This window comes from Durio zibethinus, chromosome 23 (genome assembly GCF_047325235.1).
Source record: "Durio zibethinus cultivar Kanyao isolate XHJ-2024 chromosome 23, ASM4732523v1, whole genome shotgun sequence".
Classification (NCBI taxonomy): Eukaryota; Viridiplantae; Streptophyta; class Magnoliopsida; order Malvales; family Malvaceae; genus Durio; species Durio zibethinus.
Window position 1 is genome coordinate 18,212,261 of NC_143184.1, and position 72,089 is coordinate 18,284,349.

General features: G+C 28.5%; 2 protein-coding genes across 5 annotated transcripts; both read right to left on the reverse strand.

Moving 5' to 3' along the window:
* Positions 1–8,535: 8,535 nt before the first annotated feature.
* On the reverse strand, positions 8,536–21,469 carry LOC111314708 (KH domain-containing protein At4g18375-like). Of its 4 annotated transcripts, XM_089752451.1 has the most exons (3): positions 20,979–21,468; positions 20,214–20,888; positions 8,536–8,893 (listed from the first exon to the last, which is right to left on the reverse strand). In XM_089752451.1, the coding sequence occupies exon 2, from the start codon at positions 20,802–20,804 to the stop codon at positions 20,337–20,339; it is 468 nt and encodes a 155-aa protein (XP_089608577.1). In that variant the 5' UTR covers positions 20,805–20,888; positions 20,979–21,468; the 3' UTR covers positions 8,536–8,893; positions 20,214–20,336. The 4 variants fall into 4 exon arrangements, with proteins under 4 accessions (XP_089608577.1, XP_022772074.2, XP_022772071.2 ...); XM_022916339.2 differs by having other exon boundaries at positions 20,214–21,468; XM_022916336.2 differs by lacking the exon at positions 8,536–8,893 and adding an exon at positions 18,985–19,365 and having other exon boundaries at positions 20,214–21,469.
* An 11,474-nt stretch (positions 21,470–32,943) lies between these two features.
* LBD40 (LOB domain-containing protein 40) lies at positions 32,944–34,363 on the reverse strand. Its single transcript, XM_022916335.2, has 2 exons — positions 33,897–34,363; positions 32,944–33,809 (listed from the first exon to the last, which is right to left on the reverse strand). The coding sequence occupies exons 1-2, from the start codon at positions 34,084–34,086 to the stop codon at positions 33,103–33,105; spliced, it is 897 nt and encodes a 298-aa protein (XP_022772070.1). The 5' UTR covers positions 34,087–34,363; the 3' UTR covers positions 32,944–33,102.
* Positions 34,364–72,089: the final 37,726 nt, after the last annotated feature.

Genomic DNA, 72,089 nt, shown 5'->3' on the forward strand with positions numbered 1-72,089 from the left:
ATGATATTAAAATTATTCAAAATTTTGAAATTGATTGACAAGCTTGATATCCATGAATAAGTTACGATTGATATGTATTTAATAATAAGATATGTTTTTATGTAGGAGATTGAGATAGGTGAAAAAATTGGAAGTGTAAAACTTTTTCAATTAACCCACACAAAAAAAAGACAGATCTTACCTGAATGTCACAATATAAGAAATTGTGGTAATTTGTTAGATTTGTTTTATATAGAAAGTAAATATTTACTGTTTTAAATATATTATGAATTAATTATTAAACTTGATAGTTTCATCTGATTAATTTATAGGAGAAAGCAAAAAAGAAAATGGCTACTGAGATTAAAGTAACATCTGATAGTTCTGTCAACACGCAAGAATTGAAAAATTAGATTCTCATAGAAGTTACTGAAAAAGATAGAAATGGATAAGTTTGAAGCCTTGGATTGGGTCCAACATCATCTAGCTACTATAGACGTAGCTCTTAGTAATTTACATTCTAAAAAAGTCAGTCTTCTCAAGACATCTCCATATTGAGAGAGGAGTTACAAACTATGCAACAACATTTCGAGCAAATGAAAGTAGAAAGAGAACATGAGCATGTTAAAATTCAATAAGAACATGCTAGAATGGACCAAGAGCGTACAAAATTCCAGTAGTTACTTGATCAATTCAACACTCTTATGAATTTTGTGCAATAATAATTTCTAATAACTAATCTAGGTGGTCCACCAACTCAAGTATTATATTTAATAACTATTTATATTTTTTTAATATAAAAAATAGCTTATTATTAAGTGTTAAAACTTATATTACTTTATTTAGTAGGTTCTTGAGTATGCTAGTGATCAAAGTGAAAAAAAGCTTTCATCAAATGATAGTATTTCAAATCTATACAATCATCAATTTCATATATTTTAATTTTTTTGTTAATGTACTAAAATAATTTGAATATTACTACATGTATTATTAAACTTTGTGTTACATGCATATTTGAACAATTATGCATTTATAATATTTAGTTTATGAATTTAAATTCGTTTTTATTTCTTTTAACATTTTTTATTTAATGATAATAATCAATTTTAAAAGAAAATTTAAAAAACAAAAGTAATTTTCTTAATTTAGAGACGTTTGTGTTCAAAAACGTTTTAGTAGTGTTTGTATCATAAAACGCCACTACGTTTGTGTTCAAAAATACCGCCAAATATTGAATTTAGTAGCGCTTGTGACGTTTGTGTTCAAAAACGTTTTAGTAGCGTTTTGTATCATAAAACACCACTACATTTGTGTTTAAAAATACCGCTAAATATTAAATTTAGTAGCGTTTGTATTATAAAATGCTACTAAATTTAATGGCATTTTTTACTACAAATGTCGTTAAATTTAGTATTTAGTGGCATTTGTGTTTCAAAATACCACTAATTTAGCGTCGTTTTATGATATAAATGCCACTAAATTTAGCATTTAGCAATATTTTTGAACACAAACAGTGCTAAATAGAACGGTATTTTCTGATACAAATACCATTAAATTAGCGGCATAAAAAAAATGTTAAATGAGTTTTCTCTAACGCAGGTATAGCATACGCTCATAGTGGCATTTTTGGCAAATGCTGCAAATCTTTTAGTGACGTTTATAAATGCCACTAACTGTAAAAAAAAAAAAAATCACTAAAAACCTAATCCCTTGTAGTGGATAAGCATTGAGTATATTTCCTCTACTTTGAAATTTTACTAAAATTCTCTATTGAATGTATTGAACACCATATTTGTATGGATAGATAATTTTCTTCATATTAATTTTTTAAAAAAATTAGCCTTCATAACAAAACCCATTAAGGTTTTGCATTTGCCTTTTAAGCCTCATATATGAAAGATGGATGGGATATGGATTCTATTGTGGCATCATCTTTATAAATAGAAACAATTGTGTTTTTGTCAAGCTATCTACTATTTATAGATACAGATCAGTTGTTTTTATATGCACACAAGCTCATTTAAAATTAAAGAATCTGTTTAAAACAATCGAGTATTTGACTCAATGATAAATACATGAATCTCTCAACTACAAAAGTTAGGTTTAAGTATATAGTTAAGCTTTTCAAGTCCATAAAAGACTTTTGAAATGAGTCCTAGAAGAAGTCATGACCTTGGTAAAATGTTGCATGAAAACATTGGAGAAATACCTAATTAAGCATGCAACTAAGAAACCAAAGTAAGAGATTTCAGAATTTACCCACAATTACAATCAGAATGAGGAGAAAAACTTGAGTGAAATGCTGATAAAGAATCACCAGCACAGTTAAATCCACTCGCCGCGCATCTGAGTTTTGAATTTGATGAAGTGCAATCCAACACAACTACACAAAGTTCACAAATACACAGAGATGGAATAAATTCTAGAACAAAAGCTTTGCCCTATTCTAAGTAAGCAACAAGACAAATTTAATGGCGTGGTGTGGTTGGCATGGGCACTTAATTATTGATTATTTAGTGCACTTGAATCAACATGGGATGGTGATGCTTCCTGTGGCAAATCCAAGATCCTTGCATGTCTAATTGAAATGACAAGTTATATGCTATAAAAATCATTACTCTTTAACTTTTATACGTAGATTTTTTATGCAACGTCGATTTTAAACCAAACAAATAAAATGTTTACCAGAAAACACTCTAGCGGTTAGAAATTGAGACTCTAATTACTTGGAAGTTCTTGAAATCAAAATCTTAAGATATTGGAAGAGTGGGATTTACGGGCAAGACAAGAACTACCTTCCATTGGGTAAATTGAAGCAATATTAGTCTCCACATGTACCAAAAGACAACCCAACAAATAAAAATGTGACACAAAAATGATATTATTTGTCACCGTAGCTCAAAGGGACAAAACCATCATTAGATTTCTTTTTTTGAGCATATAATAAAATATGCCTAGGGTTTACATGAGATCTAGATTTGAAATGAAAAGACAAGAAAATTTTGTCATCAAGATTCTACCACAAACTGCTCATACAAGTTGCAAAGTGGGAGAAGCACTTTCCTACTTGAGGATGAGACATGACAATCTACAAGGAAACTCTTGTATTTTCATCATGGGTTTTAGGTGTATCCTACGCTCTTAGGCTTATCCATTTTTGTGTTGCATTAAAATAGACTAGGCTTATAGATATAATCATCATTGTACTTCCCTGTATCAAATGGAAGGCAACAAAATTTAAGGTCAACCCATGTTTTCTGCTAAGTGCTCCTATATGTTTTGTCACGTTTGATAACAACAGTTTGTCATAGGATTGACCATTTGACACTACGATAATTGCAATGCCAATTATGAGTCCACAAAATTAAACAAAGAACGCGATAACAAATGTCACTATCTTATTGATAATGAATGAATTGAAAAGAGGTCTAACTACTTGACATTGAATGAATGAAAAGAGGAAAAAAAATCTCACCCAGAATAATCATACTCCAATAACCTAAAAAATGAGCCAAATACCAAAACAGTTAATCCATCTACGCCTTGGATTAACTTAACACACTTCCATTGGATAGATCAGTTAAAGTAAATGGTTTTTATAAGTTGATAATGGTCAATTACGTTGGGTAAGACATGGTATTATTATAAGGGATGCATTTGGTAGAAATTGATAAATAGACTATGTTACAATTTCTAGTACTTAATTTATTTATTGGTTAAACAATTGAAATTTTGGTTTAAGAAAGGGGACAGGATAAAAGCCCAGTACCCTCTTCTTATGTCAAGCAATGTAGGAATACAAATGTATATGAAGCAAGTAAAGTGGTAATATATATATATATATATATATATATACATATATATACATATAGAGAGAGAGAGAGAAAGAACAAAATTTACTTACACTAATGTAAGTTTTATATATATATATATATATAAGCACAGTGTGTGTGTGTGTTGGAGGGTCTCTTTTCTGGAAAACTTCTAAAATCAAAAGAAGATTTCTTTTCAGGGAAATTGGATATAGGAAGCTCATGACCTAATTATGAGAACAAAATAACACCTACCAATCTTACATATTTTTACTTTAAACTTTCCAAATTACTTGATTTGATTCCTAATGAAAGCTAGATTTTAAGCTACAAAGAGCTTTGGTAGACAAATTAAATGATAATTGTTTGACATCTGAATTGGTAAACCATCATAGAAAAAGGGATATGCTGTTGATCTATTTGTGATTGATGGTATTTTGGGCTGTAATCGATTCCCTTTTGTGATTTCCTTGTGGTCAGTCTTGTCTTCGCTAAAATCATACTTCTTGCATATGTGCCTTTGACAGCAATAATTGAGTGGTGCGGATAGATGTGGAAGCAGAAGCTGCAAGGCTCTCTCATGGTAGAGTGGTGAGCTAGAGCTAGGGCTAGGGCTAGGGCTAGATTTTAAGCGGGAGAGTCTTGCTTCCTCATTGAAAGAGCTAGGTTGCCATCAACCTTATCAAATGGACTAAGGTCGGTTAAGAAAGGATCTAAGTTTACAACTTCACCAATAGCTAAAAACTGTCCTTCACTTAAAAATTAAATTAAAAGCACCCGGTAATGTGACAGCTTATGTAATCTCTAATATCTTGATACTTATGACAAATAAAAACTCAGAGAGAAATATAGTACAAAAATGCCACTATTGAACTTAATACTGGTAGGCGCCTTGCTATGCACTGTAATTGTGGTAAGCACTCTGTGGACTGTTGAAGTTCGCATAGTCCCCTTGCTGAGCTTTAAGTGGATAGGGGCTTTGCTGCACACTCAAACTTTGGTAAAGGCAGTGATGAGAATGCCTGTTTTGATATGTGCTCTGTTGAGCATTCGCATTTTGATAGGGGCTATATTAAGCATTCATGTTCTCATAGGAACTTTGCTGAACGTTCGAATTCGGATACGAAGTCTGTTGTGGATTCATGCTTTGTCCAGAAGTAGCCATGAACGAGCAAAAATTGCTTTGAGCAGCAGTTAGATGCTCAGAAGATCCATGGACTCTTCAGAACCTCCAGCTTGACTATCTTCAAGCTTTACTCTTCAAACCTACAAATGATAATAAAAAAAGTTAGAAATCTTTTCCCTTTCTTTTCCATTGTTCTTATTAACCTAAAAAGATATCCTCCTAGATATAAAATTCCAATTCGTAAAAATTTTTTCATTCAATAATAACCATTGCAACACCCAAATCTAGATTTAATTTTAGTTTGTTATATAGAAATCTGAAAGCATCGAAATAAATGATATGTGGGATGCTACACTTTCCACATCAAGGATTTCCTGTGTGTTCCTTTCATTAAACATTTAGAGTGGAACCCTTTTAAAACAACAATGTCCTACCATTCCTACTGAAAAACAAACACCACCAGTCAAAAAGCCAAGCCATAATCTTTGGTATATCTTTAATTTGCTCATTTTTTAGGTGAAATCTTCAAACTATGTAGGTTACTGTCCCCCATAAACCAGTCAGGATCAAATACCTCACTAGTATTGAAAATGGTGCTTACTCCAGCGCCTATCACAGAACTTGACACATTTTTCGGAACTTTAGCCTCTAGAGCGATATTCATATTTGATTATCTGCAAAAACAGAATGTAACAAACTGAATCCGCTAAGTTAACATGAAAAGTATACGAAGAAAGTTTCAATAACACCAGTACCTAGCAGCAGCTGGAGGAGCAGAATAATTCTGAGGTTCATACTCATGTCCACCAGCAACCTTCAGAATAGCATAAGGAATAGTTTTAGCTATTTAACCAAATCATAAGACATCTTGAAAATCCAAAGTTCAAAAATGTGCATCCATGAAAAAACTATTATCTTGACAAAACAACATTCTCCGCAAAGCACTAAAGGAAAACAGAAACTTTTCATAAGCTTTTAATTTTTGAAAAAATAAATATGAATCTGACCTGCAATAGATTATTAACTAGATTTAATACTCCTTGGAAGGCCCAGCCGCAAGAAGTATTAGTAATCATTTAAATGTATAAATGTATAAGAGGAACCTAAAAAGCCCATGAAAGGTTATCATTACATATAAACTGGTAAGTTCAAACAAAGAATAAGAAGCAAAATCAAACCAGGGCAGATCTTCATTAGAACCTTTTAATATCCTCCTAAACAAATAACACTTGAATGTCAAACTCCTTTATTGCCCCAATGACCATCAAGCAGGGACACAGACACACCGTACAATTATTCAACACGGTGACATGGCAATTTTTAAAAAGTAACATGGGTATGACAGGACATGGTAATAAAAAATATTTTATATATGTATTTTCCATAAAAATATTCAATGTAAATGTAAATACAATAAAAATATAAATATTGATACATTTCAATCAAATATTAATATGCAAATAACTTTTTAATTTTTTAAAATCAGTTTTGAATTTAAAAATTTTAACATAAAAAACCCATTTAAAATGGAATAGCTCAAACTCAAAAGTCCAAATGCCAAAGGAAATTCTTTTCATAATTCATCTCACAGGCCCAAAAACAATGTTGTTATTTTCCAGCTGAGGGCAGGGGCCACGCCCTATAGTGACTAAGAACTCAACATCCCTATAATTAGATTATAGATCAACTTATCATTATGGTTCTCTGACAAACAAAGCAAAACAACCCCAGCCCTTGAATGTCTACCCATTTAAAATGGAATAGCTCAAAGTCAAAAGTCCAAATGCCCAAAGGAAATTCTTTTCATAAATCATTTCACAGGCCCAAAAACAATGTTGTTATTTTCCAGCTGAGGGCAGGGGCCACGCCCTATGGCGACTAAGAACTCAACATCCCTATAATTAGATTATAGATCAACTTCATCATTATGGTTCTCTGACAAACAAAGCAGAACAACCCCAGCCCTTGAATTTCTAAGCTGGAAGGCCTTAGGGTCAACAGTCTCAGTGTTCTGAGGCAAGTCTAAGGCAGGAAGGAGAAGGACCTAGCCGTACTCTTGGCAGCGCCTTGGCATCCAGCTTGGAAGAACTGTCCTGGCAATATTTTGTGGACGAAAGTGTTTTTGTAGGAGGAAGAAGTGCACATAGCTTGAAAGTGGAGACTGTCCAGATTTGGGAAAAAAAACCTTCATCCCGTGTAAAATTTTTTTTTTTATTTTTTTGTCCGTCCAATACTTGTTCCGTCATGTCAGAGGCATGTCCAAGTCCGTGCTACACAGACCATCATTGATGGCTGTTTCTCACTATGCACTATTAGCCATCATAATTCATTACTATTTCCCCAACTGCAAAGTCCTGCCCAACCCCTCCAACCCCAGAAAAAACTCAAAAAAGTTACAAAACTAATATAAAAAATAAATTCTAAAACAAATTTCACTAAGTTATTAAAATTGTGAACGTTTTAGATCAAACCACAATTCCCGTTTTCCTTCTAAAAGAGTACCTTAAAGGAAATTAATGAAAATTAAATCATTTTCTGATATCAATTTCCTAGAAATTTAAGAATGTTTGTATTCTAAACAATTTACAAACATAACTTTTCTAACTTCAATATATAAAAATATATATGTATATACATATGACAGAGAGCAATAACTCATAAAATGCGTTACAACAAGTTCTTAATTTATCAGCGTATAAAATCACAAAATCCATACAGATACAGTAAACAAAATCCCTTATCTGGATTCAATTAGAATTTAATATAAGCAATTACAACTACATTTGCTATAAACACTGAAAGCTAAAGTTAGCAAAAGCTTACCTAACCCAATCAGCCTAGTGACTCATCTAAAACCCAAAGCAAATTGATTTTACACGGTCAACAGCCTAAACTTAAATTCACTTGAGCATATATTTTATTCTTTTCTCATCTAAAATTTCAATCTGATTAAAAAATAATAATAAATATAACTTAATTTATTATCAGAAATGACTTCACCTCAATTAAGAATGCAATCTTCACCTCAATTAAGAGTGTAATCGATCGAGTTTAAATCAATATAGTATCAAGTTCGAATTCAATTCGAAATTCGAAACTTGAAATTCGACTCGAATTCAATCAAATTTTATTTTTTTAATTCGAATTCGACTCGAAATAAAAATTGAACTACTCGAGCTTATTCGATTAAACTCAATTAACATATAAAAATAACATTTTTATATTCGACAAAAACTCAATTATTTGTACTTGAATTCGAGTTTAAAATATTTTATTAATTAAAATAATAAAAATATATTTAAATATAAAAATTTGATTAAACTCGCGAATTACTTGAGTTGAATATTAGAGTACTCGAACTCGACTCGATTGATAAATCAAATTACTTAAACTCGAACTCAACTCGATAATAATTAAATCGAATTCAAATTTTATTTAAATTGAATCCGAATAACTTACGAATATTAATATATCATTTACACCCCTAAATTCAATTCAACCTAAATTGACTTTAAAAAAGAAATGATCCAAACTTACGTAGCTTGAAATTTGCAATGACCCAACCAAACCCAAAATTACCCAAAACCCAAAATGACCGGAATATTAATGAACACAATATGACCCAATGCAAGCCTGGCCCGCCCTTCCAATTGCCAAAAAAAAAAAAAAAGTAAATTACACAATTACGGTTTGAACTTTATGATGAATACAATATTAAAGTAGCTAAAGCAACACAAGAGAACATAAACCAGATAAAGAAATAGACCCTGAAAGGTTCATATCCACCAGAGCGGCTAGGTCCTATTGCAGCAGCTAGTGGTGGACTTTCTGGCATGCTTCTTGCAGGACCGGATCCATGAAGAGGCCCAACAGGAGCAGTTTCTGCTCCACTATTCACATCTCGCAAAGTTCTTACTTGAAGTCTGGATGCAACCGCTGCCAAAGCATACTTAGCAACACCAAAATTGCCGGATATCTGAATGGCAAAAAATAATTTAGTTTACATAAATAAAAAGCTGAAATAGTGAGAATATTAGGCCTTCAGGAAATAAGCAAAAGATATAAATACATATATACCCTTAAAGAGATATTTAATTTACAAAATCGTAAATTTCAAGAAAAAATATAATTTAAAAAAAATACGATATCTGATTTTTTTTTTATTTTCTTTTATTTCAGAATATCCTTTATTCAAATTCACTTATTTAATTAAAAAAAATCCACATATATTAAATTTTAAATAATTAATATAATCTCTTCAACATATATGATCGTAACTTAAATAATCTAATTTTTAATTGAAAGAGATTATTCAATGCGTTTTTTGTTAGAAAACGCTTTAAATAATTCTTACAAAAAATTAACGAAATTATTCAAAAGGTTTGTGACCAAAATACCTTGAATAACTCCCTTTAATTATTGAAGAGATTTTTCGTCACAAACATCTTCAATAATCCCCTTCAATTTTTTAAAATAAATTATTCGAAGTATTTTATGCCAAAAACACATTCAATAATTCATTTTTATTTTTTTGAGATTATTTAAAGTATTTTTTATCAAAAAACATCTTAAATAATCTTTTATAAAAAATTGAATGAGATTATTTAAAGCGTTTCTGATCAAAAACACTTTCAATAATCCCCTTCATTTTTTTTGGATTATTCAAAATGTTTTTTGACCCAAAAAACACCTTGAATAACCTCTTCTTTTTTTTTGAAAAAAATGCATTGAATAATCTCTTAAAAAAAATTGAATAGGTTAGTCAAGGTATTTCTAGCCAAAAATACCTTGAGGATTATTCAAGTACGTTTCTGGCCAAAAACGTCTTTAATAATCCCTTTCAAATTTTTTTGAAGATTATTCAAAACATTTTTGCCTAAAAAACATTTTGAAATATCCTTTCTCTTTTTTTTTTTTTGAAAAACATCTTGAATAATTCCTTACAAAAAATTGAATAAAAGTTATTCAAGATATTTCTAACCAAAAATGCCTTTACTAATCCTCTCATAAAAATTTTTGGTGATTATTCAAGCTATTTTTAATCAAAAACACCTTGAATAACCCCATTCAAGTTTTTGTAAAAGATTATTGAAGGCATTTTTCATGCGAAACGTCATATATAAACAAATTTTTTACCAACAGAAACTTACATCTGACTTGCATTCATTTCTAAAAATGTTTTTTCAAATAATAACTATTTCACAATTTTTTAATCAAGTCAAATTTGAAATAATGTTACTTTTCCCTCCATAATCTTAAAATATCACAATGAGATATGGGTTTTTGATTCCGAGACTTTTAGTATATTGAAAATCTATCAGTTTTTTTTCAAAATCAGATTATCTTGAACCAAACATTGAAATCAAATACCCAACAGTAAGATTCCAAAAAAAAATGTATGAATTTTCTCGAACCAAACGCCCCTTAATACATTTTTAACAAGATTACTTGTACTAGCTCTTCATCCTTAGATGCATACTTAGGCTTATCATTCTTCAAGTAAGCACGAATATCTGCCTGAGCTCTCCTCTTCATCTCATTGATTACATGACCTCCTTGCCCAACAATGTAGCCAACCTTACTTGATGGAACAAGCAACCTAGTAGTAATTGTACCTTTCTAGGACAATTCACTAGTTTTACTTAAATTGTAAAATGGCATCCATTGTTTGTGATCGCAGGTTCTATAGAAGCTAGAATAATATATGCTAGCATAAGCACTTCTTAAGTATAAAAAAGTACAAATTATCAGACAACAACAAAGAATTGATACTCAAAAGGCTAAAATTAGTTAAAATAAAATTTTTTTCTCAAATGAATGAAACTAGAGCGAAAATAAGAAAAACCTCAATGGCAAAAACACATATTGCAAACTTAAATGTGAAGTAGCACCAAAGTTTACTTAGCTTAAGACCCTGGGCACTATCATTATTTAACCAAGAAAAGAGCTTTATCTGAGTTCCAAATAAAGTTAATAATTCATTTTTGTATGACTTGCTTCAGCAAGGCCCAAGCCCAAAACTAAATAAATGGAAGCTACCCTCATTATCTTGACCAAAACCACCAACAATTATAGTCTAGTTGCTAATAAGAGAGGAAGACATATGGCCTGCTAAAACTAAAAGTCTTTGGAATGACCATATATGTCGATAATTAATCGATTATTTCTAGTCAAATAATGCAAAAGGTTAACTAATCAGTCATCATGTCCAGACAACTAGGTTATAGCATTTAGGATGTCTACATTATCACAACACTTGAGCAATGATCTATGTAGACATCCCATTTTGTCTTAAAAGTCTTTGAAATAAGCTTTACGCCCGAGTTGTCCCTTATAAGGGAGTAAAGTACCTACATCTTTCTGAGATTTTATATCTTTACATGAGCTAACAAAATACTCCTACTCAAGTTGAACCATTTCTACTTGTAGGCTATTATGGACGAGGATTAAGGTCTCTTACTAGTTTATAATGAATAATGATGTAAGAAATAATTTGAGAACCCTTAGACTATCAAACCCCTAAACCTAGCATGTAAATAAACCCTAAGTGTCTGACCTTAAATTAAAGTCATGCTTTCTCTTATGTTAGAAAATCCTAAATAGGACATATGATGAGATGTTTATTTTGTTTGTCAATTTATTATTGTTTTTTTTTTTTTGTGTATATTAGATGCATACTAACCTTTTATGTTGTTCTTTGTATTTATATATTGTTCTTTATATATATTATGTGTATACTAATCATTTTTTTTTACTATGCATACATTCACATCATTAGATCTATCATAAAGAGTAATTACCACAAAATAATTTTAATAAGACTCATAGTTACGTCCATAAAAAGCTTAGCAAAGTCTTCTATTGGCCTGAAAAGGAGTCTAAAGAGTTAAAGCTTGCAAACAAAAAGCTAAAAAAAAAAGTTACAGCACTTGAACAAGAAAATAATGAATGGATGAGTTTGTTTACTAACCTTAACATAACACGATCATCTACCAATTGAGAGCTGACCCAACTTTTAAAAGAAAATAAACAGTTGCAAGCACTCTCTAAAGTACAAAGGCACATCCAAATGTTGAATGGAATGGTGGTTGAAATTGAAACACAAATGAGTTATGAAAGAAAAGTGTGACTAATTAAATGAGGCATATGTAAAAAAGCATAACCAATTGGAGTCCCTATTTTACCAAGTCACTATGGGTACTTACAAAGCCACGCACATGGTAGAAAAAGTTAAAAAATGAAAGTCAAAAATGTCACCAGTGGGACCACATAGCCAAGAATTGCTAAATTTCCTTAATGAAATGCAAAACCAATATCGACAAATTAGAAATTTCTTTCCTCAATAAACTTTAAACTTTTCATAGATGTAATATTGGATTTGGTTAGAAATAACATTTTAATTCAATAAAGATTTTCTTTGTTAACAATTATTACGTGTTAAATTCTCTTTATTGTATTCATGCATTCTTATATTTATTCTCATATATAATTGGATGGTTTCATAAATATCATTCTAAATCTGCACCTTAATTGTGTAAGATTTCAATGATAGCTGATCAAATCACCACCAGTATAATACTCAAGCCCAAGCCAAAAGAATGGAGTAAGACAATGCAAGTTACATTAAAAAGTTAGAAAAGGCCCAAAAAGAACTCAAAGGGGAGTTGAGCAAAGTTTTGAAAGCACTAAGTAAGGTAAACAAAGGGAAAACTATAGAAGAACAGGCTCAACCTAAAGACCATATGTTGCAAGATATTGTTGACCTTTTGAATCCTCTTAGCTATGGTTCATATCAAGCCCAGTCCACCCCTTTACAACAATTTACACTTCCTACCCAATATACTTATCTAGGGATTTCTACTACATTGACTCAAGGGTAACTTTAAAGCTTCATTAAACGTGTATTCATAGAAAAGACAACCGAACCAATTCAAGTTTCCAACCTAGATGACCCAAAAAAAGGTGAAAAGTTAAAATTAAAGGCAGTTGAAAGTTTTAAAAAACTCAATGTTTGAATAAAAAATGAACCTGCTAAAAGAGAAACTACGAGCCGTTGAAGGTATATACTTTTATGACTCCATGTATGCAGTCATCCTTTACTTATCCCAAATGTTGTAATCCCGCTAAAATTTAAAGTTTCTGAGTTTGAAAAGTATAATGATACTAAGTGTCCGATCACACATAACATTACATATAGTCAGAAAATGGTTGCCTATACTAATGATGAAAAGTTATTGATACATGTATTCCAAGATAGCCTTATTAGCTCAACTATAAGGTGGTATGTTCAGCAAGATCAAACTTACATCCGTTCTTAAAATGTGCTCACTCAAGCATTTATTAATCAGTACTGTCACATCATTAACTTGGTCTCTAATCGCTTTTCTTTACAAAGCATGGATAAAAAAGTAACAAAATCCTTTAAAGAATATGCCTAATAGTAAAGAGATACAGTTGCTCAAGTTCAACCTCTTCTAACTGAAAAGAAGACGACAATACTATTTGTTAGCTCCCTTAAAAACACTTTATTATGAAAAAATGATAGGGAATAAAATAAAAAATTTTGTTGACATAATGATCTCAGGGAATATTATTAAAAATGCCATCAAAAGTGGTAAACTTGAAAAAAGAAAGACAAGTACCACCAAAAAAGATGGGATGCCCAAAAAAAAAGGTAAAACCCAAGCTATGAGTTTTGAGGGGTAATAGTTCAAAATTTATGCTCCATATCCACCATCTGTTCATCTAACTTACTACCATGAAGTTAATAATATTGCATAAGTCTCTTAACAACTTCATTACCCAACCATGAATAACATCTCCTCAAGTCTTTATCAACCAACCTTCGAAGCACCTACATATAGGGTTAGTCTTATCACTACACCAGTTTCAAGACCTAACAATCAAGTGAGTGGTTTGAAAAAATTCAAAGACAATCAAAAGAAAGCTCGCATTGATCCCATACCCATCATATATACTAAGTTATTCCCCAAATTGATCAGAAATGACCTAATATCTCTAATTCTTTTGAACCATTGAAGTCACCATATCCTAAATGATACAATGTTAATGTGACATGTAATTTCCATAATGAAAATATGGGTCACTCTATAGAAACCTATCTTGCTTTCAAGTATGAGGTGTAAAACTTGATCTAAGTAAACTCAATGAACTTCAACAAATTAAAGACTTAAATGTCAACAAAAGCTCTTTATCTGATCACCTAGGGGCATAATTTTAAAAAAAAAATATGAAAAAACTGACTGAAACTGCTTGTTATTTTAAGATTTCTTTAGAATATAAATCTTTTTTATGTACTTAAATTTCATCTTATTTTTCATTATTTTAATAAAAAAGATAGATATGATACATTTTCATAACATTTTCTCTTTCGTGTGAATCACCGTTATATGCTTTTACCTTCTTATATCTGTTCTCATATCTATTCTTTGATTCTAAATAATGAATATTCAGATAGTCATAACAATAATTTAAGATTCGATTTTGAAAATATCATTCATGATGCCATTATTAGTTTATTATGATTGCTAAATAAAAGACAAAATTAGTAAAAAATTTCGCTTGTTCAAAGAAAAGTATGCAATACGTGATCTTGACAATAATATTCACAAGTTTGCTCTTGGTTAATAAATGTTCTTAATCAAAAGTATTCATATTTGAGATAAGAAATTATCATTTTTTTTTTTACTTTTTACAAAAAAATAAAATAAAATTATCCTTTACTACCTAATTTTAGTTTATTAAAATTTTCTGTCAAAGAGCCTTAACCAAAGAGCACCCTGCCATTAGGGTCAAAATTTAAAAAGCTTAAAAAAGTGAAGATCCTTAGTGATTTTAGGGATAAGCCCTTTTACGCTCAAATCTTTTTTAAAAATGATGAAAAGTGCGATAAAAAAAAAGAAAAAAAGAAGAAATTGATAAAGCAAAGTATCAAAGTACTCAGCATGAAAAAAATGATCATTGATTTAATTATCTTTAAATACAATTTAAGCTTGTCTTATCCATTTCCTTCACAACTCCTCACCCTAGCCTACATTATATCCTTTAAAAGTTTATTTTAATCGAATATGAATACTCGAATTAAAAAATCACTAATTGAACTAAGGCAAATTTACTATTGGATTATTTGAGATTTTGATCAAAATGTCACTAACGGATCAAAAGGAAAGAGAAATTAGAAGAAAATATGAGAAAAAAAAACAAAAAAAAGAAAAACCTAAATTGTAAAGCCAAAAAAATGGTTTAAGTAAAAAATAGTCTCAAAAAAATGATTTCATTTAAGGATTCCAAGATATGGATGATGATCAATTCAAATATCGAAGATATTGATGTGTTTTTTAAAAAGAATTCTAAGTTAAAGTTCAAAATTGTCTGAACAGTCATTATTTTGAATGTTAATATCCCATTTAAACAACTATAGTATTTTGCTTTTATCCATATTTGATTTGTTCTTGACCAAATTTTTTTTCGATAATGAATACTCATTTTTCTTGAATAAATTGAGAAAAAGTATCATATTTATCATGAATTAAAATGAGGATAAATAAGTAAATGATAATATCTGTAAACGGTTTTTCTATTCTTTTGAAAAAAAAAATCTAAAATGAAAAGAGTAAAAGAAACCTGAGAAAATTTGAAAATAGCAAATTAGATGATCTACTAGTAAATATAATAATGGATTGGTCAACATAACCTGAATTGTGACCAGATAAAGAAATAACATAGATTGAATGATGGAATTTGTTTTAAAATCATCAGAGCTAAGAAGTTAAGAAAGAATATATGAAATGGAAAAGTCTTCAAAACTTTATTACCATAATTGAAATTTAATGGCATTGATTTAATGACATCTGCCTTACATACATTAAGTTCACATTGTTGTTTGAACAAATACATTTGAATCCTTGTTTTGATAATTGCATCATGGTTGGCGCATACATTTGCATTATATAATAAATATTTGAATCATTGTATGACATTTGCATGGTTAATTAGAACATGCATTTGTATTATTTGGTAAGAATCCAAATTGTTACATTTGTAACGTGTAGAAGAAATTCGCATTAACATTTATTACATACAAAATTTGACTTTGATTAGAGAAAATTTTACTTTTAAATTCTCAAATGAGAAAAATCTTTTATGATAAGACCTTTTTTATAAAAAAAAAATTTCAAATTTTTAAAGTTATAAAGCCTTTGTTTAAAGAAATTTTTTTCAAAAAAAAGTCATAATTTATAAGACTTTCAGGCATAATCACTAAAGTTGCTTGAATTAGAAATTTTGAAATTTTAATATTTAAAATTTTGGATGTGAAACCCTAAAGCTTTTCGAATGAAAAGCTTTAAAATTTTAGATGTGAAACCCTAAATTTACCGAATGTGAATCTTTAAAATTCTAAATATGAATCTCTAAAAATTTTCGAATATGAATCTTTGAAATTTTAGATGTGAATCTTTAAATTTTTCAAATGAAAATCTTTAACTTTTGAATATAAATCTCTGAAATTTTTGAATGAAAATCTTTGAATTCTAACTATGAACATTGAAATCTTTTATGTGAATACATGAATTTTTCAAATATTAAATTTTAAATTTTGTATGTGAATCACTAATAAAAATCTTTTGAATGTAAATTTTTGAATCTTTTATGTGAATTACAATTTGAAAATTCTTGCAAATCTTTGAAATCCTATGAATATGAAAATTTTTAAGAACCTGAAACTCTTGCAAATCTAAAAATTCTTACGAATCTAAAATTTTTACGAATATGAAAATTTTGAAAATCTTTGAATTCTTACGCACCTAAAATTCTTACAAATCTGAATTGTTGCGAATTTTTCATTCTTGCGAATCTAAAAATTCTTGTAAACTTGAAATTCTTATAAATTTGAAAATCTTGTGAATCTTTAAAATCCACATGAATTTAAAATTTTTGTGAATCTAAAACCTCTACGAAACTTGAAAACTTTATGAATCTAAAACCTCTGAGAATCTTGCAATTTTTGCAAATCTTAAAATCTTTTACTTCTTATTAAAGAACCTTACGAATCTTTGAACTTTTATGAAATTTTGAACCCTTAAATTTTCAAATTATGAATCTTTGGATTTCAAACTATAAATTTTAAATTTTTCTACATCGAGCAAAATAGATGTCTATTAACATTTTTTAATTAAAGTTTTTAAAGCTATTTAGCCTCTATATAAAAGCGTTTATTTCTTAATTTAAAGTTGTTTAGCTTCTATATAGAGGAGAATGTCTCTTAATTTAAAATTGTTTAACCTCTGTATAAAATAGTCCTTTTTTTAAAAAAAAATTTGTTAAACCCCTATTCAAATGAGCTCATTTCCTGATTCATTTTTTTAAGTTGCATGTCTCTGTTTAAAAGATCCTTAAGTTGAATCGAACAGAATTGGTATCTATATCTTTGTGCAATTCCTATTTTATAGAAACTATGTAAAAAAAAACTGTAGACATCCTATTTTGTTTGAAAGTTTTTCTAAAATTGAAAACAACCCATCAACCATAAAATGGACTCTGTTAGGAAGCATTCGACCCAACAAGATAAAAGCCCAAAATTTTTAATTTGATCTTGATTTTTTGTTTTAATTTTGATTTTTTTTAGATTCAGTTTTGATTTTAATTTTGTTATTTATTTTGGTTAAAAAAAAAAAGTCAGGGTAAAAAAAAGTCATTTGAGGTGACGGTCAAATTCTAAAATTTTAGGTTGTTTCTTGAAAGGTTTAGTTTTTTCGACAACCGATTGAATTTTCAGCATCGGTATCTAGGATTCTTTTGCTTGTTCTTGAGTGTTCTAATGAAATTTTAGAGAAAAGGTATAGAGAATTTGGCTAAAGAAAGAAATAGTAAAGCATTTTAAAAAGATTAAAGTTTTTTTATTTTTTACTTATATAGTTATGCCAAACAATGCCAGTTTGGCAAAAGAGCTAACCCGCATGAGCCCATGAAAATTCATGCATGACTCATTTGGTGAGCCGACCCAAATCGCAGGATTTGACTTTTTTTTCTTTTAATTTTTTGTTTTGATTTTTATTTTATTTTCTATCTTCTATTTTTACTTTTTTTTTCTTTGTGTTTTCATATTTTTATTTTTTGTTTTTATTGTGTGATTGAATTATTATGATAAAATAAATGATCATATCATTTATGAATTTTTTTGCATGATTATTAATTAATTATATGATAATTTATATCTATTGCATGATAATTTATATGTTATATTATTGCATGATACTACATGATATTATTTGCATGATAACTTTTATTTATTCGAATTGATTTTTTTCTTTCGAATTTAAAAAAAAAAAATTTTAAAATTTCAATCTTACCAAATTATTGAAAAATTTAAATTTTGAATTAAGTCTTAATAAACTATTGGATGACTTAATAAGTTTCCTTGAAAAAAGATTTTTAAAATCTTACCAACATATTAAAAGATAATTCTTGATGAAAAATATTACCAATATATTATAAGATAGTTTTGAAAATAAATTGTTTTCACAAATAAAAAATTTTTTCCAACAAAAATTAAATAAATTCGACAACGAAACCGCTTTAAAGTATGACACTAATCTTCATGAATACTTCTGAAGTAAAAAAATTATACTTCTGAAGTAAAAAAATTATCTTAAATTGCTATCAAACTATTGGAGTAATTTTAAAATTAATTTTCAATAATTAAATTATTTGGTAAAATTACAAAGATTACTTTATAGCTTTGATAATTTGAAATCAAATTGTTATCATATTTTAAATAAGCATTATGAGGATGTTATAACCTTCATCACTCGTAACCGCACTCCCGAACCTAAAATCTGATTTCATAAACTAGAATTTACATTTTAAAGATACTCAAATCAAATTTGAGACTTATCTTTAAAATATAACAGATTCAGTTAGGTAACCAATCACATATAAACAAAAAAGATTTGGTCACAATTCTTAAAATCTATATTTAACGATAGGTCCACAGATTTATACGTTAGAACAATCACTCATGCCAAAAGGCCCAAAATGCAATAAAACTAGAAAAAGCCTCCGTATCATAATAGTAAAAAAGCCATCTCACTTGGTAAACCATAAGGCTAATCAAATGATAAGTCATTCCTTAAAAGAAAAGCCTAATCCTATATGAAATTGACTCATGAAATATAAAGGATGTTTATATTACCACATCAGTGAGATGTAATACATGCCTATATGCCAACTTATGCATCCTATACTATTAACACATACAATGTAGATAACTTTGTATCCCTGCGTACAATCCTCTATGGAACATTCTTCTTAAATGTCATCCTCAAGCTTCCAGAACCTCCATCACATTTTCAAAATATTTTGACATTATACGCCATCCTCTCTCCAAGAAATGGTGATGGGCCAAAAAATAAATGCCAATGGCCTAAACTATTCAAAGATAGCACTTCATTCAACTCCAAGTTGGCAGTTTAGAGCATTGAAGCAGTGAGATATAGGTAGTAAAACTTTAACCTCTAAATTAGAATCTCAATTAGTATTTACATACCATGAAAGTAAAAAGGTGAGAAACAAGAGGAAATAAATGATATTTATGTTTTTTCTTTTTCTAGGAATCATATTTGTCTTAAATTCATTGGAATAACATAATCTGATTGACGATGACTACAACTACTCCACTCAACTAAACCTTAATCCAAATCTAACTAAAGCAAGCTATATAATCATTTTTCCGCACTTAAATGTAGTCCAAGGAAAATAATTTCAGCCAACCAATCATTATTAAACAAATAGCAAGAAGCAAGGAAAAGGAGCCTATAAATTATATTTACACTAACTTCCTTTAACAAATAACGAAACTAATGTTGTTTGAAGATAGCCCGTATCTTATTTCATGGTTGTAAGTATTTAAAAGAAAGCATCAATTCTGAAAGATGACTTTAAACAACAAGATTTCAAGATGAACTAGCAGAAATTTTTACAACACAACACAGAACAAGAATAGGGAAAACAACTAAAAAATAAAAAAAATAAAAAAAAAAACAGAGGAAGGGCAATAGTAAGAAAAAAATGACAAGTGGCATCCAAGCATAATATGGACTCAACCAGCTTTAAAGTAAAAATATATTGTAAGGAGCCTCTTATAAGAGAAAGGAAATTCAAACACATAATACAAAAAAAGATGCATACAATAGCCATTCAACATTTCAGCATGTTCATTTCTTCGTCAAACGCATACAATAAACAAAAATTTGTACAGCTATAAAGTTAGTAGATACCTGCACTTATTCATCGGTTGCCATTGCACAAGCAGAAAGATGATCAATAGGAAGAACACGGATACTACCATTTGTCTCAGTTCGCAATCTTTAAATCACATCACCCCGTCTCCCTAAAAGACATCATACCATATTATTTAGAACAAGAAGTCGTGCAGTGACAACAGTATTCCCGTTATCATCATCCGATGCCATCCCACCAAACAGATGGTCCTCAACAATCCGACCATGAACTTTCAACAGAGCATACTGAGCAACACAGCAAGGCTCCATCGCTACCACCACCTCTTTTTCATTCTCACCACACGAATCTTCATCAGAACTATGTTTTTTCACCTTCAACGGCGAACTATAAATAATAATAACTCTCTCATCACAACCAAGAACTAAATCACCAACCGTGATCTTTGCCTCAGTCTCCTCCCTTAATGCTTTTACTATATTCCCACCCTTTCCAACAACACCACCAATTTTTCTCCAAGGACAGAGTACACGATCAACAGTGTCTCCAGGATTAGAGCTCCCAGAATTACTAACCCATTTCAGTTTCCTATTATTATCGACCCCTTTCTTTTTAAAGGGCGTGTTCATCTGTTTCTTAAAAAAATTCCTCTTCCTCCTATCCTTTTCGACGGGAAAAATTACTCAAAAATAAAAATTCCTTCAGGATTTTCCCTAAGTAGAATTCAACAAAGAAAACAACTAAATAACAAAAACATTCCCAGTAATATAATCAAACCCAATGCAGAACTTAAACTAAGCTACCTGTTGAAAATAAAAGTTGAAGATTCCACGCTTCAGTTGCTGGGGTACTAAGCTTGAAACAGGAGCTTAAACAAAATTCCATAAATATAAAACATGTATTTCTTTTAAAGTAGGGCATATTAAGATTGTTAATGTAATTTGCATTTTAAAATGAAATTCTGAAAATTTTGAGAAATATATCAGAGTAGATGAGATTAGGTAATGAAAAATGAAGAAATGAGGTAAAAGGAGAAAATAAAATTAGGGTTTGGGAAGGGAAAAGTTGAAAAAGAATGGGGGGGAAGCTGCTTACCACAGAGTGATTTTAAAGGAGAGACTAAGGGAGATAAAAGGAAGAGTATTTGCCTGATCTCTCTCCATCCTTTTAGGAGAGGGAATTTTGGGAAGTAACAGAGGCGGTTTCTGTGTTTTCTTCCATGCTTTTGCTTTTGTTTTGCTTCCAGAGAAAAAAAATTTGTTGGTGGGTCAGGGATGATAGTTCAATTTGTAACTGACGTGTTTTGTCCTTATCCAATTTTTTAGAGTCAATTTTTTTTTAAATTAAGTATCAGAATTGAGTCAAGTAATAGTAAAAAACCAATTAGGATCATATTGAGATTGGATTTTACGCAAATCCAATATATATAAAAAATTATTTTTTAATTATTTATTTAATTTTATATTTATATATTTATTTAATTTATATTTATATTAAAAATAATATTTTATATTTAAAAAATAATATTTTATTAATTTTAAATCAAATCAAATTAAATATAATTTTATACAATATTAAATATGGTCAAGTATAGATTTTATATACATAAAATCCAGTCATGTTCAAATTTTATATGTATAAAATCTAGTCGATGAGTTTTGTTCATCTCAATTTGAACCATTGTCATCCCTAAATGGATTAGTCAATCGATTTTAAAGTTTTGCTTATTTGAAAGTTTGGGCTTGGTCATGGCTTAATTTTTTTCTTTATATTTAAGATATCATATGGTAACATTTGATATGTTTTTCGATTTCAAAAGACAAGTTTGAATTTTTTTTAATAAAAATTTAAATATTAAAAAATTTTAAAATTTTATTATTTTATTAAAATTTTATTATTTTATTTAAATAAATCTTTATATTTTTACTGTACTCAAATAATCTCTTATTTTTTATTTATATCCAAATAAACATTTATTTAAACAAAAGATGAATTTATTTTAAAGACTTATTTAAATATAAATTAAAAGTTAATAATTTATTTGGATACAAATTAAAAATTAAAAATTTATTTTGATGTAATAAAAATATAAGATTTTATTTAAATAAATATTAAATTCAATAATTTTTTATTATTTTAATTAAAAAATTTAATCAAATAACTGTATTTGATCATTTGATTATATTCAATAATAAATACATGTATCTTTTATTAAAAATATGTCTAATTTCTTTTGGACCTTTTCATGGAATGCTAGTTTAGTTGTTCAAGTGTTTCTTTAGTTTTCATTCCATTCATACTACTTGGATGTCCCAAATGTCTCAACAAATCATTTTTACTAAACACAGTGATAGATGTTATAAAACAAGACTAGTGATGACTAGCAAATCAAACTATGATAAGTTATTCAAACCCAAATTCAAAAGGTTCTTACTCAATTTTCTTATTGCTTGCTAGAAAAAATTTAAAGAATAATTATCTTTTTTTCTTCTTATTATTTTTAGAATAAAGGAGTACATCAAAATAAATAAGAACAGTGAAGTTCATTATTAGGAAATAACTTACATAAAACAAAAAATAAAAATAAGAAAAAGAAGGAGAATTATTCTATTATAAAATAAAAACAAACCCCTAAAAGCTTGAAAATCAAAACAATTGACTAAATCAAAAAAATAAATGAGAAATATTTTCAAAATAAATTAGGAAACTAGGCTACACTAATGTAGGAGAATCAAATTTCTATACTCCCTTTCAAACTAGGTTATGAATGTAAATCATACCTAACTTAGATTTCAATTAATCAAAAATGCTTCTATGAAGAACTTTAAATCAAAACATTTGCAATTTGAGAATTTGTAAGAATATAGGATAGTTTGATCGACTCATTTTCTATCTTTTCTTTTATGAAATGCAAGTCCAACTTTATGTACGTAATTTTGTCACGATAAACAGGATTTTTGACAATACTTATAATAGCCATATCGTCACAAAATAATGTCATAGATGTCACAGTCTAAACTTTTAATTCTTCAAGTAACCTCATCAGTCAAATTCTTTCATAAATATCATAAGCCATTACTTTAAACTCATATTGCTCCTAGCTAAAATAGCTTGCTTTTTACTTCTCCAAGTGACCAAATTATCATAAATATAAGTGTAATATCCTGTAGTAGAGTTTCTATCTATTACAGATCCAACCTAATCAGCTTCCGTGTATATCTTGATTGCCATATCCATTGACTTCTTAAAGTATAAATCTTCACCAGAACTCTTCTTTAAGAACTGTAGGATGAGATGAACAACTCTGAGGTGCTTATTGGTTAGATTATTCATGTATTTGCTCACCATCTCCATTGCAAACTTGATATTAAGTCGTGTGTAGAAAAAGTAAGTAAGCTTTCTAACTAGTCTTTGATATTATCCTTTATCCGTTGTTGTAACGTATCGATCTAGAGACTCGATTGTAAGACGTAAAATATAGAAATCATGAAAAAGATATAAGGAGTCACCACCAATCTTTTTTAGGGTGTAATTGGCCATCCAAAAATTTATCTTTCTTAATAAAACAATAAAACAAGTTTAAAGTTTATTAAAAAGATAATTTCGGTCTATGAAAACAAGATTGGATTCAGGAGTCGGTTACATATGGAGAATGATTAGCACCCCATAATGCCTATAGAATTGGTACTAATTAATTATACACTATCATTGGTTTTTGATAAAAACAGTTTCATTTTTAGATTTAATAATAATTCCCTTTATTTTTTAGAAATGAGATTAATTTAAAGAAAACTTTATTTAAAAGTATTATGAAAAATTTTTTAGATTAAAAAAATATCTTCAAATTCTCTGACATACAAACAGAATTCAAAAATAGTCTTTTTATCTAAAATTTATCACAACATTCCTTTTAAAAATAATAAAATAACATTCTTTATAAATGATAATTATTGGCAACTTTCTAACATCTAGAGAGAGTACCAATAATTATATTTCATAAAGTTATTTTATTTTTCTTTGTTTAAAACTAATTTTTAAAAACTTTATATGTAGTAAAAAAACAAAAATGACATAATATGATTAATATTAAACTTTAATAATTAGAACAAACATATATATATGTATTATAAATAAGTACATTAATTTAAAAAATAAAACATATGCAAATGAAGATCAAATATGAATTTAAAATTCGGATCTTTAAATATAAAAAGATCACTTGGACTATTCAACCTTTAGGTAGAGTTTTGGGTGTGATCTTTTATATTTAAAATTTCATCATATTATTTTTTATTATTTTATATTTATTGTTTTTAACAAAACAAATTTATTTTGAGTTGCAAATATGTATAAAAATTCTTAATAAAATAAAACCTCCTTAACACCCCAACATCTAAGCGGTATTCAAGAGTAAATTTTATTTTTCGAAACATAATTTGAATTCCCTTCAACATCTAGGTAAAGTTTCCAAAATCATCATTTTCATTCATTTTTTATAATTTTTTAAAAATATTTTTTTATCTTGGTTTTTCAAGCAATGATAATAATTCCAATAGCAAACTTAAAAAAACATTAACATAAGTATTAATAATTTTAATTTTACAAGAATCATTCTATTTTCTTAAGACATTTTTTTTTTATATTTGAATATGCATATATATATATATATATATGCATAAAAATGCATTAAATAATAGAATTTAAAAAAAAAATATTATACCAAACAAAGTCTTAACCCAAGGCTTAAATTTAGCTTGAATTAAATTGAAAGAGCAAGCAGGCCACAGCAAATGGTATTGGGCTTAACAGGTACGGGTCATGTATACACTAACGAGTCTTGGTCGGTCATTTGGGTCGAGTCGGACAAGTTGGCTGGTCACAAAAGAGTAGAGTCAAATTGACCCGTCCGACTTCTGTTTCCTTTTTTTTTAGCTTTTAAAAGCTAAGTTTTTTTTTTTAATCTCATTTCATCTCCCTTAAAAAAAAAAAAACTTTCTTGTCATCAAAGAGAACTAACAGTTTTCCACTAGCTTTCGCTGACTGCTACCAACCTTCTGTAATTTGCTGCTCCAGTCATCGGAGCTCCCCATTTGCTGTCGCTGAACTGTTAACCTCCTTGCAATGCCGTTCTCTTTGCTACACTACTGCTTTCTAGTGGCGTTGCAAACTTTTTTTTTGTTTCTCCTTGTTTCTTTATTTTTTGTAATCTGTGACTAATTTTATTTGTTTTAGGTTAGCTTGGTGCTGGTGGTTCCAACCCTACGGGGAGGACTATGTTTTTTGGTTTTGAATTATTTTTGTTTTTTTATTTTTGGTATCTTTTTGGTGATTTTTGGTTGGAGAATAGGTTTATGGCAAGGATGGATGGGTTTTCTAGTTCAAGGGCTATTGGGCTAGTGTCAGAGATGAGTGGGTTTTGGTTGACTGGAGCTTACAAGGACTTGGTTGCGTGGGTACGGGCGAATGGAAAGGTTGGTGAGGGTGGTAACTAGATGCCCAGTGACATGCACACTTTCAGAGGTTCTGGGATGAAAGGACCGATGATGGGCAAATGAAGGGCTCTTTTTTTTGTATTGAAGGGTTTTAAGTGTCTTAAGAGAGGTTGGTAGGCACAAGACTTAGGTCGAGGGTGGCTTGAGAGGGTTGTTGTAAAGGGCTATGGAGGAGGTTGGGTGAAGTAGGCACTGTTCGGGGATGATTCTTACTGGGTTTAATGAGGTGCTAATGGAGAGGCCCTGGTGGAACGGAGGGGCTGGGGATGGCTTTAGGTAAGCGTCGACTAGGGTCTCGAAAAGGGGCTGATGAGGATGGGTTTGGCGAAGGGACGGTATTGAGAGGTGCTTGTGAAAAGCTATGAAGCATGAGTTCTAGTCGGGAAAGATGGTGATGGTTAGATGGTTAGATGGTTTTGTCTGGTGTGCGTAAAGGGGTTTGGTGTGTGTAAGGCTGGGTATGGCTTGGATTTAATGGTACTGGCAAAGGTGCTGAGAACGGGCTGTGAAGGCGCATTAGTGCTAGGTCAGGGCAGAGGTCTTGCATAACTTGGTGATTGAGTATAGGGTTAGGCTAGGTAAAGATTGGGTTCTAGTATCTGCTGGGACTGGGGCTAGGTGAAGTAGGATTGGTGCTTGGAAATGGTTTGGAGTAGGCTGAAGGGTGCCGAAGAGGGGTTGGCATGGCCTTGGCGAGGTTTTGAAGGGATTCTTGTGGGAGAAGGCTTTAGGTGGAAAAATAGGTGATTTCCGCTCATGTTCTTATCATCATTGGTTTTTAAGTCTGAAATTTTTGTTTCTTTGCAGGAAGAAACAACTGGGGTTTTGCCACCTTGTGGTGTGGAGTGGGCAGGGTGTACAGGCTTGATATGGTGCTGGCCTGGTGCTCATGGGTAATGGCTGGTGCACTAGTACTAAGCCGAGGTAAGGGCCTATTGCGGTAGTGGCTGTCGGCCACTTTGTTTGCTTTTTTTTTTCTTTCCTTTTTTTTATGTAATTTAATTTTTGTAATTAATCCTTATTATACATTTTATTTTAAAATTTGATTAATTAATTAATTATTTGTTTATATATATTTTAGTTTTCCAATTAATTTGATTAATACTAAATAATAATAATAATAACAATAAAATAAGATTAAAAATAACTAATTCGATACAGGTTCAAAAAAATCCGATTTAACATTTAAACAAGCCTAAAAAACATGCAAATTGAGCTTAAAATATTAAACAAATTCAAATTAACTCAGACAAAATTGAGTATCTATATTCATGAGAGAGCCTTCATCTTCACTTCCAATTTTATTAGTTGAGTCCATGAATGTATCGGCAGGTTTGCATCCAATCATACCGATTTCTTTGAATAAATCAAGTATATACTTATGTTGAAACACTGATATTTCATTTTTAGATCAAGCCACTTCCATCCTAAAGAAATATTTAAGAAACCCTAAGTCTTTTATTTTAAACTCATTTGTAAGGAGTTTTTTCAAATCATCTATTTTTTTTCTTATGGTCTATGGTGATTATGATATCATTTACATAAACAATAAGAATTATTCTTTTTTTTTCAATAATAAACTTAACAAATATAGTATGGTCATATTGACATTAAAAGAATCCATACCTCTTCACTACATTGGTCAACCATTCAAACCAAGCCTAAGGAGATTGTTTAAGTCCACAAAGATTTTTAAAATTTGCACACCTTGCCCATGTCATCTTGTCTTTCAAAACCAAAGAGAATTTTCATGTAGATATCATCTTCCAAATCACCATTTAAGAATGCATTCTTGATGTTAAGTTGGTGTAAAAGCCAATCCAAACTAGTTTTAGTAACAATAGAACTCTAATTGAATTAAGTTCGGCTACCAGAGTAAATGTCTCTTCATAGTCTATCCTATAGGATTAACCCATTTACAACAAGTCTAGCTTTAAACCTATTTATACTTACATATGTATTGTGCTTTATTGTGAAAATCCACTTATATATTTTTTTTCTTTAGGCAAATCTAAAATTTTTCATGTCCCATTCTTCTTTAGTGCCTTGATTTCTTCAAAAACTACTATCTTCCAATCTTGTTCATTAAAGGCTTTCTAAATATTTTTTAAAATGTTCACATTACCAAAGTTAGTAGTAAAGGCTTAAAAGTTTGGATTTAACCTTTCATATGAGATGTACTTGCATATAGGGTACTAGGTTCTTGATCTTACACTTTTTCTTAATGCAATAAAAATTTCAAGGTCACAAGCTGGCTCACAAGTTTTAGTTTTAGATTCAATAAAGATATTACTTATGTTAGTTCTAAATTCTTGAAAACTTAGATCAAGTTAATTTTTAGTGCTTGATTGTGTACAATTGTCTACTTCTTCCTACATTTTTTGCTTTCCTGAGTAGGTATCAATTCTTTTTATTTTTCATGCATAACCTTAGGGTTTGAAATATCGAAAGTTGTTTGAAAAGGTTGGGTGTGTTGAAAATCTAGTTTTAAAGGGACTAGTTAAGAATCTAGTTTTAAAAAGGCTAATTGAAAACTGGTTTTGAAAGGGTTGGTTGGAAAATTGGTAAGTTAACAACTAAAAATTGATATTCCTAAGCAGTATTCTTTCACTAAATATCATTGTTGCTATAGTATGAAAAATTCTCAAAGAATATGACATCCATAGAGTGATAAAATTTTTGTAATAGATGAGTAACATCTATAGCCTTTTTAGTTTGAGGAATAACTAAGGAAGATGCATGTTAAGGCTTTGGGATCAAGCTTGCTACGACATTGTTGGCTAATATAAACAAAGGCAATGCAGCCAAAGAGTTTGATAGGAACGGAAAAAATAAACAAAGTTTATATGTAGGAAGTAAGGAGAAGCCAAAAACTCAAAAAGGCATTTAGTTAACCAAATAAACTACAATAAAGACAGCTTCTTTCTAAAAATATTTAAGCATATTGGAAGTCAACAAGAAGGATCTAGTCACTTTTATCAAATATATGTTTTTGGATTTAGCAACCATATTTTGCTATGGAGTGTTAATGTAAGAGCTTTGACAAATAATGCCATGATTGGTGAAGTAAGGATCGAGAATAGAATTGAAGTATTTCCTCCCATTGTCAATTTTTAAAACTTGGATTTTGGCTTGAAATTAGGTTCGTACCATGCTATTGAAGTTTTAAAAATTTTGGCCAACCTTATACTTTTCTTTCATAAGGAATACGCAAGTGAGTTGAGTATAATCATTGATAAATGTAACAATCCACCTAGAACCTATGATATTATTAACTTTTTAAGGTATTGAAATGTTATTTTGAATTATTAAGAAAAGCTAAGATGATTTATATGAAAGGTTAGGATAGGTATTTGAAGCATGCTTTGAAAGTTGATAAATTTCACAATAAAAATCTTTAGAGATTTTACTGAATAATGAGGCAAATAGCCTTTTTAAGTGCAAAATATTTGGATGTCTTAGTCTATAATGTCATGACATGATAAAGTCATATTTACTAGTACTAGAGGCTAAGGTTATACAAGAGTTTTGTGATTTTTCAAGTGCATTATTGTGGTCTCTCAAGTGCATTATCTTGTAAAAGGTAAAGCCTTACACATATCCTAGCACTGCCAATAATTTTCTTCGAGCCCAATTCTTAAAATTCACACAAGTTAAAAAAAATTTTAGTGACACAACATCTATCCTTTGTAAGTTTACTGATGAAAAGTAGGTTACAATTTAAATTAAGGACATAGAGGACAAAGTCGAGTGTTATGTCTTTCAAAACTATAATAGAACATGTTCTTGTCACCTTTGAGAGAGATCCATCGACAATTTTTACAGCAGAACTATTATAGTAAGTTCTATATGTCTTGAATAAGAATATATCTCAAGTCATGTGGTCTGATGCTCCGAAATAAACAATCCAAGATTGTGTATTTCCTTATTGAACACTTAAGGCATTTAGGAAATTATCTTTTTTTGTTAAAAAACTAGTTCCAAAGGTTGCAAACTTATTTTGAAGGGTTTATTGGAACATCACCTTTTTTGTAACTTTTCTCATGCCATACCTCTGTAGATGAAAAGTTCTCACTCTTATTGGACATAATGGAAACTCGTATGGCTACAATTTAATGGTTTAGGTCGATTTACTCTGATACCATATGAAAAACTTAAAGAACAATTTTCTTTTTTTCTTTTTATTATTTTTATAATGAAAGAGTACATCAAAAAAATAGGAACAGTAAAGTTTCTTATTAGGAAACAACTTACAAGAAACATGAAACAAAAATAATAAAAAGAAAGAGAATTATTCTATTCTAAAATAGAAACAATTCCTTAAAAGCTTGACAATTAAAATAGTTGACTAAATCATAAGAATAAATGTGAAGTATTCCCAAAATAAATTAGGAAACAAAGCTACACTAATGTAGGAGAATTAGATTTCTTCACTAGTTATAGAATTAAAGTAAAGCTCAAGCTTTAAATGTGTTTTTTTAAATAAGAGGTCATAATCTAGAGATAAGAGAAAAGATTGTAGATATTAAGTTTATAGTTGTTGGATATCATCTCTTAAAAATAACTACATAAACCAACTTAATTAAATTCCAAATTCAAGTGATTTTAGTAATATGATGAATTGATATAAGTACTTTGTATTACGCTCAAATGAGTTGTAAGTCTCGTGAATAAGTTTTCAAGCATTGGCTTACTTTTTTATGCCCAAGGCTCAACCTTTTATAAACAATTATTACTAATTTTATTTGTTAAAATGGTTATAAAACCCACATAGGTTAAATTTTAGTATCATCTTTGGTTGTTATTGACTTGATTGCTCCATGTAAATGATTAGTATAGGAATTAAGAAGAGATTATTAGCCAATTATGTGAAGATAGATGTTGAGGATTCAATTGTTATGCTTGGCAATCATGTTTTTAGTATTTTCTGATAAATTTGTTTTTTAATTAATTAAAAACAACAACAACAACATATTTGTTATTTAAAACTCATGAAATGCATGCTTGTATCCTATTTTGTCCCAACACCTTTTGTGATGCAAGGAAATTACTATTTCTAACAATGGTTAAAATGCATGTTTCAAGTAGTATGGTTCTATAATGACGTCATTTGGATATGAATCAAAACTCGATATAATTTACAAGTTGTCAAGTTAAAAACTCATTTGATTTTCTAATTATATCACTTACGTCAGTTTGATACCAAAAGAATAAAAATTTACGTTAAGAACTTAAGTTGTATTCATAAGACAAATTACTTCATAAGCTAAGCTTATTATGACTTATGACAAGGCATATTTAGTCAATCATCAAAGCATCATTTGTCGAGCAATTCTCTAATTAGATTACATGTAAGAATCATGTCATTTATGAATCCATCATAGTATCAATAATAGAGGAAAAAAATTTTAAAAATATATTTTAAAAAAATTAAAATATAAAAAAATCAAAATTTTCAAGTAAAATTCAAAATTAAAAAAAAACAAAAAAAAAAGAAACTTTTTAAAAAATCAAACTTTGGAAAAAATTTTTCAATAAATTTAAATTTTACAGAAAAAAATTCAAAAAAAAAAAAAAAAAAAAAGAGAAAGGTGAGTTAAAGATGAAGGAAAGGATGGGAAAAAAGAGAGAAGAGAAGGTAAAGAAGGAAAGAACTGGTTGATTGGTTGTCCATCGAGTGGTTTAGGACTGATTGCGCATTGAATTAGGATCGGCACAGATCTAGTTCAAGCAAGTCAGATTGATGTTGATTTACCTTGTTCGGACATATCATCACTCATCTATCTCGATTTGACTAATCAATGCCAGCATCAACCCATTCACCGCCCTTTACTCTCCCCTCATTTCTCAATCCTCCTTTCCTTTCTTTTTTTGGTATTTATATATTTTTTAATTAAAATAAAAATCTATTTTTATTTTTTATTTTTTTTAATTTCGAAAAAAAATTTTACTTTTTACCAGGTATCATGATTTTATTAGATGTTTCTCTTACGACAATATATTAGCTGACGATGAAAAGAATTAAAAGTAAAATATGTAATGAAAGTAAACTTTGTTTACTTACAAATTTTTATTTTTCAAGTACTTACCGACAAAAGTATTATAGTTTGAAGGGTAAATGAATTTAAGGAAAGTAAAGCTTTTTTTTCAATGATAAGAAGGAAATTTTTAAATTGTGGTTAAAGTTTTATTAATGTGAATTTAATTTAATTTTATGTTGAATCTTATCAATAATTATGTTAATTTAGTTCACTCGTTTTTTTGTATAAATTGTGTAATATTTTGAGATTTATATATATAATTAGTATTTGATATACTCTCATAATAAATTCTTAATTTAAAAAAATATAATAAGAGACTAATATATATTTTATTTATATTTTTAATTAATTATTTATATTTTAAAAATATATGTAATTTTCTTAACCCAACTTGTAAAGTTTAAAATCCTCATTATTAATGGATTTGATAATATTTCATATAGATATTAAAAATTGTTCGATGAACAATTGTAGCTTATATTTATTCATATAATCTAATTAAAAAAACTCATTCTCAAAATATATATTATATAAAAAAAACTGAGTTTGATTTCGCGCAATGCCAAGTTACTAAAGCTATGTTTGATTTATACTTTTATTTATCTTGTATTTTAATTAATTAATTTTTTACTTTTATTAAAAAATAAAACCGAAAACAGTAAATAAACACTAAAAAAACAAAAAGAATGAAACGAAGAACAAAAGAAGTGAAAAAATTTAGGTTCTCTTCTGTCTGTTATCTAAGAAATGTATACAAAAAAACAGTTACGAGTTAATGGCCTAATGGTAAAGTCAAAACTATTTACAACTGAAAACGTTAATGACGTTTAGCGGCAAAGTGAAATTTAAATATATAAAATTAAAATTAATACAATATCTTGTATTTAAATTCAATAAAGGCAATGCGTTAAATGTAAATTTTTTTAAATAATATTTTAATTAATATTAATCAGTGCACATAAACATATTTTTTAGTAAATAGAAATTAAATTTTTTAATAATCAAATAAAGTATCGGTTAATTTTTTATGCACCGTCATTGGAGGTTAAACTCTAAAATGCTCTAAAATGGTAACTTTTTAAATTCCATAAATAATGTTAAACATATAAATATTTAAATTCAAGCAGTATATTGTTCAAAATTAAATTCTTGTGATTCCCTCTATAAATTTATCATTTCTATTCATGTTAACCACATTTGTACATTCTTCCTTTTTTTCCTTTTCATAAAGGGAACATAAAGGTAAAATAAAAACCAAAAAAGAACTTACCACAAAACAAAAGAAAATACAAAGAAAAAAAAAACCCCACCCACAACTCTTCTATGCAAAATAAACAAATGCCGAAACTTATCCGCCAAAACTGGACCAACCTATCCTTTCTTTCAAAAGCCTTTTAAGCCGGATAATCCAGCCCCAGCTCTACCTTACACGTTTCACTATTCTCGCACGTGCCGTATGCCACAACCACCTTCCTTTTCTTCACAGGTACCACCACGTGACACGCACGTGATTTTACCGGTTGAAACCCAAGCGTCAGCTCCAGCCCAATCTCGCCCCTTACCTCCGCCGTCCTGTCCTCTGAAAGCTTACCTCTGAACTCTGGTTCCGTCGGAAACAACTGCGATGCCGCCGCTGTTTCCTCCGAGATCATGCTCTCGGTTTCTTTACTTTCCCCATCCATAACCGCCAACTCCGACTGGTGACTCAACGAAGACTCGTGACTCGTCGAACGGTTTCCTTCATCGGCGTAACACCGCGCATCAGCTTCTGCGTTGTGGTTATCTTCCTCCACCAGCGGCTTATTCAACTTCGGCTTGACAGTTCTCTTCACTCGGCACCGAGTCTTCACTCGATGAACATCGTTGGACGCTGCAGAGTTCTCATCTTTGGAAACATGACGAATGTCGTATGCTTTAAGAGGCGGCCCTTGACCATTTGCAGCGGCTTCCGAAGCAATCGGCGTGATCGGAGCACCTTTTAACACAGCTTCCACGGCGGCTTGACAAAGTTGCCAGCTTCCGGACCACAATAACCCGACCGAACCGTAAATAGGGTTCACAATCCGCCCACAAGCCTCGTATAATAATGACCTAAAAATAGCTGAAAATAATAAAAAGGCGTCAATCCAAAAGCCACTCATGTAACTCCTACGATGAGGTAAATAAGAAATATTTCTTGGGTACTGACCAGGACGGAGATGTTCGGGGCCGGCGTTGATGAGGTTCATGAGACCGGCACGGCCGTAGAACTTGGCGAGAAAAACGGTGGCGTTTGCTTGGGATTCAGGGCTTTTGATCCATTGTAAACAGGGTCTAATGCTACAGTTCTCACTGCAGCCTTTACGAAGGACCCGACATCCATTACAGCTCATTCGCATTTTGAAATGTTTGACAAAAGAGAAAAGGTGAAAGAAATGAAAGGAAAATAGTTGCTTGAGAGAAAAGGGGAACGAAAATAAGAGGAAAAAAGAAAGAAATGGAACGGAAATAGAGGAAAGAAAAAGAGAGTAGGGATTTTGGGAGATAGAATTGAAGTGAGAGTATTTAAGGGAAGAAAAAAAATAAATTAAAAAGTAAAAAATTATGCAGAGAGGCCGCTGGGTTTTCAGGTACAAGGGACGCAGTTGTTTTCATCTCCAAAATACTGGTTTCCACATTCAAGGAGGTTGGCTTCAAAAAGATTAAAACAAAAAAAAAATTTACTATGTTTTGAATAGTTTTTTTTTTCACCACTCTCAGTTCATGCGCGTGTAATGCACTCCTAATTAATGAATCCAATTTGGGATCTCCATTGGAGGCGTACTTAAGGTACTGTCCCTTCTGCGCAGGGCAATCCAAAAATTTACTGAACGTTTCTCGAATATCGATGCAAAATGTCATTTACTATATTACCTCTAATTGTTTCATTAAATTACAATCTTTTTAGAGAAAAAATTTAAAAAAAAGGATAAAATGGAGATTGAAAAATAGGACAAGTGGTGAAAAAAGTTTAAAGATGCCATGCAAATGGTCCAAAATTTGAGAAAGGAAGAGAGCATCGCGTGGCAGCCACGTTCAGGTGTCAGAGTGCGGTCGAATCGCCACATATGCAAGGGAGTGAAGTGGGAGCCACCTTAAACTCTCTATTTTTTAATATTATAAAAAACAGAAAATAAAATAAAAATAGGCTCCTGGTTTTCGGGAATTCTTGTTAGTTCGAAAACCGCGTTAAGAGAGGGCAGGCAAAAACCGGTAACCGGTTTCCGGATTTGAGGGATGGGACTGTGGGCGCACTACAAGACCCATCAGCCAACGGTTTTGAAGGGTTTTTTTTTTTTTTTTTTCTTTTAATTTAAAGTTTAATCTCATGCTTATCCTCTTAGACGGTAGATTAAATTAAGTCGTATTACCGTGTGATTGCTATCATTTACTTTTTGAGTTTATTTATTATATGTTTTTATTATGTTTCATTAATTTTACATAATTTTATTATTTTTTAATTATATAATTTGGCTGATAGAATTTTTAAATTTTATTGATGAATAAGATAATATTTTTATTTATCATGCACATTAATTTATAAATTTTACTTTGATAGGGATATTATGAATTAAGAATTATATATTTTAACATGTAATACTACTAAACAAGATGATAATATAAGAATTTTTTTTTGTTTTTTATTTATAAATATTACATCTAGTATTTGGTTCAATTGAAGATCCCCCTTTTTTTTTTTGTTCAAATGGCTCAATTCGACTCTCAATCTCTTATTATAACATATATAATTTATAATTTTAGATATTAACCTTCTTAAAATTAGATAAATAATTAATAGATTAAGTTTAGATTGTTGTAAAAATATTGTAGTTTGCCTCGTAAATAGATTTTTTTTTAAATGCGAAATTTTCATTCAAACCAACATAATTTTTTTATAAGAGTTAATAACACCCATAATTCTTAAAATTTTAATTAAATTCTACTTTGGTCTCAAAATTTTAAAAAATTTTAATTGGATCTTTAATTGCTTAAAGTTATTTTATTTCGTTCTTTCATTTATGAAACAATCTAAATTAACGACAAATGCTAAATGAAATTATGTGATGACGTCAATTAGCATCTTACGTGACAAATGATAAATTAAAATAGATTTATTTTCAAAATTTAGGAGCGAAAAACAAAATTATTTTAAAATTTTATATATTTCATTCACGTCTTATAAAAATATTAAATTTAAAATTATATTTGCATATTTTTTGTTATAATATAACTTATTAGATAGATTTTTGCTTTAAATATAAAATAAATATTCAAAACTTCAAATTAAGTTAAAATTTTCAAATTCTTTTTTTTACATGAAATATATTTTAAAAATAAAAAAATTATTAAAAATATTATTTTACTCATAAGTCATAATAAAATTTATTATTTTCTATACAAATATATATTTTTTAAATATTAAATATCTTTTTATTTTTTTCTTTTTAAATATATTTTATAAAATACGTTAAATAAAAAAGAAAAAATAAAAATGTTTTAAATTATATTTTATTTTTGATGAATATAAAGTTTTTTATATTTTTGAATAGATTAATAAAATCTATTCTTGAAAATGATCTGAAAATTTCTACAAAATTTTAATATGATATAAAGTTTTTATTTAATTTCTTAAACTGATATAAAAATTTTTACTTATTTTTTAAAATGATAGGTAATTTTAATAAAATTATTTTGAAAATTTCAACTTAATTTTAATTTTTTTAAAAATCTATTTTCTATTAAAAATATTATTTTATTGATAAATCATATCATAATAAAAATTAAAAAATATTTTAAATTATAATATTTTATAAAATATTTTCAAAAATATAAAATCAAATTTTCTTGAATTATTTTCATCTTTTCCTTTATTTATTTTTTATAAAATATATTTGAAAAAGGAAAATAAAAGATATTTAATATTTTAAAATATATTTTATTGATAGAAAATAATATTTTTATTATAATTTATAAGTAAAATAATATTTTTAATAGTAAATCATTTTTTGTTTTTCAAAAAAGAATTTGAATTTTTAACTTAATTTTAATTTTTTAAAAAATATTTTCTATTAAAAATATTACAACAAAATATAATTTTTAAATTTAATATTTAATATTTTACAAAACATATATAAAATATATAAATTTTGAGATAATTTCACCTTTGGTCCTTAAACTTTAAGAGATTCTATTTTAGTTCCTCATCTACCATATGAGATGCTAGCTAACGTCATCACATGGTATCAATTGATAGTTGTCATTAATTTAACTGATTTCATAGATGAAATGACTAAAATAAGAAAACTTTAAACAATTAGGGATGCGATTAAAATTATTTAAAATTTAAAAACCAAAATAGATTTTGGATTAAAATTTAAAAATTATGGGTAGTACTAACCTTTTTTATAATGAGAAACTTTCTTAATCATGTTCACCCTAAATTCCACAAGGTGCCTTATTCTAAAATAGGTATCACCTCTTTGTAAATGTTGTGCTATATTCAAGGCATAGCTAGGGTAGGCATGGCCATGGTCCCAAAAAATTTTAATATCTTTATATGTATAGTATTTTTTTTCATAAAATTTATCATTTGATTTTTTTTCATTGAATTTACTATCGAAACCATTTTCTTCTTATGCTTGGTTTAGCCTCTAATCATATCAGTCTTTAAATCCACCCTTAAACAAACACACTAGATAGACTCATTAGGCATTCCAAATGACAGATTTAAAGGAAAGGTAGAATGTTCATGTATACTATTAAATATTGAAAAAGCAAGTAAATTTGAAGGAAAAATTTTTTTTAACATCTTTAAATTTTTTTTAAACATATTTTTCATAAATAAAATTGATAAATTTATTTACAATTTTTATTTATATCATAAATAAACACTAAATTTTTTTTTAAATCCGTCTTGTTTTGCCACGCATACAATAATCACTATAAGAAATGTGACATATAGTGACGCTTAAAAAAGCATCGGTAAGACAAAAAATCCATCAGTATAGCACCATAAACTTTATACCAACAGTCAAAAAGTGTATTTTGATAAATTTTTAACCGTCGATATATCTTTTGTAAATATAGACCTATACTGACGGTTTTTTAAGGCGTCAAAATAGCTTATAAAGATATACCAACGGTTCAAGTCTGTCAATAAATGTATATCTGTTGGTATAGTATTTGTTGTGTGTTCCACCGTTATACCTTTTAGTGACGGTTAACATCCGTCAGTATAGACTTGTATGTTTTAATTTTTTTTACTTATACCGACGGTTAATGGTCGTCAGTATAGACTTTACCTATACTGATGCTTGAAACCCGTCAGTATATATTTGTATATTTTAATTTTCTCATCTATACCTATGGCTAGCGCTTGTCAGTGTAGATTTATATATTTGAATTTTTTTGACTTATATCGTTGGTTAACGCTTGTTAGTATAGACTTATAATTTTTCTTACTTATACCGACGCTTAACATCCGTTAGTATAGACTTGTATTTTTTAATTTTCTTACCTATACCGATGGTTAGAGACTATCAGTATAAAATTATATGCTTTAATTTTTTTACCTTTACCAACGGTTTGAGATTGTCAATATCAACTTATATGTATTAATTTTTTTATTATATTTTGTGACTATTAGTATCGCCTGAAATATTCCAACGATCAAGTGCATCAATATAAATGTTAAAACGTTAGTAAATTTTTTAAAAAATTATATTTTTAATTATTAATATTAATTTATTTATAATCATAATATAATATGTTTTCATATAAACAAAAAAAAAAAACACTATAAAATAAAAGATATTTAATAACATTAAAACTATAATTAAATTATTTATAATCCACAAACTTAGTATAAGTGAAAAACTAAAGTCATTGTACTAAGTCTGATAAAACAAAAATCTATAAAACAAACATAGATCAAGAGTGACACCACCTTACTTTAAAAAACACAATCATAAGTTTGCACCATCAGGCACCTAAAGACTTTTTGATCACTTTAAAATTTCAAAAGAACTCTTAACAAGATAATCTGAAAAAATCTGTAAAAAACAAAGAATTACAAAATCACCTTAATAAAAAAAAAACATACATGCACCTATAAGAAGCATTTTCCAAAACCAAAATATTTTAATTTATACAAAATATCACAAGTCTTGAAAAGTCAACAAGTGTAGCTACATCATATAACTAATAAGCTCAATGAAGCCAGCTCACTAACAGTATTCAATATACCAATTAAGCTTCATAAAACACAACAGTGTTATTTCAACAAAGTGCATAATATCCAAAACAAAACCAAATCCCCTTACAAACATAATGCTTTGAGTAAATAAACAACTTCCTCAAATAAATGATCCCATCATAGATTTCTACAAAGAAGCATTTGCATAGTATAAAAAAATCCAATTAGAATTCTTGTAAATTCTCTTATATATACAGAAGGTAAGAAGGTAATAATTCATTCATATACCAATAGAAATAATTTTTTAAACATCTTATTCATTTATATATACAAAAGGTAATCATCCATTTATATACTAGCAAAAATAATTTTATAAACATTCTATTCATTAGTGTAATGCATGAATGAACAAGAAATAACCTAATTTGCATGTGTAATCTCTTTATTCTTTTAGTTTAATTCGAAATAATAACTTTATAAAACCAGCCTAAGATTATTTTAGTCAACAGAACTATCATCAAACAAATATTTTTACTATAACATTCAAGTCTACAACTACAAAGCATGCTTACATCATTAGAAAGCCTTTTCAAAGGAAAAAAAATGGTAACTCAAGGGAAAAAGAACAGGTTTTAAATCATAGTGTAATTTAATGATTATGACAATAACAATGGGTAATGTTTCAAAATCACAATTACATAATTCAAAACTTAGATTCAAAATTGATTTTTGTATTCTATATAAGAAACAAGTATCAAGTAAAGCATTTCCACATATATATCACATGATGACGAGTTTACCATTTTTATTTTCATTAGGTTGATGACTTGAACTTGAAGAATAATAATTTTCACGTGGGATTTATGGAGCATTACTAGCATCAGGAACCTAAAATTAATTCAAAATTTTTTTTAATAAGGTTCAAGATTCATGAGCAAAATGACAATTTACATATATATAAACTAAAATAAATGTTACATATACCTCTTTATTCACCATGTGAGTAATGGTATTCAAGATATCTATATTCTCATTAGAAAATTATCTTTTAAGTACCGATAAAACAGTACTTAAAGTTTCTTTTAAATCTTTAATTTTAGCCTTTAACTCTTGTACCTTTTACTTATGCTAAAGCAATTCAGCAGATGAAGAACCATATTGTTTAAATGAAGCAACTACTGTATCTATGCAATGAACAAGCCTTTTTTCTTTCTGGTCTTTTAATTTTTAAATAAACATAATCTTTCCATGAACTCTTTTTAGAATTCTAAGCACTAGTTTTCTCAAACATTGTTTCATGAGTTCCTAAAATTATAAACAAATTGCTCAAATGTTGTTTCATGAGTTCCTAAAATTGTAAACAAACATTTTAGTATAAAGAAAGTAAACATAAGTAAAAACAAGTAATAATTACATTAAATGCCACAATTTTAGCTACCTTGTCATTCATAACACTTTCATCTTTATGTGTACGAAAAATAATATACACCTCAGCACGTGATGGTAGAATTCCATTAGCTTCTTATTTTTACAAAGGTATAACATTAATTATTGTAATGACAAAATCGAACACATAAAAGTAAACTTCATATTCATTTAATTGAGTGCAACAAGAAAAATTGATATATGTACCAAAGTTTGAATGATTCTCGAGAATAATTTTGTTCCTGTACAATAAAGCTCATCTAATTTTAAGCGGTTTGTTTTGTTTATCTCACTTTGTTCCTTTAAACAAATGAATAAGACAAGATATATTATAATAACTTTGTAATTATTATCATATCATTCAAACAAAGTAAATAGTATATTTTATAAACATTTATTTTCGCTTTCTTAGTCAACCAATATGCAACAAGAAACATAAATTGACTTTTGTCTACTCGAGAATCATCAACCTTTACAACCATTTCCTTCGGTGTCTTGTATTCATCATAAAATTTAGACTTCAATTCGTTTTTCAATTGCTTCCACTAAATACCTATGTTTCTTAGTACCCAAGACTTAATTTTTTGAAATATTTCTTCATTAATAAGCTCATCAGAGTAAGATTTGTGAAATTCAAACTTTGACTACAATTTGAAAGAGGTAATTGGAAAGAAAATGTCAATATTTTATGAATTGCTATTATTAACTAGAAACTAAAAGATTATTATCATGGCATTAGCTAGCAACTAAATTATTATCATATTGATACCTCTAATGTTTTTCATATTTATTTTTTCTTAGCATCTGACATTTAATGCCAATTTGTATAATTAATTGGTGCAAAGCTAGGCATTCTCACCATGCTAGCAATGAATCGAGTTAAAGAGCAAGATTCATCATCGATAGGTATAGCATCATCATTGACCTTAATTATAACATGCTTCCCTTCTTCCAAATCTTAAATATCAGCCATACGTGTAGGACCTTGAGCTTTTTTATATTGAACATTTCTTACATAAAAAAATTACATGTAAAGAAAGCAATTAAATTCATTAAAAATTAAACAAATACAACATTATAACACATAAAGAATTGTACTAACAGAATATAGTGTTTTTATACCTAAATTATGTTTAACTTATTCATCTTGATCTTTATTATTTATAGATTGAGAAAATGGTTCTTGAGATTCTTGTAAAAGATCATTTTGTGAAGTTTTTGGATCTATAGACACATGCTGTTCTTCAAATTGTGTTTACAATTGAGAGGTAGAGGCACGATTTGCCCTAGTAATATGCAATCATATACACTTTGCCATCTCAAGTCTAAAAATAGACAAAATATACTAAGTACAATATAATAGAGAACTTTATAGTGGCAAACCATATAAAGCATAAAGTACAATTTAATATATTACATGATCACACAAAATTAAGTAATTCAAGCTAGTTACACAAAAATAAAATATTAGTGCACTATGTCTTACATTGCGAAACCTTAACAACAATTTAAACTATTACATAGAATTAAAAAATGTCCTCCCCATTATGTTCATCTATGGGATCTTCTTCTACATGCTCATTTTCTATCTCTTGTGTGACCTCTATTCCTTTATCATCAACTTCACTTTTAACCCAGTTTGAAGTACCTTGTGTGTCATCAAATTCAAAATGGATTTTTCCATTTCTTGCTCTCTATATAAGGATGATTCATCACCTATATCAAATACATCTTTAAGTTTTGCATTCTTGACAATAACCCAACCATTATGTCTTTCATCCTTCACATAGAAAACTTTCTTAGCTTGTGATGTCAAGATAAAAAGATCATGAACCAAATTAGTTTCATTATGAGCTAGATGTAAAAAATTCACAAGAGTGAAACCAAATTTATCCTTCTTGCAACCTTTATTTATATCAATCCAATCACATTTAAATTACACAACTTTCATTATACTGGTATAATTCAATTGAATGATGTCTTTTAAAACCTTATAATAGTTAACTTCTCCCTCAATCAATTATGCATCTTTTGTACTTGCATAACTCATTATATTGGTTGTTACAACAACCCCACTGTTTTGAGTTTTCAAGTATTTCTCATGTGCCTTGGTATGAAATCTAAAACCATTAACGATATAACCAGTGTATTTCCTAACAATATCATTTGGGCCACAAGGAAGCCATCTAAGTTGATCTGTGATGTTTTTATATCCTTGTTGATCCAAATTGGCAACTTATCCAAGTTCTTATTGGGTTAACATATTAATCTAACTATAAAAACTTTAATTATATATTCCAAATCATGATGTACGACTTACATGATCATGAAATCAATCATGAAAAGTTTCACTTTGCAACTTTTGTATCTTATGTGAAGTAAGCTGAGGAGACTGATTACGCCTACTAAGAAATTACTTATTTTTTCTACATGAAAAAAATTTTTAGAAGATTATACAATATACTACAAAAGAAAATTATCAAGTTTAATATGCATGTAGATAAGTGATCTTACTTTATAAAAAGAGCAAGCTCAACAGAATTAAATAGTATATATTGATGTGCTTGAACCAAAGTTATAGCATTAAGTACAATTCGTAAGACCCTTTTACATTTGTTAACATTAAAACCTTTATGTTTTAATGTTCCTAACGGTCTTCCTATAGTAGAAAAAATGGATATTTCTTCTTCTACAAAGGGATTCTTATCTTCATTTCGGATGGGTCGATTAAAAATAATTTTCATCCCATCAAAGTATCGTGAACAAAAAGTTATGCATTCATTTGCTAAGTACTTTTCTACAATTGAACCTTTAGAACAAGCTCTATTATGCACATATGATTTAAGAGTAAAAAGAAACATATATAAATGGAAATTCAATAGAAAAGATTATTAGCAAACATCCTCATTGAATTTTAAGTAAAAAATTTATAATAGTTTAAGATATACCTCTCAATAGGATACACTCATTGATAAATGATTGGACTGATAATTTTTGCTTTATTTGCCAAATGGATAACTAAATGTACCATTATTGTGAAAAAAAATAGAGGAAAAATCTTCTCCATTTCACATAAAATTGATGCAACCCGAGACTTAAGTAATTCAAGCTTATGTTATTTGAGTACTTTAGAACAAAGTTCTTTAAAAAAAGTACACAAATCAATAAGAACCAAGCACACCTTATTAGGTAAAGACCATCATATTGCTATAGGAAAAAACTCTTACGTTAAGAGATGACAATCATAACTTTTAAGCCCCATTACCTTCTGTTGTTTAAGTTGCACACAACGTGAGATATTTGAAGAATATTCATGTAAAGTTTTTATTTCCTAGAGAATCTTTGAAAAAGAATATTTTTCAATTAAGCTCATTTGATATGAAGCTTGAGGCAAGTGTTGGGTGTTAGTGCTAGGATGAGTCTTTGGATGAAGAACACTCCTTATACCCATTTTTACAAGATCAAGTCATACTTAATAGTTATCCTTTGACTTCTCTTCTTGCCCAATCAATGTACCAAGAATTTTATCACAAATATTTTTTTTATATGCATCACATCAAGATTGTGACATAATAGAATATGTTTCTAATAAGGTAATGTGAACAAAATACTCTTTTTCTTCTATGGCCTATCTTCATTACCATTCCATTCTATCTCAACATTTCACTTTGGTGAAGTAGCACTCTTAAATTCTTAAGTCCCATCAAATGAGTTTTTATCATTTTGAAACCTATGATTAGATTGCAATCACCTACGATGGCACATGTAACAGTACTTTCTACTATGTTGTAATCACTTAGATGCAGTATCAAATCCACAGTAAGGACTTGCATACTTTCTCCTAGTACTTCACCAAACAAATTGGCATATGCAGGGAAGTCGTTAATGGTCCAAATTAATGTTGCACATAGTTGAAAGTTTTGAATTTTTGAGGCATCAAAAGTTTAAACACCAACTTCCTAAAGTTTCTACAACTATTTTACCAAAGGTTGTAGGTATATATCTCTATTGTTTCCAGGACCTTTTAGACTAGGAATAAGTAGGGAAAGAATAAAGTTTAGCTATTTCATGCACATCTATAAAGAGAAGTTATAAGGTATCAATATAATAAGCCAAGTGCTATGTGTCACACTCATAGTTTTGAAAGAGTTAAAGCCATTAGAAGCCAAGTCCAAGTGAATATTATAAGGGTCAAAGAAAGATTCAGGATATTAAGAATCTAATTATTTCCAACCTAGAAAATTTGTCAGATGTATTACACGTCTATCCTTAGTACACTCATATTCATGCCAAGTCATCAAGGGAGCAGTTTTTGAAGACATGAATAACCTTTGTAGTCTTAGAATTAAAGGAAACCAATGCAAAATCTTAATAGCTTTTTTTTTTTCTGACACTATATCTTGGGGATCACTTTCTACATCATTCAAGCTCTCTTTCCACCTAAAAGTGCCATATTTTGAACATATTTCTTTATTTTCCAGATATTTCTAAAATAACATGTAATCATTGAGACAAGCATGGATTTTTTTATATCCCAAACTTAAGACAGAAATCATCTTTTTAAATTTTTGATAAGACCCTGGCAATGTATTAGCCTTTGGTAGAGCAAGTTTCAAAACCTTTAACAATGGATTGAAATATTTATTTGTCCAACCATTAAAACACTTAATGTGGAACAAATAGATTACAAAGAAAAACTTTGTGAAGTTTTTTCAATTTAGATATAGTTTCTCCTCTATATCTTTAAGTAAACTATAAAACCTATCACTATCAATTCTATGACCATAATGTTACTCTTCACTAGTATCTCTAGCTTGTATGTTACCCACATCAATATTCATAGCTCTTTTAGCCATTATATCATGTAATAAATCATAAATGTCAAGACCTTATCCTCTTTCTTCGTTCTTAATTATTTTAGTAGGTAAACATGCATTCAAGACCTCTTTGTGAAATATCCTTTAAGGCAACTATGACATATTATGTGATCAAATGCATCTCTCGTATAAACTCTAAATGCGTTGACACATTTAACACAAGGACACAAAATTTTTCCATTATTAGAGATATTGTAAAGGCAAAGTCTAAAAAACTAGTGACTCATTTTATGTATTCTTCACTAGCTCTTGATGTGAGATTTATCCATACCTTATCCATAGAATGTAAGATGATTTGCTCTAGTAATAAAATTATATTTAATTTTAAAACTTAAATTAAAACAATAGCATTTAATTTAAGCACTAAATAAAATTGACTATGTAAGCATAATTTAACATTTTCTTTAAAAATAATATTTTAGATGTACCTTTATAATTAAACTTATGTATTTTTAGAAGAAGCACAACCAAGATCAGTTTTGGTTAAATAAGAAAGAAAAAGGTAGAAGATAGAAGAAAAGTAACTCACAATTGTAAAAAGATAAAATCTGAGTAGTTTGTAAAAACTGTGTAGAAATGAGGGACTTTTGCAAGAAAAACTAAGTTTTAAAGCTTGAAAATTTAAACAAGGATTTTAGCTATAAAGTTAAAAAGACCAAAGGCAAGGGAGAGTGAAACGAGATAAGTTTCAAGTGAGGTATGGACTAAAAGACAAGATAAGGATGGTGGGAATAAAATTTTCACTATTTTTATTTCAATAAGTTTAGATTTTTTTAAAAGATTTTCATTCCCAAGACATGGGAGAGAGCATAAGGTAAATATGGTGGATTATTAAAGACGTTTTTTACCAGAAAACATCTTGAATAATCTCTAGATAGGGGATTATTCCCTCTAATTTTTTATAAAAGATTATTCGAGGTGTTTTTTTGTCAAAAACGCCTTTAATAATCCCTTCCATTTTTTAGGCAGAGATTAATCAAGGCATTTTAGCCTGAAAAATGTTATGAATAATCCCTTATAAAAAATTGAATAGGTTTATAAAAGACATTTTTGGCCAAAAATACCTTTAATAATCCTCTTAGATTTTTTATGAGTGGATTATTGAATGTATTTTTTACTAAATACGCCTTTTATAACCCAAGAATTATTCATTCATTGAGGATTATTGAAAGCATTTTCTGTAAAAAAAATTCCTTCAACAATAACCTAAATAAATTTTTATGAGACATTATTGAAAGTGTTTTTGCCCAAAAACACCTTCAATAATCCCATCAATAAATTTTTATAAGGTATTATTGAAGGCATTTTTGGTCAAAATACCTTCAATAATCCCTTCTAAAATTTTTTGGAGGATTATTGAAGGCATTTTTGACTAAAAATGCCTTCAATAATCCTTTTAAAAAAATTAAAAAAATATTTGATGGAATTATTGAAGGCATTTTTGGCCAAAAACACCTTCAATAATCCCATCAATAAATTTTTATAAGAGATTATTGAAAGCATTTTTCACCAAATACACCTTCAATAATCCCATCAATAAATTTTTATAAACAATTATTAAAAGCGCTTTTCACCAAATACACCTTCAATAATCCTCTGAATAAATTTTTATAAAAGATTATTGAAAGCGTTTTTGATAAAAAAATGACTTTAATAATCTTTTCCAAATCTGTTCAAAGGATTATTAAAGATGTTTTTAGCATGTATGGTGTTTCTATGTAGTTTGGTTTAAATATTGTAGTTTGCTTAATGGTATTGTGAAAATTGTGTATTTTTGTACTCATCATTTGTTTTGCATGAAACTTTTATTTAAGGTGAAAATCATAGTATAGCTTGTACTCGTAAAATATTATTAGTTTGATGATGTTTTACGTATATTGGTGTAGTAACTATAGTATGATATTGGCTATATTTTATTACATACTGTGTGAAATATAAAGAAAGGCATTTGGTGTATTTCTAATAATTATGATCAAAATCGTAGGTATTATGAAATCTAAAGAACATACTTTTCCTGCTCTAAACATGAAGAATACATACCTGTAGTGAAAAAAAGAAAAGCAAGGGGACGAAATAAACAAATTAATGTGACTGACATGAAAATTCACGTCAAATTCAATCAAAGTGGGTAGCTTGTGTTTGATGGAGCTACCAAGTTGGCTAGTCATATTGGAGCGGTCATTCGCATTAGAATTTTTATTATGTACCATAATTGGCGGTGAGTTTCTGATGATATAAAAAATCGTATATGGGAGTTGGTTGTGGTATGTTTATTCAACTATTTCATAAAATTTGTTAAAGGATCATTTAATTGAAATTCAATGTGTTCATACTAATTGTGTTAAATTTTTTAAGAATGATTTGACGTCCTAATTAAGTGCAAAAAGCTTGTATTGCAATCAACTGAGAAAACATTCAGAGACTTTAAAAGTAAATTGACAACCCAATATATTTTATCATTTCCTGATCATGGTGATGTGTTGGTTGTTTCACCTTCATCATATGTAGATGTTATAAGTTATCAAGATTGAACAATTTTTGTTTGAGATAGGCTATCAAAAGATTTCTCGGTATGCATACCCATTACAAAAAATTATTTATAAGATTTTAGGTAATATATTCAATATCTTAATATGTAATTTACATAATTTTTTTCTTTTCTAGAAAATCAAAGAACAACAAAAGAACATTCAAGCCAAACAAGTATATCACCATCGAACGTCGAGAAAGGGTTAGGTAAATGTCAAGTATAAACTTATATGTATTCACATACTTGTTTTATGCTCATAAATGAATATTTATGAACAATCGTTTAATAGATTTTGGTTTTTATATTACGGTAATTTATTAGAAATCAGCTAGCTCTGGCACCAAAGTTTTTAAATAGGATGTATGGAAATAAGGACATCTATAAAAGGATATATTGTTTACGAATAAAGTAACGACAAAAATGGCTAAAAAGATTGTATGTATAACTGCTAATTATATCATGTATGATTGGTTTTGTGCTTGTATACATGACTTTATACTTGTATAGATTTGTTGTTATAGACCATCTTATTATTGTCTTTCAAGATAATTATGCTACTAAATTTAAATCCAGTGAACTAGCAACCTACTATGGCAAAGATATTTTGTCTTTAGCATTAGAAGCAAAAAAAAGACATGGTCGAGTTCGTGGGGTTGGTAAATTTATGTTGCCATCAAAGTTCTTCAGTAATCAATCTAAAACCTTTCAAATGATGAATGCACAATATGAAGCAATCATTGAGCAATAACAACAAAGGCTTGATGAGTTAAAACAATGCCTGAATCGGTAACAATAACATCTCATAGATTTGGAAGCGATATTGGTAACAATGCAACCTAGCATGCCTGTAGGATAGTCAGATAGAATCATCCACTTAAGACAAGCTTTCGTTGCAAGTCAATAAGGAAACCCAATCTTTGATACTAGCCATGAAGTATGATTTTATTTTTCCCTTAATATTTATTTATTTATTGATTTGGTTTTAATACTAATATTTCATTATATACTGTAGTAAGATGTTTTGACTCAGAGTGTGACCCTTGCTCAGGCTGCTATTGGTGAGTTATCTAATTATTCACTTGATTATTTATCTGAAAAAAACTACATTACCGTTGAGTTCGAGGATAGGTTATTTGATCAACCATCAGTTTCATACATTGGTGGGGATGAGGTTAAAGAATCTTGTAACCTGGATGAAATATCAGCGGCTAATATTTTGCTTATATGAGGTTAGCTTATAAATTTAAATATGCAAAGTCAATAGGTATTAATCTATATTATAGTGTATTACTAACTAGTACTGTTAATTTTTATCATGCAGCTTCCTATATAGAGAGATCAATGCAAGACAAATGACCCATAGATTTAGATTCATTGACCTAAATATCATTAGTGAGCAGAGTAACACAATCATTTTTTGTGCTCATCATGTAACTCAATGCATGAAAAAATTGGCTAATTATTATTTGCTCTCGTATAATACTGCGTAAGTTATATTCATACAAATAATTATTTCAAGCTTACTCAACTATGAAATGATGCCTAATCTAAGTATATCATTCTTATTATTTTACAGTTATTATTAATAGCTTATTGTGATTAATACCAATTCCTTTACGCCATACTTATTTAATTCTGTTCAACCAACGGCGATGCCTAATCCCGATATTCAAAATTTTATACAGAGTTATTACATGTTATTATATTATCTTCTATTTGTTCATAATTACTTTTATTTTTGTATTAAGTAATTTTTTTCTTTTCAATTTAGGGTAACGTCTAGAGTTGATAAGAAAGCAAAGATAAATTAGGTGTTATTACCAGTTGAAATTTATTCTTTTATGCTGAGTTTGTTTAGATAAATATTTCCTAAACCCACTAAATTTATTTTTCAGGTATCTCGTTAACCAGGATATACTGAATGTGGATATTATGTCCTTCATTTTATGAGAGAGATAGTTTTATATGATTTTATGACCATACCATTCAAGGTTAGTATTAATTTCATAAAATTGTTATATTTTCCAAAAAAAAAAAGCTAAATTATGTTCTCATTTGTTAACATTTACTTCTGATTTTTTTTAGTAGGAAAGTAAAAGAAGCTTTATGATAGACAAACTTGGTGAAGTTTATAAAGAGTGGTGTGAGTATGCATTATCATTTGCTAAACCTTGAGGTTGGAGATTATTGGTTGGGTGTAAATATATACATTTCATTTGTTATAATGTTTTTAACATGCCATGTTGAATGGATAATTTAAGTTTCTAGATTGGGATATTGGTTTAATATTATTGGTAAATGTTTGTTTTATATCAATTGGTAGCTTATAAGAATACACATATATTGAGTACAATTATTTGAAAAAAGTATATTTATATGGCAATGTTATCGGTTTTAAATTCGGATGTGTGGTTAATTTATTGAAATACTACAATATTCATAATGTAAATTCTAAAATGTAATTCGTAGTATCACATATATAAACCAAATGGTTTATGGGCATAAATCTAGAACTGACTTCCATAAATGCCTTCAATAATCACCTTCCATTTTTTTAATATTTATATAAATATATTTATATGAACATAGAAAAATATTCATATGAATATAGATACTACTATATATATAGATTATTTATAATTTGACTTTCAATCTAGAATGATTTTAAAATTTTATGAAACCATATTAAAACTGAAATATTCATTAAAGGTGTTTATGGTTAAAAACGCCTTGAATAATCCCCTTCAATTTTTTTGATGGGATTATTGAAGGCATTTTTAGTCAGAAAATGCCTTAAATAATCCCTTACAAAATATTTAATGGGGTTATTGAAGGCATTTCTAGCTAAAAATACCTTGAATAATTTGTGGATTATTCAAAACGTTTTTTACCTAAAACGTCTTCTATAATCTCCTTAACAAAATTTTATGTAAGGATTATTGAATACGTTTTTGACGTTTATGGATAAAAACACCTTCAATAATCCGTTCCAAAATTTTTTGTATGGATTATTGAAGGCATTTTTGATTGAAAATATTTTCAATATTCTCTCTCCAAAATTTTTTGAATGGATTATTGAAGTCGTTTTTGGCTAAAAATGCCTTCAATAATCCCATTCAATTTTTTGTACACTAATAGTTTTTTTTGTTTTCATCCTATACTGACGGTTACGTTAATAACCGTCAGTATATAACATATTTATACTGACGGATAGTCATATACTGTCAGAAAAAGTTTATTTATACCGATGACCAAATAAAGTGTTAGTATAAGTACGGTATATTCTGACGACATTAAAAATCTGTTAGTAAAAATTTCTTTTACTGATAAAATTTGACCATCAGTAAAGAATCCATAATTAAATTTTTTTGTATGGATTATTGAAGACGTTTTTGGTCGAAAATGCCTTCAATAATCCCTTTCCAAAATTTTTTGATTGGATTGTTGAAGGCATTTTTGACAAAAAATACTTTCAATAATCCTTTTCAAATTTTTTGTAAGCAAATAGTTTTTTTGTTTTTAGCTTATAATGATGGTTAAGTTAATAACCGTTAGTATATAATATATGTATACTGATAGCTAGTCATATACAATCAAAAAAATTTATTTATTCCAATGATTAAATAAAATGTTGGTATAAGTATGATATATTCTGACGGTATTAAAAATTCGTTAGTAATGAGCAAAATGACAAAAATGGATAAAGAATACCCAAAACAATTCGAAATGACAAAAAGAAAAAGGAATAATGCTTCGACTTTGATATAAATCTTTTTTTTATTTTATGAAAAACTCATGCTTTTATACAAGAAAAATTGATACTTTCAACTTTTCTAAAAAAAATATTTTTTCTTGATAATTTTATTTTTAAGAAAAATTGGTACTTTCAACTTTTACTCAAAAATGCTTTTTTTTTTAATTTTATTTTCAAGGAAAATTGATACTTTTAATTTTTTCTCAAAAAATTTTTTTTAAAACTTTTTATTTTTAAGAAAAATTGATACTTTCAACTTTTCCTTAAAACATTTTTTTGAAATATTTTTCTTTATTCATTTATCCTTTTTACTCATTCAAAAACAATGATAAATAATGAGCAAAATGACAAAAATGGACAAAGAATACCCAAAACAATTCGTGGCTTGACTTCGAAAAATCACCGTGACTCAGCTTCACGCATAAGAAAACGGCTCAGTTTGGAGCTCAATGGTGCGAAGCTGGACTGAAACAGAAGATTGGGCTAAACGATTAGGTTAGATCACCCAATTTTGATGCGCGGATCCTTGAAATGGGTCAAATGGAACCCGATTTCTTTGATCAAAATGACATCATTTTATTGTTCCTATAAAAGCCTACTCTTAAGCTTTTCTCTTCATTTTATCATTTTTTTTCTCTCTTTACAACTTTTGCTCTATCTTTCTCTCTCTAGGGAAAATGAAAATTGGTCAAAAACTCCATCAGTTTTCAAATTCTGACAAAATGCCACCATTGCTGTCGTCGTTGGTCACCGTCGGCCACCGTTGCTGATGTCTGTTTGAGCCTAAATTTTGCTCAAAAGCATGTTTTAGCCTCCTTTTTCCCATGGTGTAGTCAGTTTATTATGAAAACATCTCTAATTCCGTAGATCAAGTTTTGAAGTTCACGGACTCGACTTCTTGATTCTCCCTTGTTACTGCTCCTTTAGTCGCGGTTTCACTATATGTTCTTCTCTTTTTCCTAGGCTACCTTGTCATCGATTTGGAGGCTCTAAACCCTCTATGAGAGTAACTACCCGAAACCTAAAGAAGGCTTATTCATTTCTAGTTTTCCTTTCGGTTTCTGACCTTACCTTTTTATCTTAGCATTGGCAAGGGTTATTATGAATGGATAAGCATTTGTTGGAGATTTAATGAGAGTAACGATGGGTTTTGGGTGTGGTTGGATGTGAGTAGTTTGCGATATGGGTGGTGGTTCAGCCTTGTCTGAGGTATGGGCATTGGTTCAATGAGGTGGGCTCAGGTGATTATTCCGGTTTACTAGCTGCCTCTTTTTTATGTGATTATGGTGCTTCTTAGGTTTGTAGGGAGTTAGACGAGGGTGGTTCTAGAGGTTCCGGTTAACTATGTTTGTGACTGGTGAATTGGAACTGACCCCTAGTTGTTGGCCATAATAGGGATAGTAAGATGGTGGGTTTGTGACTTTGGTGCAGGCAATGGCTAACTAGTTTTTGGAGACTTTAGGGTGGTATAAGAAGGGCTTTAGACTGCTATTGATGTTTCTGTGTTAATGGTGAATTATAGGTGTTTATTGATTCTGTTTGTAGGTTTATGGTTTCTTGAGTACTGTGTATGGTGTTGAAAAAGGTAAGTTTCTGAAAATATTGGTTTTGATCCGAGGCAGAGGTTATTGAAGTGGAATTGGTGTTGAGTTTTTGGGTGGTTACTGGTGGAATGGACAACAGTAGGGAATTGGTGGTGGAAAAGTTGATTGGATGTATTTGTGATCGTGGAATTATTTACAGGGAATTGTTGGAAAAGTTGATTAGATGTGAGGCCAGATTGATTGCAATGGAACTGAATAATAGAGCTATGGTGTGATGGTAATGACAGAGAAGGCAAAGATGGGTAAAGATCGTGTGATCTATTTTTTGCTCTCTTATGTTTTTTGTTTCTCATGATTTAGCCTTTGATCAGTATGGGTATATAATAAAATTCGAGAGCCTTAAAACCAGATGGGATTTCCATCTCTTCTAAGTTTTAACTCTAAGCTTTAATCCAACTAAAACTCCTCAACCTAATCCTACCCAAATTCAACCACCTTTTTTTTCATTTTTCTAGTTTTTCCCATTATTTATTTATTTATTTTAACAAAAATCAAATGTAGACCCCTGGACAAATTAGGGTGTCTACAGTTGCCCCTCTTTGCATATTTTCTATGAAACAAGAATTGCGTAAAGACGTAAACAACCCTAATCAACTCAACACATATCTTTTTCTTTTTTTTTTTAATCAAACAAAGCTTATCAAATAAAGGCTCAACGACTTTGAGAAAAATAAATGCTCCTCTAAACATAGGTACTACAACTTTGAAAAATAAAATGCTCATCTAAATTGAGGCACCATAACTTTGAAAAATAAATTGCTCCTCTAAACAAAGGCATCACAATTTTGGAAAATAAATTGCTCATCTAAATAGAGGCATCATGACTTTAAAAAAATAAATTACTCCTCTAAATAAAGGCAACCACAATTTTGAAAAAAATAAATACTCCTTTAAACAAAGGCACCACAACTTTGAAAAAAATAAATTGCTCCTTTAAACAAAGGTAATACAACTTTGAAAAAATAAATTGCTCTTCGACAAGCATGTCCAGAGGAATCGTAAACCAAATCTCATGAAATTTGTAATGAAAACTCAAAGATTCGCAATTTGAGTTTGAAAGTTAAAGGTTCAGATTCGCAAGAACCTTTCAACTTCGCAAGAATTCACTGAAATTTGATTCTCAAAACTTCAATTTCATAAGAATTCAAATTTGCAAGATCTCAAGATTCGCATTTGCAAATTGCAAGACTCACATCTAACATTTAAAGATTTTCATTTGAATTTTGGAGATTCTTATCCAAAAGTTCAAAGTTTCTCATTCAAGTTCAAAAGTTCACGTTTGGGATTCACATCCAAAAAGTTTGAACTTTGAAGATTTACATCCAAAAGTTCAAAACTTTTCATTCTAGTTTGAAGATTCATATTCGACGAACATTAGGGTTTCACACCTTAAAGATCCTTATTTAAAACTCAAAGATTCTCATTTGAGTTCGAAGATTCGCATTCGACAAATTTTGGGTTTCACACCTAAAAGATTATCATTTGAGAACTAAAAAATCCTACTCAAAAGATTCCCAATTTCTTTTTCAAGTGACTTAAAATTGTACATACAATGCATATCATGATCAAATATGTAAATGTTTTCTCAATGATGCAAATGCAACAATCCAGATTTTCACAATGCCATGATGCCAGTGCATATCCAAACCAAAGTTTTAAACATTTTCCAAAAAAACAATGCTAATGTAATGCACGTAATGCGGATATCAAAGTTATGAAATTCTAATCAAAATTTGATAATATGGTTCTTAAGACTACATCATTTCACATCTTCTCCTTGTTTAGCTTCTCAACACTTTGAAATAAGTTTCATCAATTGATCATCATTATTTTCATCACTTGATCACCATCCATAGGCTTCTCAACACTAACAATTCTAGCACAAGTTTTGTCTATTGCCCTATATCATTTAATCACCACTCACAGGCTCCTCAGTACTAGCAATGTCAGCATAAATTTCATCAATTGACCCACACTAATTTCACCACCATTTACAGGCTTTTCAGCACTAGCCATTTTAGAATAAATTCTGTCATTTGATCCATATTATGTTCATCATTTGATCACCATTGACAGGTAATGTCGATTAATTCATCCCCATATTCATCACTTGGTCATACCATTTTTCTCAAATCATCCTTTTTTAGGTTCCTACCATCTCTTTATTTTTCTTTTATCATCTTGGATTTCTTTTCAAAGGAATGCAAGAATCTTGTAAACACATATTCATTCATTTATTCATTATCATTTCAAATTGTGACAAATATAATGCAATCATACATTTTCTTGATTTATTCCAGAGATGCAGTAGTAAGAGAGCACAAGGTGAATTAGGATAAAGATAATCAATGAGGAACGAGTTTGGCAAAAAAAAATGGGGATAGAAACAAGTTGAAAGCATGTCATTGAGATGCGTGGTATATCCAAACAATGAATATTCAAACAATTTTGAACATTAATCCATGATTCTTTTTCAAAAACTCATTTCATTGACTGTCGAAGTCATTTTCAGCTCATTGAACTTTGCCCCAGCTTTGAAGGATCTTTAGACGTTTCTGATCTCCCATCCGTGTGAACCGTTTATCCAGCTTTCAGTTCAAAGATTTTTCTACCCAAGTCACCCTTTCGGGTTTTCAATTTGAGTTTTCTTTTTCTCTCATTTATATTTTCTCATTTTTTTTATTTTTCTTTTTTCATTTTTTTTATTTTTCTTTTTCATTTTTTTTCTTTCTTTTCTTCATTCTTTCATCCATTATTGATATCTCTTCCACATCAATCTCTAGAGCAACGAAGCATGATTTTGTCATTCCATCACGAGGATGCCTTAGCCCAATAAATGATCATTCAATTCGAACATTCATACTTGATCCAAATGGACTTTAAAAGGTTGTAATGTAGGCCATGGTGAGGGATCATGAAAGAAATGAATAAAATAGGCTCAACACATGTGTTTAAAGGGTTCAAAATCAAAGGATCATCACTTGATGTGGCTTGGCATTTTGCCTCACTCTACATCATTTCGCTACTTTTTTTTTCCATCTCATTCCTCATAAAAGGACTCTCATTACTTTGCCCCAAATTGTTTGTGGTATTTTTTTCTCTTTTTTTTTTCATTTTATTTTTTTCTTTTCTTTGAGACCTTTTATGATCTTTTGCCACTTTTTTTTTTTCAAAAAATGCCTCCCAATGTAGAGGGTGATCCTTAGTCATGGTTTTTTAGAAAAAGAAATCATAATAGGCTCAAAGGGGTAGCAATGAATGATTTTTAAAATAGTAAAAGAAAGATTGCCATTTTTCATCTCAAATGTGAATGCTTTCCTTGAACATCATCTATTGAACAAAAACAAGCTCATGGATCTTTGCACATCTTGAAGACATATTAATTTCACATTCGTTAGTAGCTGGCTTCTTTTGTTCAAATAGTCTATTCAGATCAATGTGAATGAGTTTTCAAAATTAAATTCTAGAATTATTGTTATCATAATCTAAACATTCATCACTTGTAATTTAAAAAATGGAATAAAAAGGTAACAAAACATGGGACAATGAAAAAGAAAATGTAATGAAATGCATTATCCTACCCTTTATTAAAATGATAACAAATGAAATCCTATTGCATAAAAAAAATTCTAACATTACTATGAAAAAAATCCTAAAATGATAAAAAACTTCCAATCAGCCTTATCATCATTTTCCAAAATTATGTCCATGTGCAATCAGGTAGAAATACTTTATTGATATCTAGCTCTTTAATTCATTGTAACTCTATAGGCCTTTTTGGATCAATATGTTCTTGATTCTCACTCAAAGCACTGACATTGTGGTTAGGCAATGGATTGCATAACATTAGGTATTGTTGCTCCTCCTTGATTAAAACTTACCATTCCATCCTTGATCAACCATTGTACCTTATGCTTTAGAGTAGTGTAATTTTCAATGGAATGGCCAGCAATCCCATAATGGTTGTCACAATGGGTTGTAGGATCATACCACTTGGTATAGGGTGGCTTAAACGTCTCCACATGATTGAGGGTAATCAAATGGCTATTATAGAGCTCTTGGTATAACTCTGTATAAGTCATAAGGATTGGATCAAATATGAGTTTTTTTTTTGAGTAATTCGTTGCTCTTATGAACCACTTACTTAGTTAATAAGATAAATTTAGGGTCTTGTAGGAGGTTGAATGTTAAGGCTATATATGGGAGCATGGGGGCTAAAAATAGACTGGTATGTAGATGAGTAAGATGGTTGTGGTGTAGGCTAGTATGGGTAGGATGAAGTATTGTTCACAACAGAATAGTATGGAGAATAACTTTGTGGATAGGGTTGATATCCCTTAAACTGTCTGTCAAAACTCACAGCTTGAGCTTCAGTCTCTTTCTTCTTTAACATCTTCTTAATTTTTTTTCCTTTCAACTTACCATTTTTAATGGCATTCTCAATAATTTCACCTGAAATCACCATGTCAGCGAAATTCTTTGTTGCATTCCCTACCATTTTTCCATAATAGAAAGATTTTAGGGTGCTGACGAACAATACTGTGGTCTTTTTCTCAATCAAAGGAGGTTGCACCTAAGAACTAATATCCCTTAATCTTTGGGTATTTTCTTTAAAAGACTCATTTACCTTTTTCTCCATGTTCTGTAAAGACAAATGATCAGCAGCCAAATCTATGATATACCAATATTGGCTGATAAAGTCATGGGCCATATCGCTCTAGGAACAGATGCGAGTTCTGTCCAGCTGGACATACCATTTAACAGTAAAACCTGTAAGGCTGTTTTAAAACACATGCATCAATAGCTTCTCATTATTAGCATGGGTAGCCATTTTTCGATAGTACATGGTAATGTGAATCATTAGGCATTTTATGCCATCGTACTTTTTAAACTCTGAAACCTTGAATTTTAGAGGAATAATCACATCTGGGACTAAACAGAGCCCAACAACATCCATAGAACCATAAAAATCAACTCTTTCCACTATTCGTAGCCTTTTTTCCAATATACTAATCTTTTGGTCAACTTTTGAGTCATTTAATGACTTATCCCCTTTTGATTTTAACTTTTCGTTCTCTTTTGAATCGTCTAAATTAGGGACCTGAACTAGTTCTATTACCTTTCTATAAAAACAGGATTTACATAACTTTGATATTGGCTATGGTTTAAAGTTGATGGTATTCCATGGTACGTGTGCCTTACAGGATAAGTAAACTGCTGTGGTAGTGAACCTTGTGTGGACTAGGCTTGAAGTGGCCCAAAATCAGGAGGGTACAGTGGGTTATTCACTTTTTGTGATGGATGGTCTTTTTGACTAGTACTTTCTTCTATACTTTTCCTCTTGTTTAATTTGTTCAAAGCCTCCAAAATCCTATTTAACTCCCCTTCTAGCTTCTCTTGAGCTTTCTCTATCCTTTAAAGATGATTGAAATTTTTTTGTTCCATTTGTCTGGCTCGAGCCTTTGTATTGTATTGGTGAGTGAGGTTACTTGATGGAGCTATCTTTGAACCTTGAGCACCACAATTAGGATGAAAAATGCTATGTTATGCTTTATGTTTGGTATGTTGATGCATAAATGAAATATGAAACTGATGTAGATGCATGATGTTAAATATGACAATGAAAATGATGCATGACATGATAATGTAAATACTAAAAGCCAAAGAGAAAAACAGAATGATTAGATCACCATATATCACAAAAACATCTATCTCTTGATAGGAATGGCTCTATCTTAGGGCTGGTCTTCTTAGGTGTTGATTATATGTAGGGTTAGGAGATTTTGACCACTAAAAGTTTTCAAATTGTGCCTTACATCATAGTCCATCACAGACTAGTAAGGCAGTCTAATCTTCACTCATTCCAGGCTACAAGCAAAAAAAGTTTAATTTGAGTGGGAGTATTTAACTAGTCACTGTAGAGGCATTAAAACCTCACGAAAGCATAGGTATTTTACTTATTCATAGAGAGATGGAGCTTAGGTATAGAGCTCATGTTACGTATATGTATATCAATGACATGGTTAGTAACATACATAAATAAAATGACTGGATAAAAAAAATCCTTACAAAAAATTCAATTTTATTAGGCTTTTTGGATAACATGAATTTATTTGCTGGCTTGACTCTCGACCTGTCTCAAGTGGAATCGTTAAACTATCATAATTTCTAGATCTGGAGATCCATCGCAAGATATTGACTTGAGGAGTCACCACTAATCTTTTTGTTTAGGTGCGATTGGCCACCTAACCGAATCTGTCCCTTTTTTAAGAAAAATTCTAAGTTTGACTTAGGTATCTTTAAAAGGTAAATCAATGTCTACGAAATCAGAACTAGGTCTAAAAGTACAGTTACAAGAAGGTTATAGCACCCTCACAACACCCATCAAAAGATAGAACCAGCTCAATTTTATGTTATCTATTAAGCCTTAAAAATTTTACCAAGTATTTAATTATTAGAAATTATCCTTAATTGACTCTAATACTTTTGGCAAAAAATTAAAAAAATTCCTTCACCTCAAAAGTATACAAAAAATTACTGTTTCACTTGCAGAAGCTCTATCGTCGGATCATTTAACATTTAAAATTTTTCAAGAAAAGAAAATGACAAAAAGAAAAAGGAATGATGCTTTGACTTTTGATATAAATCTCTTTTTTGTTTTATGAAAAACTCATGCTTTTATATAAAGAAAATTGATACTTTCAACTTTTCTTCAAAAAAATGTTTTTTTTTTATAATTTTATTTTTAAGGAAAATTGTTACTTCTAACTTTTCCTAAAAAAATGCTTTTTTTTTTAAATTTTATTTTCAAAGAAAATTGATACTTTCAACTTTTTCTCAAAAAAATATTTTTAAAAACTTTCTATTTTCAAGAAAAATTGATACTTTCAACTTTTCCTTAAAATATTTTTTTTAAATATTTTTCTTTATTTATTTATCCTTTTTACTCATTCAAAAACAAAGATAAATAATAAGCAAAGTGACAAAAATGGACAAAGAATACCCAAAACAATTCATGGCTTGGCTTCAAAAAATCATCATGGCTCGGCTTCACACACAAGAAAATGACTCTGCTTGGAGCTCAAATGGCACGAAGCTAGACTGGAATAGAAGATTGGGCTAAGAGATTGGGTCAGATCGCCTAATTTTGATGCGCGGATCCTTAAAATGGATCAAATGCAACCCAGTTTCTCTGGCCAAAATGACACCATTTTATTGTTCCTATAAAAGCCTATTCTTAAGCTTTTCTTTTCATTTTATCATTTTTTTCCTCTCTCTACAACTTTTGCTTTACCTTTCTTTCTTTAGGGAAGAATGAAAGTTGGTCAAGAACTCCACTAGTTTCCATATTTTGACTAAACGCCACCGTCATCGTTGCTACTGGTCACCATCGATCATCTTTGCTAATGTCCGTTCGAGCCTAAATTTTGATCAAAAGCTCATTTTAGCCTTTTCTTTTGTATGGTGTAGTTAGTTTATCATAAAAACATCTCTAATTTCGCAGATCGAGTTTTGAAGTTCACGAATTTGGCCTCTCGAATCTCCCCATGTTGCTGCTTCTTTGGTCATGGTTTCACAATATGTTTTCCTCTTTTTCTTAGGCTGCCTTGTCACTAATTTGGAGGCTCTAAATCCACTATGAGAGTAACTACCCGAAACCCAAAGAAGACTTATTCGTTTCTAGTTTTCCTTTCGATTTTTGACCTTACCTTTTTAGCTTGGCGTTGGCAAGGGTTATTATGAATGGATAAGCATTTGTTGAAGATTTGATGAGAGTAAAGATAGGTTTTGGGTGCGACTGGATGTGACTAGTTTACGGTATGGGCGGTGGTTTAGCCTGGTCTGAGGTACGGGCATTAGTTTAATTAGGTGGGCTCAGGTGATTATTCTGGTTTACTGGCTATCTCTTTTCTATGTGATTGTGGTGCTTTCTAGGTTTGTAAGGAGTTAGGCAAGGGTGGTTTTAGAGGCTCCAATTAACTGTGTCTGTGACTGGTGAATTAGAAGTAACCCTTGGTTATTGACAGTGACAGGGATAGTAAGGGGGTAGGTTTGTGACTTCAGTGCAGACAATGGCTAACTAGTTTCTAGAAACTTCAAGGCGGTATGAGAAGGGCTCTAGACTGCTGTTGATATTTCTGTGTTAATGGTGAATTGTGAGTGTTTATTGATTCTGTTTACAAGTTTATGGTTTCTTGAGTACTGTGTATGGTGTTGAGAAAGGTACATTTCTAGAAATATTAGTTTCGATCCGAAGCAAAGGTTCTTACAGTGGAATTGATGTTGAGCTTTTGGGTGGTTGCCGGTGGAATGGACAATAGTGGGGAATTGGTGGTGGAAAAGTTGATTGGATGTATTTATGTTGTGGAATTGTTTACAGGGAATTGGTGGAAAAGTTGATTGGATGTGAGGCCGGATTGATTGTAATGGAATTGAGTAATATAGCTATGGTGTGATGGTAATGGCAGGGAAGGTAAAGATGGGTAAAGATCGTGTGATCTGTTTTTTGCTCTCCTATGTTTTTTGTTTCTTGTGATTTAGCCTCTGATCAGTACGGGTATATAATAAAATCTGAGAGCCCTAAAACCAGATGGGATTTCAATCCCTTTTGAGTTTTAATGCCAAGCTTTAATCCAACTAAAACTCTTCAACCCAGTCCTAACCAAATTCAACTACCCTTTTTCTTTTTCCATTTTTTCAGCTTTTTCCATTATTTATTTATTTATTTATTTTAACAAAAATCAAATGTAGATCCCCGGACAAATTGGGGTGTCTATAGACGATTAACCAATATTTGTCTAATAAGGGCTTTATTGATAAAATAGTTTGGGATTTAATTGATCGAAATAAAATGATAAAGGTTTTTATGGTTATTGTATTTCTTTTAGAAGGTTTCTTTGACCCTTTTACAACAATAACAAACTAAACCTTATCCATAACTCTAAGGTCGGTTGTATGAAAGGTAAAAAAAAAATCACATTAGATCATAGTTTTTGAATCTTTTTATGTCACTCATTTCTATCAAAATAATCTTTTAATATATTCCTTAACCTTTATATAATTTCTTATTACATGTATTCACGTATTTTGTGGTCTACCTCTAAAAGTTTTGGATCTTTCCCAAAGTTAGAAGTTCATTTTTTCTAACTGGTGCATAAATATGTCGATGTTTCACATGTTTAAACCATCTCAAAACAACTCTATCTCATCTTTTTTTCAATTTGGACTACCCCTTAATTTTCTCAAATCTTTTCGTTTCTAATTATGTCTTTTTTGATCTTATTACACATCTGTCTAAGTATTCTCATCATCTCAGTTACGGTCATTTTTTTTCTCATGTTTTTTAATGTCCCAACATTCAATCCCATGCTTACTTCCTTTCCAATTTACTTTAAAATGTATATTCTTACTTCGTTCGATTAATTCATTTGCAATTTACTTTATAATGTATATACTTACTTCCTTTCATTGCAATTGTATTTATTTAATGCTCTAGCATTTTATTTTTGTGTTATGTAATTATTTGAAATTTTAATTTTCTTGTTATTTAAATCTTTTATCTAATTAATTTCATAAAATTTTAAGTTTATTTAATTTTTATGCAATTTAATTTCATGTTATTTTATTTTCTTGCACTTTTAATTACTAGTTGTTTAATTTTCACATTTCTTTAATTTTGATACCATTGACATGTTCGTACAATTTATCTTTTATGCGATTTAAATTTCATACCATTTACTTTTATGCAATTTAATTTTATAGGCTTTATATTTCTTTGCAATTTCATTTCATGGAATTTAAATTTAATATTCATTTAAAATTTCAAGCATCATTTAATTTTTATTAAATTTAAATATGCTTAAAATGTCAAATTTTAGTAGTTAAGCACTAAATACCACCACAGTCCTCATGATATCTGAGGATTCAAGCTTCCATTTTATTACTTGAGTGGCCTGTATACTTACAGTGTTAACATCAAGAGTTTTGTATTTCTTAGAATTCATTATATCTTCAAGAAATTTATATCTTTAAAAACAAATATATAATGGAAATTAGAAGCAAATATTTCGAAAACCTTTTTTTTTTTTTGGTTTCATATTGTAAAACAATGAGAAATTATTTGTTATCCGAAACAATAAGGCAATAGCAACGACGATGGATAGAATGATTCAATGGCAACAGTGTATGGGGCATTTAGATGTAACAACAATGTGGAGCGAGGATGCACTAATGTGGACACCAGATTGTCTATAAATTTGGGGAAATAAGTATATAATGAATTATCAAAAACTGCATTTACAACGATCAAAACATCGTGTTTGTTCAATATTATGGTGTTTATAAAATAAAAAAAGTTGTACTTGTTAAATATAATATTTTGATGATTTGTCAAAAACTACGTTTATAATGACCAAAATATTGTGCTTGTTTAATACTACGGCATTTACAAAATAAAAAACATCTATAACGTTTTAATGATTTGTTAAAGACTACATTTATAATGACCAAAACGTTATGCATGTTTAATATTATAGCGTTTATAAAACAAAAAATGTCTTGCTTTTTAAATATAATATTGTGATAATTATTCAAATATTGTATTTATAATGACCAAAATGCCATACTTATCCAATATTAAGCAATTTTTTACTTAATAAACATTGTTCTTATGTAATCTTTATTCTCTTTTTTTTTTTAAATTTTTTGTTAATAATATATGACTTTATTTTTAACATAATGAAAAAATGAAAACTTTTCTTAAGAAATTTATTAATAAAAATACTAAATTATAATGAATACATAACTACACATTTGATAAATTAATAATTTATAATTAAATAAGATATTAAATAATACGTTCTTTTTATGTTGTAATATTTATCATGTATTATTCAAATGATATGAATGACATTATAATAAAAAAATTTTATTACGTAATTTGACATTTCGTGAACCAAATATAATAATATAACATTATAATGACAAGAAAAATCACTAATTCTTTTGAATCGATGATTTTTTAGAGGTCACTTTTCTTACAAGAATTTTAAATTTTACAAATCAAAGGCTTTCTAAATAATGTTTGTAACATGTCTTAAAGCCATTTCATTTGTTCATTAAAGACTCCATCTTAGATTTAAGACAAAATTTATAAGAAAAAACTATAACCACAGTCGCAAGTGGAAGCTCATCATCGAGTAGAAGTTCCTGGAGCATAAGTCTTGGATATAACAAACCCCCCCCCCCCCCCCCCCTTCAATTTTGCACAGATATCATATCCCATCCGATTTTACAACTAAATTATCATATTCCTACAAAAATCAATCTATGATATATGCGCTGTTTTTATTATTGTTTTATACAAATATAATTGCAACTCGTATATAATATTTTGTGATAATTTAATTAACATCGACCAAAACTTATTTATATATAAAAATCTAAATGAAAGATTATATTATCAAATCACATTATTATAGATAATAATAATTAAATATTTTTTTTATTTGAGTAAATAATTTAACATTTTATGAATGAAAAAAACTGCAGAAATTATAATATGGCATTGTTTTTTTATTAAAATTATTTTATCATTATTGCAATTTAAATGAGGAGGCGGCTGCAAAGAATTTGGAAGAAAATGACTCCACCTTATCACATGTAATCTTAACTTTTTCTTTTTCCATGTGTGGAACTTGACTTTAAATTATTTTTTTTTCAAATGTTAAAAATTTGTTCATAGCAATTAATGTGATAAATAATAAATTGAGTAGAAATTTCTACTTTTGGAATCATCGTTAATATTCAAGTTTCTACATTTTAAATTAATTTTTTTAATATTTTTTTTATTATGACCAAGGAATCTAATGTGAAGAAACTGCTTTTTTAAAAATATTTTAAAACTATTTTTTGTGTTTCTTTCCATGGTTTATTTTGTCTTTTGGTAGAATTTTGTTGGTTCTTTGAACCAAATGTGTTCAGGTGACTTAAAGTCGGTGTGATTTGGATTATTTTTGTTGAATCCATGCCACTGCCGACATGGATATTCCAAGCCATTTTACAAGGCCTAGTCGAGTCTGACTCAACCGATTATTCCTCTAGTCACATGTTTGTTTATTTATTTGCTTATTATTTTTAATTATGAGAAATTATTATATATATTGTTCATATAGTTTTTTAATTTTAGAAATGAGATTAATAAAATAACATATTTTTTATTTTTTAAAATTAATTTTTTATTTTTAATATATATTAAAGAGTATGTGTCATTTATTAATCTTAATTGTAGAATTAAAAATATTTTATTGTCAATATATTTGATAATTTTTCTTTAATTACATTCTAATGCTAATAAGGTATGTGATAGGTGATAACTTTCAAATTCGTGAGTAAATGTTAAAAATATATATTAATATTGTATTAGATAATTTTTTTAAAAGAAATATTAATTCCAACTATTTCAACGCTTTTCTCTTTTGGCAAATAATTTTGTGTGCTTTCATTTCAATTTTGAAAATTTTAAAATAATTATTAAAACTGTAAGAGTAAATAATTATAAATTATTTAACTATTATGATTGAGGATCAAAAAAATTTTTTTAAGAAAGTTTTATGATTGAGGTACAAATATTTGTGTAAGATATATGAGTTATATATGAGTTTTGACACCTGGATAATTTCTTGAGCGGTAATAACATTTTATATATACCAGTTTTATTTTTTATAAAAACATTTATATTCCTAGCGTAATAATTAAATAATTTACAATTATTTTCTCCCACATAAACATTCTTTTATATTTTAAAATATTTTTATAATTAAAATTATTAAAATTAAAATCTTAATTATTGAAATTAATAATCTAATATACCAACAACAGTTAGTGATGACTATAATTCAAAGTCGTATATATGAATTTTACTATTTATGTTGGTTGAAAGGCAATGATTTCTTCTTTAGTCAAAATCATAATTTTAAATACGACTGGTAACAAATTTTCTTTTACATTTTTTTAAATAAAAAGGAAATTTGAACTTTGCAAATCAAAAAGGACAAAGTCACATATACACCAACTATTAAGTGAAATAATTTAGTAGTTCTTTTGACACGTATATTTGTAATTAAGTTTTTGCAATGGTTTTATGTATGAAGACCAAAAATTTGTCAAGTCAATGAATTAAACATGTCAAAACTTGTTATTGATATTTTACTATTTTTTTCATGGTAAGTGGCTAAGTGTTTGCGTTAAGGGGTTGAGACGCAACCTCCAAATTCATGCAGTTTTAGAACCTGAGCATGCATTCATCTGATTTTTTAGATCAGTTTATTTATCACGATTTATATTCTTGTGAGGTATTATTTGTTTTGACCTCTCTGACTTCACAATTTTATTCTACAAAAAGTGCCTCACAAGAAAGAGATTGTGTGAATTTTTTTATACCATAGTAACCTTCATTTTATGTTTGATGTGGGATTGGAGTACCTTGGTTATTCCCTTTTGGAGTGCTTGGCATGACATTCTCCCTTATCCAACCTTATGATATCCTCTTCATGGAGGTTTGTCACCATGCCTACTTCCTTCGAGACACTTGGCGTAGGTCGAATAGTCCAAGGTCTGCTCTGATATCATTTGTCACAGGCTGAGACCCAACCACCAAGCCTACAAGGCTCCAGGACTCGGGCATGTACTTATTTGGTGTTTTAGATCAGTCTACCTATCACAGTTCATATCTTTATGAGGTATTGTCCGCTCTGGCCTTTCTAGTCTCACAGTTTTATCTCACAAAAGACGTCTCACAAGAAAAAAATGATGTGAATTTTTTTATACCCTAATAACTTTTTTTTTCATGTCTAATGTGAGATTAAAATACCTTATCTACTCCTTTTTGGAGCGCTTGACGTGACATTTGTAGTTAATTGTTACGAGAATCTGCAAATATATGGGTAATACAAGTAATATAGGGTAAATAATTTTAAATATCTCAAATATTATTGTGATAGCCTAATGTTAAGTACTAACATCGAACATCTTAAATATATATGGATCTACTAAAAATTAAAAAATTGAATTTATTAAATTGGATGAAATTAAAAATAACTTAACATGAAAATTTAAATTATGTAAGAAAGTAAATAGCAAAAAAAAATTAAATTGCAAAAAAGTTGTAAAGAAATTAAAGAGCTTTAAATTAAATTGCTTGAAAAGTAAACAGCATCAAATTTAAAGAGCAACTTAAAATGTAAATAGCATGGAAACTTAAAAGAGCGTGAAATTAAAAGCGCATAAAAATTTAAATGCTTGAAACTTAAAAAACATAAAAATTAAAGTATTTGAAAAGTAAATTGCAAGGGAATTTCAATTGCAAGAAAATTAAAGAGCTTAAAGGTAAACATGAGCATGAAACCGAAATTAAAATGGCTTAGACCAGAATTTTAATTCAACAATGTGTACAATAACTAAACAACATGAAATAAAAAGTAAATGAACTTGGAAATTAAAGGGAAATTAAAACAAACTTTAAACTTACAAAAATGAATTAAAGTAACAAAACAGCGAGTAACAAGAATGTAAATTGTTTGAACATAAACCGAAATGAGCATCAACACAGAAATTTAAAATCAACAGCTAATGAACTTGAAAATAAATGTAACAAAAATAGAAAATATTACATTCAAGTAGTATTGCAAAATAAATTTAGAATCCTTTTTCTTGGATATTTTACTAGCCTTTCAATCTTCTATACTCAGCAATGAAAAACTATTGCATAATCAAGTAAAATTCAAACTCTAGTTTAAGGATATTGGATTAGCAATTAGTGTTGTTAATTTCATTTGGTACTGGTCAACGCATTTTAATTATGCTAAAAAATAATACATTTAAAAGTGGCTTTTTGTATCAAACTTGATATTGGGTAATACCAGTTATTTTCATTGATTTCAATTGGTTTTAGCTTATTTTAGTGGATTAACTTGTTTCAGTTGATACGTGAATGTGAAATAAGTTTTATAATATTTAACTTGTATTTTGTTGTTTAACTATTTTTAATCTAATAAAATAAAACTATACAAAATAACCTTTGAAAGTTAGATTTCTCTTTTTTTTTTATTGTAAATTTTTTTTTTTACATTTTTTTTCTAAACTAAAGTTCAAAAGTATTTTAATCTCTTTTAAGAAAATATTTGTGCTTTATATCTAAAGTTTAACAATCTTGAAGTCAAAGTTATTTTTTTTATCTTTTTATTTTTATCTTAATAAATTTTTACAAGAAAAAAATACTCATTTAAATATCATATGATCAGAGTAATTGTTTAAAAATATCATAATAAACTAATAATATTATTTTTGATATTTCAAACTTATTTATTTGGTTTTTGAAGATATTGTATATTTATTTTACATATGATTAATAGTGTTATTATATACTTTTACACTTGTTTTCTTTTACAATTTATTTTTCCAAACCAAAGTTCATAAGTATTTTAAGAAAATATTTGTACTTCTTCTCTAAAGTTTAGCAATCATGAGCCAAATTTAATTTTTATTTTTATCTTAATAAATTTTTATACAAAAAAGAAAAATACTCATTAAAATATAATATGATTAGATTAACTGTTTAAAAATATCATAATAAATTAATAATATTATTTCTTATATTTTTAAATTTATTTATTTGATTTTTGAAGATATTGTATATTTATTTTGCATATTGTTTGTAGTATTATTATGTATAAGTCCATGTATATTTATAAATATACTGTACTAAATCAAAATATCCGAAATAATATACCAAAACAATTGGTGCCCGCATATATAATTTTTTAAAGAAAGCCAAAACACTATTAGTATGGTATTAACAACCTTGCTTTGCATTCCCCTAAAAAAAAATACTCTTTTCATCCCAAATTATTTGGATGTTATTGATTTTCATGGAGTTTAAGAAAAAAACTTTGATTATAATATATTTAATATTAAAATTATTTTTTTTTGTAAAATTAAAACTATGTGATTATTAATATCAAAAAGTAAAAAACATATAATATAAAAAGTAAGAGTTTTAGATATTAAAAAAAGACATAATTTTTGGACATCCCAAAAAAAAAAATATGGACAAAGAAAATGAGATGGATGGAGTAAAAAATTGCTATAAGTTTGTTCAAAGTAAATTATTTCATAAATTTTTATTTGTCTCTTAATCATGTATGACATGAAAATAATATCAATAGATATAAAAGTAATACAATTTAAATTTTAGTAAAATAATATATGAATATGACAAAAATAAAAAAATTTATTTAATATTTATTGTTTCGATATGAATTATGATATAATAATTTATATATTTTATATATAAATATTAAATAAATATAATATAAATATATAAATTATCAAATTATTTGAAAGAAAACTATCTATAACTATACATAAAAGTAAACCTCATAGAAATAATGGTTATGCCCCTCTAATTATTTGATAATTGCTTGACACATATTCAAAATTATTGTAATGCTTCTCTTTCATAATTAGTCAAAATTATTATAATACCCATCCTGTCATAATGATTGAAAATGCCCATCTTATCATAGTTATGAAAACATCCTCATATCATAATTGGTTAAAATTATTATAATGCCTCTCCAACTATAATTATGGGAATACTTCTCTTATCATAATTGATCAAAATTACTATAATACCTATATTAAATTACATATTAAATTTAATAGGATATAAAATTAACTACATATTAAATTACTAAAATAATCTTATCATTGCTTCATGAAAGTTTGACATATAGCATTTTATGAACATTACTATAATCCTCTATTAAATTATATATAAAATTAATTATATAACACTTAGCTACATATTAAATTATTATAATAAAATGAAATAAAAATATATAATGTCATAAATATCTATACAATATATTGAAAGTTGTTTTTATAAAGTTATTATAATACCCTTTTAATTATTTACTCTTGGATTGACTAATGTCCAAAATAACTATAATATCCCTCTTCCTATAGTTAGTCAAAATTACTATTCTTTTCTATCATAATTATAAAAATACTCTAACCACCATAATTGGTCAAAATTATAAGAATACCTTTCTAACTATAATTATGGAAATACCATTCTATCATGATTAGTCAAAATTATTATAATACCCATCATATTATATTTACAAGAATACTTCTTCTATCATAATTGATCAAAATTATTTTAATATTCTTATTAATTTATTTATTAAATTTTAATAAAATATAAAATTATCTGCTTATGACATTTTGTTTGAAATTTATAATAATATCCTATTAAATTATATATTAAATTTTAACATGTGTCCAAAATGATTACAATACTCTTCCTCCTATAATTAGCAAAAATTATTATAATTTTTTATCATAATTATGAAATTTTTTTTTACTATGATTGATCAAATTATTCTAATATTCCTTAATAATTATAGATATATTTAAAATAAAAAAATAAATAAAAAAATTTTGGATAAAAAAATAATTCACGCTGCATATAGGAGTGACTATTTCCGGTGAATTATCATGGGAGACGAAGCAGAAGGACACGTGGATGGGAATAAGCAGAACAGTGGTGATGGCGAGATTATCCAAAAGTCATGCAAAAACTGCGGATTGTGGAAGAAGCGCGTGGCATCACGCTTTCGTATTTGTCAGCGTAAGAATCGGCTTGCCCAATTAATTATATAAAAAATAACAGCAATTATTATTTATTTTTAAGCAATTTTTAAGCATCAACGGTGCTGATATCAGCTCCAGCTTTTTAGGAAAGAAAAGTTGTTTTGCTGCTCCTAACTTAAAAAAGATACTGCTCGTGCAAAAAAAAAAAAAAAAACCTGCTTTTTCATAAAACCGGTGGGCTCCCCCAGCTTTCCTGGTTTTGTCTTGGGGATAGCCTTTTGCCCCATTTCTGGAACCAAAAGTTTTTCTACTTATCTTTTGTTTCGGGGTTAACACCAAAGTATTTAATTTTTAATATTGTATTTAAAATTTTAAAAAATTTTAATACAATATTTAAATTTTAAATGTATTAATTAATATGATATTTATTTATGATGTTATTAATTTTAAATAATAATATGTGATAAATAAATAATATTTTAAATATAATATTAATTAATATATTTATATTTAAAATAATATATTAAAAAAATTTTAAATTTAAATATCACATTTAATATTTTAACTTATAATAATAATAATAATAATAGATTACAACTCTTCTCAACTCAGAATTTGTTTTCATCAAATTAAATATAAACATATAAATGATTATGCAATTTTGGTCAAATACCAAACTCTCTATCTGGTTTTGAATTTTGAGTGATTCAATTACCAGCAAAGGAGAAAACCCAGGTTTGGTAAGACAGAGGAGTGTTAGGCCTTCTTGCTTGTTGATTAGAGAGAGAGAAAAAAAAAAAGTAGAAATCAGTCAGATTAATTCATTCAGGCCAATCAAATCAAACATTGCATGAAGAACGGAATGTTAGTCAAATATGAAAATGAGTTTCACATATGTCAATTTCATTGTTAGGCAATTGGAAGTACTATATATCAACAGCTTATAAGATTTTGATGTGTAATCCTATAATAAATTAGTCATTACTGTGCCTGAAACTATCTTGAAGAGCCTTGCATTTTATTAATTGCTTTACAAAAATGAAAAAATAAAATATTATTTATATTATAATTTTTAGTTCAATTTAAATTTTTATAATACTCGATTTGGTTTTAGCTCGAGATTAAATGTTTTTACTCATAAGTTAAAGTCAAGGTTATTTAGAATCAAATTGAATTATCTTTTACTAAATTTTATATATTTTTTTAAATTTTAATAATATAAAATAAATATTTATTATTAAATATATGCAAATAAATTAAAAATAATATAAAAATAAAAGTATTTAAATTTATATTTAAATTCAGTTTGATTTTTAAAAATCA

Bases quoted from the DNA above. Each gene is read 5' to 3' on its own strand.
- LOC111314708 (XM_089752451.1), bottom strand. From the start codon at position 20,804: ATGAACACGCCCTTTAAAAAGAAAGGGGTCGATAATAATAGGAAACTG.
- LBD40 (XM_022916335.2), bottom strand. From the start codon at position 34,086: ATGCGAATGAGCTGTAATGGATGTCGGGTCCTTCGTAAAGGCTGCAGT. The intron at 33,810-33,896 runs GTCAGTACCCAA...TATTATTTTCAG, and splicing joins CCCCGAACATCTCCGTCCTG to CTATTTTTAGGTCATTATTA.